At 33.4% G+C, this 66,817-nt stretch overlaps 3 protein-coding genes across 3 annotated transcripts in view; 1 reads left to right on the top strand and 2 right to left on the bottom strand.

The window, feature by feature from the left end:
- Positions 1–6,732: 6,732 nt before the first annotated feature.
- On the bottom strand, positions 6,733–21,485 carry LOC132727831 (uncharacterized). The gene is made up of 4 exons (XM_060713418.1): positions 21,270–21,485; positions 16,547–16,663; positions 12,614–12,739; positions 6,733–7,148 (listed from the first exon to the last, which is right to left on the bottom strand). The coding sequence occupies exons 1-4, from the start codon at positions 21,394–21,396 to the stop codon at positions 6,925–6,927; spliced, it is 594 nt and encodes a 197-aa protein (XP_060569401.1). The 5' UTR covers positions 21,397–21,485; the 3' UTR covers positions 6,733–6,924.
- Positions 21,486–26,403: 4,918 nt separating this feature from the next.
- Positions 26,404–41,688, bottom strand: LOC132727832 (deubiquitinase MYSM1-like). The gene is made up of 15 exons (XM_060713419.1): positions 41,613–41,688; positions 37,196–37,363; positions 36,634–36,772; positions 36,064–36,162; positions 34,839–35,820; positions 34,380–34,563; positions 33,874–34,004; positions 33,161–33,267; positions 31,804–31,881; positions 31,188–31,298; positions 29,933–30,119; positions 29,127–29,254; positions 27,770–27,902; positions 27,362–27,528; positions 26,404–26,749 (listed from the first exon to the last, which is right to left on the bottom strand). Exons 1-15 carry the CDS (start codon positions 41,663–41,665, stop codon positions 26,576–26,578), a joined length of 2,841 nt encoding a protein of 946 aa, XP_060569402.1. The 5' UTR covers positions 41,666–41,688; the 3' UTR covers positions 26,404–26,575.
- Positions 41,689–65,659: 23,971 nt separating this feature from the next.
- Positions 65,660–66,817, top strand: part of LOC132727834 (HEAT repeat-containing protein 1-like) — a gene marked incomplete at its 3' end in the record, with an annotated part of 19,298 nt that continues 18,140 nt past the window's right edge. Inside the window, exon 1 of the mRNA XM_060713420.1 lies at positions 65,660–65,737. The remainder of the gene's footprint in view (positions 65,738–66,817) is intronic.

Here is a 66,817-nt window from a genome sequence, read left to right as displayed (position 1 = left end):
TTTTACCTTTCAGTGATTTCAGTTCCGGTCCAATGGCTTTTTGAATAGGGTCCGGTAACAGGTGTGGTAAAAATGCTTTCCAACGATACCAAAACAAGAGTATATTCGGTCAAGAAATAACGGAAAAAATCGATTTTGAAATTTTCGTGACGTCACTTCCGGTGACTTTAAACTTCGAATTACTCGAAAACGGTAAAAGATAAACCCATAAAAACTATATATTTTCTTAAATTAGCGCGACGAGACGGATCGATTGATAAAAAGTTCTAACGTTTTTATTGACTTTCGCAATTTAGGGTTTTTTAAAAAATCGCTCTTGCGTCATAACTCAAAAACGGCCTGAAAATCGAATCGAGAACCCCCGGTTTTCAAAACGAAAAGCTTTTCGGTTCATTCTATCTTATTAACGACTTTATCTCGGAAAATTTTGAGCGTAAACGGTTGCCCAAACGATAAAAAACCGGTTTATAGCTTAAATGTATTATAAATTTTCATTTAAAATCAGTTTACAACTTTCTTATACATAAGTTATTCATTCAAAATCAGTTTACAACTTTCGTATACATAAGTGTATTCATTCAAAATCAATTTTCGTAAAAAAAAAAAACGGGAATTTGAAGTGTTCATAAAAATCACAAAATTTGACAAGTTGTTAAGGGCAACTATGTTTTAAAATATGCAATCAGTTGACCGTAGTATGCACTTGAAAGGAACCTAATTAAGGGGAGTACGATATTATTAAAGGCGTAAATTTGTGAATGCATGCGAAGAGAAAAGGTCCGTCAATTCTATTAATCTTTTGTGATTAATGAAAAGCTATATTTAGTAACGAAGGATAAAGGGTTTTTGTTCAACATAGTTCCGCTAGGTATTGTAAATCTAGACTAAGTGGCGACTGTACTTGACGGTCGCTGCGTTTGAAAGGATAATAGATTCTTTTGTGATTAATAAAAAGTTATATTTAGTAACGAAGGGATAAAGGGTTTTTGTTCAACATAGTGCCGCTAGGTATTGTGAATCTAGACTGAGCGGCGACTGTACTTAATGCCTTTTTCTTTCATTGACACCCGCGTGGGGCTGATGAAATAGCTCCTGGTGGTTGTGAAATACCCGCGACTAAAAATAGATCATGCGCAGTCTACAAGAACGTTACGCTATGACAGTCATTTCCTTACTAAATGTAGGTAAGTAAACGAGTTATATTTTGTATCAATATTATTTTGAACCTATCAAAAAACTATTTTTTATAAATTAAAATGTTAAGTTACGTATCTATTTTACAAACATTTCTTTTATCTGTTCATAATGGTAATTATCTCTCCGTCTAGGGCCGAGGACCTGACCCTCAATGTCCGCGATTCAAGCCCCAAATCGTGTATACGAGTCAGCTCCGTATACTTCCGCGGAGATTAAAAATAGATTTCTAAAAATAGACGGATGATCACATTCTCAAATAGAAACAATTGATGTCATTCTAAATAAAAAATCCAATATGGCCGCCGCGCATGCGCAGACGTGACGCTAAAGAGACCCCTATACTACTAATAATCATTAAATAAAGTAGTTTAAGGACATTTTCTAGAATTTATTAACATTGTAGACCTATCACAGCACTTTTCATATGATTATATTTACACAAACTAAGTTTAAAACATATCATAGTGTCATATAAGTCATATATAAATATTTGTTTATAAAGGGGAGAGCAGATAACTCCTGCTATTTAGTGATATTTTCATTTATTGGCTATAAAAGTTGTTTTTTTCCTATATTATCAAAGAATCTTATGTTGTAATTGGTTAGAATAACTCTTTTAAACTCTCAATAAGTTGTATTCAATTATATTGGATATATCTTGTGTGTATAGAACTACTTATTCAGTTAATTTAATTTGCATGCTGAAAAATCAGTGCGAGGTCCATCACAGTTCTCTCCCTTGGACTGTAAATGGCCATTATAATTGATTATGTCATAACTTATTTAGTTTCTGATGGAATTTGATGGGGTTTTCTTCTGCAAGTCAGTTAAATATTGTTGTTAATTTTGATTACAATATCTCATTCCTAACTCTAGTTATTGTCCAGAAACCATTTTTCTATTTGTAGTTACGGTGACTTAGACCCCAGAAGGTTCAAATGCAATACCAACCAAGGTCTCCATATAAGATTGATTTACACCATCTCATTTCTAACTCTAGTTATTGTCCGGAAACCATTTTTCTATTTTTAGTAACAGTGGCTCTGACCTCGAGGGGTCCAAATGCAATACCAACCGGGTCTTCATATGAACTTGCTATACATATAATTATTTCCGTTTCAATATCGCCTGCTTATGTTTTGCATATTCATATAGCGTATGAATATTGGCGGGAAAATGCTCGTTTTCTACAAAAGCACAACTCGGCGTGTTTAAGGCCATTCGAGGCTTTACATTTGGTAGCGAAACATATCTTTTTAGTATTTAAATTTTGTCTTAATTAGAACAGTTCATAACTGACAAGTTTTGTTAAATATAGATTGGATTTGTTAAAGTTTTAATAAGTTTTTCGTTTCAGGATGCTTTCCGAGAGATAGATATAGCTTTCATCATTTTTCTAGTTCTTCGATGTTCTTTATTTCTAGTGCATATAGAACTGATTTTACAATTCGACGAATGCTTTACTCCATGAAAGCGACGACGTATAACACACGTCAGGCGATATATTAGCTTTTGAAATGAATTGTCAATAACTGCTACCAATAATAAGCCATATTCCTACTTGTGTCTTGCTTTATATTAATTATATATTCAGTGTAAAGAATTTATTAGGTCTACTTTCTGATTTTTTAATATCTCGGATAATCACAGTTTGACGGCTTTGATGAGGAAATAATTGTTTTACTCGCGTTTTAAGGGAGTAAACCCAGTTTTATTACAATATCTCATTCCTACCGGAAACCATTTTCCTATTTTTAGTAACGGTGACCTTGACCTTAACCCCAGGAGTCCAATGCAATACCAACTGGGGTCTCCAAATAATCTTGATATACACCAAGCTTGATTACAATATTTCATTCCTAACTAGTTATTGTCTGGAACAAATTTTCTATTTTTAGTAATGGTGACCTTGACCCCAAGGGGTCCAAATGCAAAACCAACCGGGGTCTTGCTATACACCAAGTTTGATTCCTAACTCTAGTTATTGTCCGAAAATCGTTTTTCTATTGTAAGAAACGATGACCTTGACCCCAAGGGGTCCAAATGCAATACCAACCAGGGTTTCCACATAAGGTTGGTATATACCAAGTTTGATTACAATAGCTCATTCCAAACCTTAATTATTGTCCGGAAACCATGAAGTGAAAGAAAAAAAGAAACGTTTCATAGTAAGCGTGTAAATAATATTTAGGCAGGGCCAATTTTGACCCCAGGGCTTTTATTTGAACAAACTTGGTAGACACTCACTAAAAGATGTTTCATGCTTAATATCTAAGCTCTAGTTATTTGAGTTTTGTAAAAGAAGGTTTTTTTTAAGTTTTTAGTTTATACATATAACGTAAATCAATGACCCACTGGGGTGGGGCAAATTTTGACCCTAGGGGTTTTATTTGAAGAAACTTGGTAGACACTCCCTAGAAGATGTTTCATGCTAAATATCCAAGCTCTAGCTCTTTGCGTTTCTTAAGAGGAAATTTTAAGGTTTTTTTTTTTATTTCGGGTACCATGGCAACAAGAGTTTTGCATGGAATTAAATTCTTTGAACAATTTTTAAAGGTGACCACCAAAGGGACATTCCTGTGAAGTTTGGATGAAAGTGGCTTAGCTGTTAATGAGGAGATGTTGCTTAAAGACGGACAGCGTCAGATGAAAAGCGATAACAAAAGCTGACACTTTGTGACAGGTGAGCTAAAAAGTCATTGGGTGCTAAAGTAGTCTGTGGTTGCTATGGAAAGTCAATGGTTGCTATGTCAGCCACTGGTTGCTATGGAAAGTATATGGTTACTAAGGAAAGTCACTGGTTGCTATGAAAGTCAATGCTTGCTATGGAAAGTCAATGGCTGCTGTGTTAATTCACATGTTGCTATGGATGTCACTGATTTCCATGGCAAGTTTAGTGGTTGTTTTGGAAGTAAATGGTTGCTATGGATTGTCAATGGTTGCATTATTGATCAGTGGTTGTTATGTAGACGATTGCTGCCATGGAAAGGCACTGGTTACTATGGAAAGTCAGTGGTTGCTAAAGAGGTTTGTGGCTGCCATGTGAAGTCAGTGGTTGCTATGGAAAGTCAGTGGTTGCTATGGAAAGTCAGTGGTTGCTATGAAAAGTCAGTGGTTATGATGGAAGTCAATGGTTGCTATGCCCCTTTCCACTGTGTGCAGTTTAAACAAATTATGTCCAAGGGTTTTCAGCTTAATATGCTCTGGACAAGATTTTTCTAAAACTTAACAAGGGTGCCATAGTCACAAAATACGCCCGTTTACGAAAGCGTTAGTTGGAGATGGGGGCATTATGGATAAGTGTTATCTAGCAAGCAAGTTTTTATCCTTGGCACTGTGTTGTTAAATGAACCTTAAAACAAATCAGTAGGGAAGATATGCACAGGATGTGTGACCTTGACCTTGGTCGCAGGGACCTGAATTTTATGCACGGCACTCAGCCTCACAATGATGAACATCTGTGCCAAATTATATTGAAATCCCTCTATGCATGTAGAAGTTTTGCTCCAGACAAGCGTTTTTCAATGAGCTCTAAGTGTGACCTTGACCTTTGACCTGGAGACCTGGATCATGCATGGAGCAATACATATCATGGTGGTGAACATTTCCATAAAGTATTATAAAAATTCTTCCATACATGTAGGAGATATGCTCCAGACAAAATCTGGATATTTCACCATCTTTAGTGACCTTGACCTTGCATATATTGACCTAAAGTACATGCGTCACAGCCGTAGTCATGATAATGACCATTTGTGTTACAATCCCTCAATAAATGATGATTAAATCGTCCCTATACACATCTTCATATTCTTATCTAAACTTTGACCTCTATGTGTGACCTTGACCTTGGCCGCAAGGACCTGAATCTTAAGCGCGACTTTCCGCCTCACAATGGTGAACATTTGTGCCAAGTAATATTGAAATCCCTCTATACATGTGGAATTTTTCTCCGGACAAGCGTTTTTCAATGAGCTCCAAGTGTGACCTTGACCTTTGACCTAGAGACCTGGTTCATGTGCGCGACACTGCTCCTCATAGTGGTGAACATTTCTATGAAGTTTCATGAAAATCCCTCCATACATGTAGGAGAGCTGAACTGATATTTACTTGAAAATTAAAATATAATTAAATTTCTATGAGAAAGTATTTACATTTGATAAGGTAATTACTGTATGATCTTTATGAACAAATACCAAGTCTACAGAACACTATAGTTATCACAGTTAAGAATCTTGACCAATGAATGAAACATGTGTAAATAAATGTTACATTCTTTAGAACATACTCAAGTCCAAGAAAGAGGATTATTTTATGCCCTTTGATTAAATTCTATTTTTAGAATTGAAAGTGAAAGTAAATCAAGGGGAGTAATTGTGTAAGTCATTTATGAACAAAGTAATAACTTTGTTGTCGCCCTTTGATTAAATTCTATTTACAAAATCTGGATATTTCATCATCTTTAGTGACCTTGACCTTGTATATATTGACCTAAATTATATGTATCACAGCCATAGTCTTGATAATGACCATTTGTGTTACAATCCCTCAATAAATGATGACTAAATGGTCCATATACACATCTTCATATTTTTATCTGAACTTTGACCTCTATGTGTGACCTTGACCTTGGCCGCAAGGACCTGAATCTTGCACGCGACACTCCGCCTCACAATGGTGAACATTTGTGCCAAGTAATATTGAAATCCCTCTATACATGTGGAAGTTTTGCTCCGGACAAGCATTTTTCAATGAGCTCTAAGTGTGACCTTGACCTTTGACCTAGAGACCTGGTTCATGTGCGCGACACTGCTCCTCATAGTGGTGAACATTTCTATGAAGTTTCATTAAAATCCCTCCATAAATGTAGGAGATATGCTCCGGACAAAATTGGACGCCGCCCACACGCCCGACCGCCAGGGGCGTTCCCATAATACGTCCCGTTTTTCAAACGGGCGTATAAAAAGGGACAAAAATGGTACTCCACATCAATGCTCTATAACACTGTGTGCAGTTTAAACAAATTTTTCAAGTTATGATCACAAAACAGATGTACAGGCATACAAAAAGGCGACTATATGCTCTCTATTTGGGGAGCATAAAAATAAAGATCATTAAAGGGCTATAACTCTGAAAAAAAATCATTGAACCGCAAAATGCTGACAATTTGTACAACTAGACTTAGTAATGATCATTCCTGTAAGGTTTGGATGAAATTGCACAAGTAGTTGTTGAGGAGTAGTCTGTGATGAGCAGACAGACAGACTAAAGAATGGCGGAGAAGTGATCCCTATATGTCGCCACTAATTTGTGGAGCCAACACAAAAACCAATGAGCCCCTGGGGCAGGCCAATTTTGACCACAAGGCTTTTATTTGAACACACTTGGTGACACCCTCTAGAAGATGTTTTATGCTAAATATCTAAGCTCTAGCTCTTTGGCTAGAATTTTTTCCTTTACTTTTAAATAAGAACATGGCTTTTTGAGAAGAAGATTTTTGAATTTTTTCCTTTACTTTTAAATAAAAACAAACAATTTAAAACAAGCAAATCCTTTACTGAGAAAGTAAAACATTCATGTAGCAATCAGTTTTTGTTTTAGTATAAGACATACTTGTAACTAAGATACCAAAATGTCAACAGTACACCTCTGTGAAATCAATTTTTCTTCCAACTGTTCAAAACTTAATGTCTCTATCATATTAACAGTAAAATTTGGTTGAAGATTTTATGAAGTCTCGTTGAGCTCTTTAAGTCTTTGCTTAGCTTCATGTCGCTCCTTTCGCACATGATAAGCAACAAAAATTTCTGGATACCGTGTGTACTGGTCAACCTGCCTATCTGGATCCATATATGAATTTCTTGTATATTCCATCTGTGCAAAAGTTTTAGTCGACATTGCAATAATTCCAGCAAAAAATCCACCAAGCATGAAGAATGTCAAATTTCGTTCTACAATATAAAGATCTTTAGTTCAATGATGCTCCCTATGAGAATAGGAAGAATGTTAAGGGAAGGTAAAGAGAGAGAGTTGTTAAACGGCGTTAATATATCTTGACTAATACATTCAGAATTTATACTAAATAGAATCTTGTGTGTTCTTACAAACACTTAATTGGTTCAAAAAGTTTAAAAAGTAAAGAAAACAATACATAAGCATTTAAAGACATAACACATGCCGATATTTTTGAATTCAAAATATTTGACCACTTCATGCCAAGATGGCCCTAAATCGCTCACCTGACCCATCTAACGCATCCCAGCAATTACTTAGTCTTAGACAAGCATCTTGACAAAGTTTTATGACAATTGAGTCAAGAGCTGTCACAGGAGACAGCAAAGCTCGACTAATAAAATAATGGACGTAGTAAGGGAGACAAAACTATGAAAGAACAAGAGCACCGCTAGGAGGAGCATTATATGCCCGAAAGTGTTTTTTTTTTTTTTAGTAAGGTTAGGATGACGCATTTGTAAAACATGGGAATTAAATAAAGTGTTACCTCCTTCAAATAGCAATCTTCCTATGAAGTTTGAATATTGTGGGCCAAATGGAACTTAAGTTGTGCTCCCGAAACTGTTTTCAGTTTTAAGACAATAGTGACCATGACCTTTGACCAGAAATCTATAGGGGTGTTCAACCTTATATGGACAATCATCCTATGTAGTTTGAACACTGTGGGCCAAATGGAACTTAAGTTATGTTCTGGAAACTGTTTTCAGTTTTAAAGTAATAGTGACCTTGACCTTTGACCTTGCGACCCCAAAATCAATAGGGGTCTTCTACCCAATATGGACAATCATCCTATGAAGTTTGAACGTTGTTGGCCAAATGGAACTTAAGTTATGCTCCCGAAATTGTTTTCAGTTTTAAGGTAATAGTGACTTTGACCTTGTGACCCCAAAATCAATAGGGGTCTTCTAATCAATATGGACAATCATTCTTTGAAGTTTGAACACTGTGGGCCAAATGGAACTTAAGTTATGCTCCGGAAACTGTTTTCAGTTTTAAAGTAACAGTGACCTTGAGCTTTGACCTTGTGACCCTAAACTCAATAGGGGTCTTCTACCCAATATGGACAATCATCCTTTGAAGTTTGAACATTGTGGGCCAAATGGAACTTAAGTTATGCTGTGGAAACTGTTTTCAGTTTTAAGGTAATATTGACCTTTGACCTTGTGACCCCAAAATCAATAGGGGTCTTCTACCCAATATGGACAATCATCCTATGAAGTTTGAACACTGTGGGCCAAATGGAACTTAAGTTATGCTCTGCAAACTGTTTTTGAGTTTTAAGATAATAGTGACCTTGATCTTTGACCATGTGACCCCAAAATCAATAGGGGTCTTCTACCCAAAATGGACAATCATCCTATGAAGTTTGAATATTGTGGGCCAAATGGAACTTAAGTTATGCTCTGGAAACCAAATTGCTAACGGACAGACGGACGCCAGGGGATATAACATAATTTGCAGGAATTCTTTGGGGCATATAAAAATCAATTATGTTATAAATACATTTCTTTTTATGACAAGAAGTATAGTTGTTAACATAAATTCCAAGTTCAAAGGGGAATAATTCTAAAAATAGTCACACTAGAGTTATGGACCTTGTCACACAACATGTGTGTAATGATAAGAAATATATATTTGAAGTTTGAAGAAAATATCTTAAACAAGAGCACCGCTAGGCGGAGCATTATATGCCCGAAAGTATTTTTTTAGTAAGGATGACCTTAACCGTTGACCTTTTGACCCCAAAATCAATAGGGGTCTTCTACCCAATATGGACAATCATCCTATGAAGTTTGAACATTGTGGGCCAAATGGAACTTAACATATGCTCCAGCAACTGTTTTCAGTATCAAGGTAATAGTGACCTTCACCTTTGACCTTTTGACCCCAAAATCAACAGGGGTCTTCTACCCAATATGGACAATCATCCTATGAAGTTTGAACATTGTGGGTCAAATGGAACTTAAGTTATGCGTGGAAACATATTTTTCAGTATCAATGTGATAGTGACCTTCACCTTTGACCTTGTGACCCCAAAATCAATAGGGGTCTTATACCCAATATGGACAATCTTCCTATGAAGTTTGAACATTGTGGGTCGAATGGAACTTAAGTTATGCTCTGGAAACTGTTTTCAGTTATAAGGTAATAGTGACCTTGACCTTTGACCTTTTGACCCCAAAATCAATAGGGGTCTTCTACCTAATATGGACAATCATCCTATGTAGTTTGAACATTGTGGGCCAATTGGAACTTAAGTTATGCTCCGGAAATTGTTTTCAGTATCAAGGTCATAGTGACCTTGACCTTTGACCTTGTGACCCCAAAATCAATAGGGGTCTTCTTCCCAATATGGACAATCATCCTATGAAGTTTGAACATTGTGGGTCGAATGGAACTTAAGTTATGCTCTGGAAACTGTTTTCAGTTATAAGGTAATAGTGACCTTGACCTTTGACCTTTTGACCCCAAAATCAATAGGGGTCTTCTACCCAATATGGACAATCATCCTATGAAGTTTGAACATTGTGGGCCAATTGGAACTTAAGTTATGCTCCGGAAACTGTTTTCAGTATCAAGGTCATAGTGACCTTGACCTTTGACCTTGTGACCCCAAAATCAATAGGGGTCTTCTTCCCAATATGGACAATCATCCTATGAAGTTTGAACATTGTGGGTCGAATGGAACTTAAGTTATGCTCCGGAAACCGTTTTCAGTTTTAAGGTAATAGTGACCTTGACCTTTGACCTTTTGACCCCAAAATCAATAGGGGTCTTCTACCCAATATGGACAATCATCCTATGAAGTTTTAACATTGTGGGCCAAATGGAACTTAAGTTATGCTCCGGAAACCAAATTGCTAACGGACGGACGGACGTACGGACGGACGGACGTACGGACGGACGGACGGACGGACAGACAGACGGACGCCAGGGGGTATAACATAATATGCCCTTTCGGGCATATAAAAATAAAGAAGTTATATTTCTTACAAAAAAATTAAAGTTCAAAGGGAGATAAAAATACTGCTTCAAGAGTTATGAACCTTGTCACATAAGATCTGATTGATCATAAGGAATATGTATTTGAAGTTTGAGGTAGATACCTTTAAAACTAAAGAAGTTATAGTAAAAAATAACTTTTTTCAAGTAAAAAACATCTAAGTTAATGGGGATATAATTCTTGCAATATTGGTGCTAGAGTTATGAGCCTTGTCACATAAGATGTGGTTCATGATAAGGAACATATATTTGACGTATGAATTTGATCGCTTAAGAAATAAAGAAGAAACAGTAAAAAATAATAATTTTTAAGGACAATTCTAAGTTCAAGGGGAGATAAATCTGAAAATATTGGTGCTAGAGTTATGAGCCTTGTCGAATATGATGTGGTTGTTGTTAAAAAACATATATTTGAAGTCTGAAGTTAAATGAAAAAGTTATAGTAAAAAATTATATTTTTTAAGGAAATTTTTTAGTTCAAGGGGAAATAAATTTGAAAATATTGGTGTTAGAGTTATGAACTTTATCACATAAGATGTGACTGATGATAAGGAACATATATTTGAAGTTTAAAGTTGATACCTTAAGAAATGAAAAAGTTATAGTGAAAAATATTTTACTGCACCAAAACTTTAATCTGAAATCTGGACGAGGACACAGACGCCGGGGGGAGGAAGACAGCTCTCCATATACTTTGTATATTCGAGCTAAAAATGTGACCACTAGAGTGTTAACAAGGTTTTTCCATATTTAGGCAGTGTGACCTAGTTTTTGACCCCAGGTGACCCATAATCAAACTTGAGCTAGAAATCATCAAAACAAACTTTCAGACCAATTTCCAGGATATTTGGATCAAAACAGTAGCCAGTAGAGAGTAAAAAGATTTTCTATTTTTAGCTCTGTGACCTAGTTTTTCATCCGAATGACCCATGTTTAAACTTATCTAAGCAGTTAACTAGACAAGCATCCTGACTAAGTTTGATGACAATTAAACAAGAACTGTCGGAGGACAGTAACACTCGACTATTCGAAAAGTTGTCACAAGTGTGTTTCATTGAGTATAATAATGCTAACCTATATGAATACATAAAATTGTCCAGATGGTACAAAGGCTTGTTATTAAGATGTTTTATCGAGTTAATCACTGCTTTATTATTATTATTATAAAATGCATAAAATTGTTCCAAAAAAGGCATAAACCCTTTAGTAGTTATGGAGATATTTGCTTAACCAAGAATTTCTAAGTCGAAAAAGGGCCATAATTATGTAAAAAAGCACATCAGAGTTATGGGACTTGTGCCAATCATGTTAGATAATCACAGAGAACAAGTGTGTGAAGTTTCAATCCATTCCCTTCAGTAGTTATGGAGATACCAGTTTGCACGCAAAAACTTAACCACAGGGACGCCGATGCCAACAAATGGGTGACTGCATTAGCTCGATTATTCTGTGAATAGTCAAGCTAAAAATGTGACCACTAGAGTGTTAACAAGGTTTTTCAATATTTGGGCAGTGTGACCTAGTTTTTGACCCCAGGTGACCCATATTCGAACTTGAGTTAGAAATCATCACAACAAATTTTCAGACCAATTTCCAGGATATTTGTATCAAAACTGCAGCCACTAGAGTGTTAAGAAGATTTTACTATTTTTAGCTCCTGTGACCTAGTTTTTCATCCGAATGACCTATGTTTAAACTTATGTAAGCAATTTCATAGACAAGCATCCTGACAAAGTTTGATGATGATTAAGGCAAAAATGTGTCCACTAGAGTGTTAACAAACAAATGTGGACAGACGACCCTAAAACCTCAGCTAGCTCAGGTGAGCTAAAAATGTTAAAATCTGCTTCAATCTGTGCTAGGGGGCATGGACGATAGCTTGCACTTTTCAGTACAGTCCACGAAAAGGCTCAATCAAACAGAGCCAGAAACAATTACAAATTTTGTGGTTTGGATGTTCTTTACCAATTCTTTTCTATTTTGTGAATATGATTGAACATTAAGATGTTGCTTATAATTGAGCCGCGTCACAACAAAACCAACATAATGGGTTTGCGACCAGCATGGATCCAGACCAACCAGGATCCATGCTGTTTGCTTACCAACCCTTTTACAAGTTGAGAAACTGATAGCGAACAGCATGGATCCTGATCAGACTGCGCGGATGCGCAGGCTGGTCTGGATCCATGCTGGTCGCAAACCCATTATGTTGGTTTTGTCGTGACAAGGCTCATATGTAAAGCTCCAGAGCCTGAGGGCAATTAATGCTCTACTAGTACAGATCACTCACAGGAATGCAAGTGTCATAAATTTTCTAAACAAAGGTAGGTAAAGCATGATATTGAGATCTACTAGAAAATGCCACAAGCTAATAATCTAAACATATAATAACCATACTTACTATAAACTGCCGCATATGGTGCAACAACACCAAAACCACCAAGAAAATGATTTAACCCATCATCTTTGCCTCCTCGAAGTTCACTAAACTTTTTTACTGTCCACATATACAGAAATCCTGATAATCCTACAAGGAAGTAAACATATAATCAAGACATATTCGTGAAAAACATGTATGATCCCCTAATATTAACCAATTAGTTACATGTACATTATTTCATGCTTTGCAGTGGAAAGTGAAATTATATTTGATAATTTTCAAAGTGAAATTATATTTGATAATTTTCAAAGTGAAATTATATTTGATAATTTTCAAAGTGAAATTATATTTGATAATTATCAAAGTGAAATCATATTTGATAATTTTCACTGTAGCCAGACTATATTTGAATATGGATAAAAATAGTATGTCTCAGCTAAATGGAATCAATTCAACAGGAAATAATTCTGTTGTACGTAAATTTTGCTTCTTTAGGAGAAGCAAGTAAACAAGAGCTGTCAGAAGGACAGCGCGCTCGACTTTTTTAGTGCTTGCCTATAAAACAAAACTTTGACAGTTAAGGGCACACAAGACTTTAACTAGGAATTTCTAAGTACAAATCAAGAAACATTTTCACAGAGTTATCTTCTCTTGCTTACAGATAGGTCTCATGATGGCACATAAGAACTCCAACTTCCAAAGTAATATCTCAAATGGTTAGGTCAACAAGTGGACAAGAATGAAAATTTTAACTGAGTTTCTAAGTCAAAAAGGGCCATAATTCAAATAAAATCCTTAACAGAATTACCTTCTCCTGCCCATGTTTGGGACCATGATGGTAAACAAGTATTTCCAACTTTCAATTTAATATCTCAACCAGTTCAGTCAAAAAGTTGACTGGTACAAAAAACTTAACCAAGATTCTAAGTCGATAAAAGGCCTTAATTTTTAAAAACAAATCCCTGACAGAGTTACCTTCTCTTGCGTACAGATGGGGGTAATGATGTGAAATAGCATTAAAAGTTTCAAAGCAATATCTCAAAGGGTTAAGGCAATAAGTGGATTTTACCCATATTCAATGTATTTTCTAAGTCAAAAAGGGGCATAATTCTGTCAAAAAACCTTGACAGAGTTATGTCCTCTTGTCTGTTGATGAAGGTCGTGATGGTAAACAAGTATGGTCAGTTTCAAAGCAATACCTCCAATGGTTTTGAAATAAAGTGAGGTGGTACAAAAAACTTAACCAAGCTCAATACACTTTCTAAGTCAAAAAAGGGCCATAATTCTGTCAAAAACTTGACAGAGTTATGTACTCTTGTCTGTAGATGGAGGTTATGATGGTGAACAAGTATGGTAAGTTTCAAAGCCATACTTGTAATACTTCTGAAATAAAGTGGGGTGGTACGAAAAACTTAACCAAGGTGTGACGCCAACGCTAACGCCGACGCCGGGGCGAGTAGGATAGCTCCCCTTTTCATAGAAAAGTCGAGCTAATAACTGCATACATTGCGTTAAAAATGTAACAAAATTCCAGAAATTTTACAGAACTCAAATTGGTACTGTGATGTCATGATATGATGACACCATGTAGAAGAACTTGAGATATGTTATGCGGCAAAATCAGTAAAAATGACTTAAAATCACTAAACAAGAGGGCCATGATGGCCCTGAAATCGCTCACCTCTATAAAGGCCCCCGGGGCGGGGCCATTTTTAACCCAAAGACTTTTATTTGCACAAACTTGATAGACACCCATTAGAAGATGTTTCATGATAAATATCTAAGCTCTATCTCTTTGGGGGTTTTATAAGATTTTTTTTTAAGTTTTTACTATATACATGAGGGGAAAAACAATGACCCCCCTTCCTGGGGGGGGGGGGACCAATTTTGACGCCTGGGCTTTTATTTGAACAAACTTGGTAGACTTTCACTAGAAGATATTTCTTGCTTAGGATCTAAACTTTAGCTCTTTGGGTTTTTTAAAAGAAGATTTTTTAAGTTTTTAGTATAAACATTTAAGGAATATCAATGAATCCCGGGGCGGGGCCAATTTTAACCCAAGGGCCCTTATTTGAATAAACTTAGTAGACACCCATTAGAAGATGTTTCATGCTATATATCTTAGCTCTAGCTATTTGGATTTTTTAAGATTTTACTATATACAAATAAGGAAAGTCAATGACACCCTGGGGCGGGGCCAATTTTGACTCCTAGGGCATATATTTGAACAAACTTGGTAGACACTGACTAGACGATGTTTCATGTCAAATATTTAAGCTCTAGCTCTTTCGGTTTTCTATAAGAAGATTTATTAAGTATTTTTCTTTCAGTTGCCATGGCAACCAGAGTTCTGCATGGAATTAAATGCCTTGAACAATTTTAAAACTTTATTTCCAAAAGAACATTCCTGTGAAGTTTGGATGAAATTGGCTAAGCGGTATATGAGGAGATGTTGTTTAAAGTAAAAGTTTAAGGACGGACGCCAGACGAAAAGCAATCACAATAGCTCACCATGTAACTTTGTGTCAGGTGAGCTAAAAAGCTGGAAATAAATAGAAAATTTGTCTGTTTAGCATGTAAGATTGAAATATATTTCACTAGTGAACACCAGCTATTATATTTTCAAACATGGCTGTGCCAATTGTAAAAAATATTGTGTCCTGGGTGTTCACTCAGCGAAATATATTTCGATTTTACATGCAAGAAGAACAACAAATAACCTGTATAAAATTTTATGTGGTGACCTTATTTTCGACACAAATAATCCACTATCAACCCCATGTGTCAGAGACATTATCAAGATGAACATTCTGACAAAGTTTGTTGAAGATCAATTCAAAAACTGTGATCTCTACGGTGTTAACAAGGTTTTTTTTTAAAATAAAATCTGCTGACCTAGTCCTTAGCCCAATATGATCCATTTTCAAACTCATTCCAGAAACATGTACATCATAAGTATGAACATTCTAACAAAATCTGAGAAAGATCAAATACTAAATGTGACCTTTAGACTATTATGAACAAAGTTTTTCTTCATATCTATAAAATGTTAAGGTTTTTCTTTGATTTGATGTGGTGACCTAGTTTGTTCATCTAATATGACCCATCTTCAAACTCATTCTTATTATCACTGGGATAATTATTTTGACAAAGTTTGATGCTGATCAATCCAAATTGTGATTTCTTTGTTTTAATTTGGTGAGCAAATTTGTTTACCTTATTTTTTTTTAACCCAAGATGACCTAAATACTAACTCATCAGACAGTCACAAACCATTTACAAAGTTTGATCACAGTGTTTTTTTCTTTATATAACTACTACCCTAAAACGGTACTGTTCCCAATAGTAAATAGACATTAAAATTCCCAATTTCCAATGTTTAAATTCCCAAAATGGCTGTTAAAAATTTCCACAAGGCCAAGTGATTTCTCTGACATCATTTAAATCCAACATATTCATATAAATCATCACTCAATAGTTCTACCTGGACAGTGGCAGCTGTTACCTATCTTTATTCATGATGACTTATCTTATTTGTAGCTGAAAAAATGCATTTAAAAAAAAATCCAAATTTAAGTAAAAAAAAATAAGGCATTTTTCCCCAATCAGTATGGTACCGGCACCATTCCCAAAGAAGAGAGAAAAAAAACGCTGGATGAAAATAAACAAAATATGACCACTAGAGTCAACTTTTGACAGTGAGTGGACAACTGACACAGGAATCAACTGACCTATGCTAAAAGCTTACCTTAGCTAAAAAGCTAGATGGATAATTTATGAAACTCAGTGATCCTCATCTCCCTATTCATATAAACATTCTAAAAGAGTCTTGGAGATATTAAAAACATTAGATTAACCAAATTTAAGGCATAGACCTGAATGAATGAACAGACTGATGATCCGACATATCATTTCAATATATTGGTGGTGATTAATAAAATATGTTCAACTTACCTCCAATAGCATAGCCCTTTGCCATTTGTGTAACACCCCATATTTTTCTACTTGCAACCAATTGAGAAAATTTGATGTCTGGATGTAAAAGGACTGTAGCAAATGAAGCACAAGTTCCTGCAATTATATGAATAATATTTAATCCTTATTTACATCCAAATATTCCTAGCATATTGAAAGGCTTGTTCATTTAGAATTTCACTGAAATTAAAAGTATTTAATTTAATTTATTTGTTATTCATATTATTTACCAATTTAAACCACATTAAATCAACAAGCAAAATAAACAAGAGCACAGCATTTGATGTTAATGCTCGTCTGTTAAGGGCAATAACTATCAATAATCAATTTTCATAAATATTCTAAGTTAAACAGGGACATAACTCCTAAAAATATTGCTTTTGTTTTCAAAGTTTTCAAAGTTTCATGTTGATATCTTCCATACTTTTTTAAATCCTTCTACATGTACTTATACACAATTTTGACAAAAATTCTGTGTTAAAAAAAGGGTCATAATTCCAAAAATTTAGTCTTCAGAATAAGACCCTTTGTCTAACAACTGTGCTTTGTCACCATAAACAAATATTCGAAGTTTCATATTGATACCTTTGGAAGGCTTTCACTTAAAAATATCATTCTACAAAACAGGCAATTTCGACCAAAACAAAATCTAAGTTAAAATATGGAATAACTTCAAAACTATAGCTTTCAGAGTAATGCCACTTGCCTTACAAATGCCTCTTGTGATGATAAGCAATATATGCCACTTGTCTCACAAATGCCTCTTGTAATGAAAAGCAAGTACAAATGTATTTCAAGTTTCATATATACTGATATTTCAAAAAATGGTTTTAGTAATAGACTACATTAAAAATTTTGCATGACGACAACAACAATGCAGCAGCGATCCCAACAGCTTGTTCTTTTCTTCAAAACAGACAAGCTGAGTGAAGCTAATAATAATTGAAATATTTTTCTCTTTAAATTCATGTCTTATATTAAATAAACAACTTATATGTCTTAAAATTATGTATCTGAAAAGAAACAAGTTTGTCATATCCTTTTCAATTTTTCTGTCATTTTTAGAGACCACGACATCCGAGTGATGTATTAGAGTCTGACTGGATACTAAATGGGGGCCTTTCAATCTTTTATTAGAAATGTTTTAAATTACAGCACATATCAGAGCATGTGATTCAAGAAAGTTTAATTTTATTGGATTTGCAAGGAACACCATTTTATATGGACATAGCTAAGCCTGAAACGATTCACCAAATGTTTGATTTGATTCAATTTCAGGCACCCAGATTTGATAAATTTTGATGCGATTCATGTCTGGTAACTATTTTAATTTGATAATTCTGCTTATTTGCTCTAAAGATGAATGGCCCTCAACCAATTTTTTTGCATTTCTTCGGTTGTTTAACCATCATCTTCAATACAAGAGCTGTCCGTAAGACAGCGCGCTCGACTTTTTTATTGCTTGCCAATAAAAAAAGTTTTTGCAGTAAAAGGCAATACAAGAATCTCTGTATTTTTAAAGTGAACAATGGCCATGAGCATTAAGATATTTAGTGAAGAATTATTTTACTGAATTGTGTGATACCCTTGAACACTGCAGCAAAGTTTGAAATGTTTAAGTCAAAAGAGGGCTGGTAAGAAAGAAAAAAAAACTGAGTTGAGCCTTAAATAAATTTAATTCTAAGTCGATAAAAGGCCTTAATTTTTAAAACAAATCCTTGACAGAGTTACCTTCTCTTGCGTACAGATGGGGGTAATGATGTGAAATAGCATTAAAAGTTTCAAAGCAATATCTCAAAGGGTTAAGGCAATAAGTGGATTTTACCCATATTCAATGTATTTTCTAAGTCAAAAAGGGGCATAATTCTGTCAAAAACCTTGACAGAGTTATGTCCTCTTGTCTGTTGATGAAGGTCGTGATGGTAAACAAGTATGGTCAGTTTCAAAGCAATACCTCCAATGGTTTTGAAATAAAGTGAGGTGGTACAAAAAACTTAACCAAGCTCAATACACTTTCTAAGTCAAAAAAGGGCCATAATTCTGTCAAAAACCTTGACAGAGTTATGTACTCTTGTCTGTAGATGGAGGTTATGATGGTGAACAAGTATGGTAAGTTTCAAAGCCATATCTCAAAGGGTTAAGGCAATAAGTGGATTTTACCCATATTCAATGTATTTTCTAAGTCAAAAAGGGGCATAATTCTGTCAAAAACCTTGACAGAGTTATGTCCTCTTGTCTGTTGATGAAGGTCGTGATGGTAAACAAGTATGGTCAGTTTCAAAGCAATACCTCCAATGGTTTTGAAATAAAGTGAGGTGGTACAAAAAACTTAACCAAGCTCAATACACTTTCTAAGTCAAAAAAGGGCCATAATTCTGTCAAAAACCTTGACAGAGTTATGTACTCTTGTCTGTAGATGGAGGTTATGATGGTGAACAAGTATGGTAAGTTTCAAAGCCATACTTGTAATACTTCTGAAATAAAGTGGGGTGGTACGAAAAACTTAACCAAGGTGTGACGCCGACGCCGACGCCGGGGCGAGTAGGATAGCTCCCCTTTTCATAGAAAAGTCGAGCTAATAAAGTATATAGGTGCAGGGTATTACTGGTAAACTGGCTACCATGGTAAAAATTCCCAATGCGGTATAATCATGGTATACCAGTATTTTGTCAGAATAATCTTTTTTGTTTTCATATTATATTTCACGTGACTTTCAGCGACATCAAAGCATTTTTGAGTCCAAAAATAAACAGTTCTCCTTGATTTTGCTTTTGATATTTAGCCAAGTTAACAGTCAGCTCTAGTCTGTACCATCTTAACCACACACTTCTCTACTAGCATCTTACTTTAAACTTACGAGGAAAATGGATAATAATTTAAAATATTATAAGGTCAACAAAAAGATGATCTCAATTCATAACACTTGTCTGACATATTTCGTAAATCTATTTTGTTGCCATAATTTGCATTATCATGTATGCAACATATAATTTAATTATCCAAATATATGCAAACCAATTTACCAAATATGATTTAAATAATAGCTCTATGCAAATTGTCAAAGTCACTAGAAATTAATCCCAATTGTCTTGGTGATGTCTTTATTACTCATATGGAGCCACCTAATATGGGCTAGCCACTGCCTTAAATGATACAATACATACAAGTGATACTACTACAAGGTGAAGGACGACAATAATTGAATAGGCAGTGGCTAGCCATACGGGCATGTATTGCTGGCTAAAAGTTCTAGCTGTATGTGAGTAACATAAGACTAGCCAATAGGCACTGTTGAGGCTAGTCGTACAGTATTTTTAAGATAAATACATGTAACCTAAAACAATAATGAATATGCAAACTTGTGTTTCTAAAAATAGATTTAATTGAATATCATGAAAACTTTATCAATTACAGTAGGTAAATTAATTTCTAGCATTTGATGATTGGAAGTTTAGTTCTTCTGGAAATCGAGGACTTTAAAATTAATAATTAAAGTCTGTGTGAAAATACGAAGACAAATAAACTGAAACATTATTAAATCATTTCAATGGACAATATAGATGTAATAGTAATACATTTGTAATAGTAATAAAAATATCTCGAACATTTTTTAGCAGGCATTGAAAATTTCAAGCTGATTGTTTACTAACCATTAAAAGATGCAACGTTTTTGTTTTTCATGATTGAATTAGAGCGCTACATTAATGTCTGTAGGTCAATTTTGATTATGACAAAGTATTTTTACATAATAATAATAACTTGTAAATAACGCATAATTTCCATTGTCTCAAAAAAACTCTTTTAAATAAAGATGAATTTATTTCTGAAAGATATCTGAAATCCTGTCATAAAATCAGGATATATATAGCCAAACATCATCCTTAAAATTATCTAGAAGAAATATATGTTCATTCTTTGTGAAAATGTAACAAGATGTGCAAGATACTGACTTCATCATTGCTTTAATTTATTATTGATAAAATGCTGTACGGCTATAGCCTCAACAGTGCGTATAGGCTAGCTGTACGTGACTCACATACAGCTAGAACTTTTGGCTATCAGTACGGGCCCGTACAGCTAGAGCCACTTCCAAGTGAATAATCCCAACAGCTTAAGTGGTCAAGGTAAAATTCAAGACAGTTAGGGCTGTCATTGATGGAAAATTTTGAATCGATATATCGAGATGATACATTGATATATCAACTTTGACAGTAGAAACAATGAATAACATTTATATATGTGTTATAAATTGGGATCATGGTGGTATGCATGCTTGTATTACACATTACAAATACTAAAACTAATAGAAAGTTTGTTTTTTCTGTTATTCTTGTCACTGACATTTGAAAACGGAGTTTAAAGTTCAAGTTAGACAAGAAAACTAGAAAAAAGTGACTTCTCCTATAAGCCAAAATAGAGAGTTATAATAACTAACAGAAATAAAAGAAATTTCAGCTTGTATCGATATGTGGAAGTGTGTATTGATATTGTATCGGATGATGGACATGATGAATATCGATGATATATCGATATCGCGATATTCAATGACAGCCCTAAAGACAGTTCTGAAAAGCTTCACTGTTTGACTTAATAAAGACAAATGTATCCAACAAAATGCAACATATATATATATATTATAGTAAGTTACTAAGTAGCAAGGGCCACTTTGTGCTAAAGTTATTTGCCAGTGACCTTCACTCACCAATTTGGGCACCAGTAAAGGTGGCCAACGCAATTCTGTCAGAGGCGTCATCTGTATCCTTTGTTGCAAATAATAAATCAAACACGCTTCGTGATTTCTCACGTTCCTTGGGTGCGTCAGATGACATTTTGTCCAGTTAAAATCAACTTCTTCTGTAAAGGACGGGCATACGATAATTCCCGGGTAAATTCCCGTCGAAAGCCGGATTTCACGGAGAAACTAAAGTCTGTGCTCGATACCGGGAAACCATTTTAGGTTGAATACCACTAAATACTTTTCACTTCAGTTATTAGATTATCAGATAATTTACAGATACATTAATTTAAGAAAGGTTATATTCTCTACCATAGCATAAAACAATCAAAAGAAATTCATCAGAAACCTTATTATAGTCGATCTCCATATATTCTCAAATCAATCATGTGGGACATGAATTTTAGGGGAGTGCTATAAGTACTGTCAGCATTGAATATTACAGGGCCAAAATGAGGAACTATGGCCTTGACTTGCACAAGTTATGGTTACTATAAAAAAGTTTTTCAATATTCATCCTTCTAAATAATAAAAAATATCTGTGAATGAATGACAAAAATATGATTATATTAAGACAAAGGTGCTATAGTCGCATTGATTTGACTTAAAATATGTTTAATCTTGTTATTCATGTCATATAATACCAAAATATTGAAGAAACAATTTTTTTTAGATTTTTGTTATATTGTTATAGACTGTAACAATATAACAAAAAATAATATTTTAATTTCTTTTTAATATATTGACATTATAAGAAATGAATAACAAGATTAAACATATTTTAGGTCAAATAAATGCAACTAGAACCTTTGTAATAAGACACAACAGTAGTATTTTGACATTGTATAACCATCATGTTTTAAATTTTCAACCTGTCCTTTGAAACAGTAACAAGTTTTCATAATGACTGTCACAGAAGATAATGCTTAGGTATTTCAAAATATAACCATTTATGTACTTTTATGGAACTATAAAGCTTAAAAGTCCTAGTATGACCTTGATCTTTTAGCTACTGACTCGTCACAAATTGTTTAAAGAACAATATCTTTAAACCAACTTAATACAAAATCTGTCACTTTTAACTATAATTATCAGACAAAAAGACATAGACTTGACATGACTACCAATTCACTGTCATATCATGACTTCTGGCATTCAAATATGAACTTAACTTTTGGGCTGCTGAGCTAATAGATCTGCTCATTTCAAATCATCTTAATAAGCAGCATATAAAAGCAGCATATAATTTATTCATAATTATTTCAAAGTCCATCTATGAATGACAATTCTAGCTATGCGCAAAAGAAGACAATCTAATCACAATCCTCAAGTTTGACACACAAGTGTAACCTTGAACTTTATACTTGACCCATGTTTATGACACATCATCATTATGTCTTGCACATTAATGCCAAATACATTTAAAATCCATCCAGAAAATGCAGAATTGTTGACCAGACACAAGCATCAATGCACTTTAATGAAAAAATTCATATCATGACTTAGGAATACAAGTGTGACCTTGACCTTTGATGTAGAGACCAGATTCTTGCGCTCTGCACGTTGCCAATTTGTTTAACTTATTTACACATAATAATTTTTAAATCTATGCATCAATGACAGAATTGTTGATGAGACACAAACATCAGTGTAATTTTATAAAAATTCATATCATGACTTGATCTACAAGTGTGACTTTGACATTTGAGGTAGGGAGCCAATTTCTATGCTCTGCATTTTGTCATTATGTCCAACAAATTCATGTATGATTATTCTTAAATCCATCCCTCAATGGCATTATTGTTGATCAGACACAAACATCTGTGTACTTTTAAAAAAATTCATATCATGACTTTTGATCTACAAGCGTGACCTTGACATTTGAGGTAGGGAGCCAATTTTTATGTTCTGCATGTTGTCATTTTGTCCAACATATTTATGCATAACAATTCTTGAATTCATCCATCAAATTGACAGACTTGTTGATCGGACACTAACATAATTCATTTTTATTTAAAATTTCCTTTGGAGTCATAGTATGACCTTGACCTTTGAGCTTCATAAAAAGGAAATATCAAAATAATGAATCAGTTTTTATCCCATTACTGTCCTTAAAAATACTAGCCACTAAATATTCACAATGAAACATGCCAAACAAGAGCAGTGTCAGAGGACAAAGCAAGCTAAATGACTTATTTAACACAGGACACAATTAAGAATCGAAAAGTAACAAGAGGGCCATGATTTATAATAAACCTAAGATACGCTATCATGAGATATGTTGAAATGGGCACAATCCTTCAACACAGAGGTAATTAAAATCACACTGGGTGTCATTTTTGTTCGTAACTGCATGATGTATATATATATATAAATGGCACTGATATCAAGATCATTTTAAGATATTTAAAATCTCATAAACAGACTCAGTCAATCCTACTGTCAATAATTATAATGTAATATTGTTGTTTATTCACTGCTTCCGAGGTATCAACCATTTTCAAGATTTTTATGAGTATATGTCACTACAGCACTGGTGTTAAGTGCTGTGTGGCACATGTAAAAAGATGCCCCCTACACCTACTTCACACTCCAGTGTTGTTATATTATTCATGGTCCTTTGTGATCACTCATTCCAGCATGCCTGTGTTGAAGATTATACAAAACAGTTGGTCAGTAAAATTGCTTCTAATAGCAGATAATGAGGTATGAAAATACAGGTACTCCTTTTTTCCAAGATTTAGCTATAACTCTCTAAAATAGGATGTTGTGATACTACTCATCGATGATCTAGGAATACTGATATACATCTTGCCAGCTAACACGTATACCCATATACTCGTATATAGTGTAGCTAACGCAAATGTTATTCCTTAATATATCAGTACAGGACTGTCAAATTGCATTAGTAATGAAAAGTATGGGGTTTTGTACACTATAAAATGTTTAGGTGTGGGGTTTTGGCTGTCTTCTAAATTACATAGATGCTTAAGATGTTTTCACTGCAAATACTTTTTTCTGCCATTCATGTTGGCATGTTATTTTTAAAATTTTCCTTTGACAAAATTAAAATTTTGTTCACAATATTTTGCATATATACAATTATATATAATTCTAAATTTTGCATGGTATTCATTTCTATGAGGTCATTGTACGAAAGCATCTTTACAACACTCTCCAAATTAACCCTTTTATCGGATTCTTGTCAAACAAGTAATATTATAAGTAGAAGCAGAATTATGTTTACCTTTATATTTATTCAGCACTGATTCCATTTGAAATGAATACAATTCAATTCAAACCTTTAGTAATAATAGGAATAGAAATGATTTAGTACCCATGTTTTCCACGGATAGCAAAAACACTAACCGTATACAGATACAAAGTTAAAGGAAAATCCAAAAAGCACAATATCCATTCTGGCTTATCTTTTATTCATATAAAGTAGTTCTAATATAAGTAACAACATAACAAGCAGATCTTAATTGAACAACCAAAGCAAATTTAATAACAAGAGGGCCATGATGGCCCTGAGGTCGCTCACCTGTATATAGGCCCCCCCAACCCCCACCCCCAACGTTGCAGGGCCAATTTAACCCAAGGGCTTTTATTTGCACAAACTTGGTAGACACCCATAAGAAGATGTTTCATGCTAAACATCTAAGCTCTAGCTCATTGGGCTTTTTAAAAGAAGATTTTTTTTAAGTTTTCACTATACACATATAGTTAAAAACAATGACACCCCTGGGGCCGGGCCAGTTTTGACCCCAGGGCTTTTATTTGAACAAACTTTGTAGACACGTACTAGAAGATGTTTCATGCTTAATATCTAAACTCTAGCTATTTGGGTTTTTTCAAAGAAGATTTTAAGTTTTTGCTATACACATATAAAGAAAATCAATGACCCCGGGGCGGGGCCAATTTTGACCCCAGGTCTTTTATTTGAACAAACTTTGTAGACACTCACTAAATGATGTTTCATGCTTAATATCTTAACTCTAGCTATTTGGGTTTTTTCAAAGAAGATTTTTAAGTTTTTGCTATACACATATAAGGAAAATCAATGACCCCCCGGGGCGGTGCCAATTTTGACCCCAGGGCTTTTATTTGAACAAACTTGGTAGACACCTATTAGAACATGTTTGATGCTAAATATCTTAGCCATAGCTCTTTGATTCTTTAAAAGAAGATTTTTTAAGTTTTTACTATATGCATATAGGGAAAATCAATGACCCCCCGGGGCGGGGCCAATTTTGACCCAAGGGCTTTTATTTGAACAAACTTGGTAGACACTGATTAGAACATGTTTCATGCTAAATATCTTAGCTCTAACTCTTTTGGTTCTTTAAAAGAAGATTTTTTAAGTTTTTACTATATGCATATAGGGAAAATCAATGACCCCCTGGGGCGGGCCAATTTTGACCCCAGGGCTTTTATTTGAACAAACTTGGTAGACACCTATTAGAACATGTTTGATGCTCAATATCTTAGCCATAGCTCTTTGAGTTCTTTAAAAGAAGATTTTTTAAGTTTTTACTATATGCATATAGGGAAAATCAATGACCCCCCCGGGGCGGGGCCAATTTTGACCCAAGGGCTTTTATTTGAACAAACTAGGTAGACAACCATTAGAACATGTTTAATGCTAAATATCTTAGCTCTAGCTCTTTGGGTTCTTTAAAAGAAGATTTTTTAAGTTTTTACTATATGCATATAGGGAAAATCAATGACCCTTGGGGCGGGGCCAATTTTGACCCCAGGGCTTTTATTTGAACAAACTTGGTAGACACTCACTAGAAGATGTTTCATGCCAAATATCTAAGCTCTAGCTCTTATGGTTTTTTAAAAGAAGATATTTAAAGTTTTTTCTTTCGGTTGCCATGGCAACCAGAGTTCTGCATGGAATTAAATTCTTTGAACAATTTTTAAAGGTGACCACCAAAGGAACATTCCTGTGAAGTTTGGATGAAATTGGCTTAGTGGTTTATGAGGAGATGTTATTTAAAGTAAAAGTTTACGGACGGACGATGGACGGACGGACGCCGGACGAAAAGCGATCACAAAAGCTCACCCTGTCACTTTGTGACAGGTGAGCTAAAAATGTTTTTAAAACATCATTTTTCTCATTAATTTTTTCATTAAAACTTCAAACTTTGACATTAAAATGCATGAAGTACTTGTAACATTTAAATGTATCAAGCACATGTAACATTAAAATGCATATAGTACATGCATCTATAAACAATTTGTGACAAATTCTTATCAATCATGTATCAAGAAATATTTGAGGAACTATCTGGATTTTCAGATTGAGAGAAAGAATTGCATGTATCATCTTGATGTATGTTATGATGAGCAGGAACGACCGGGGTAAAAGCTTTTCTAACACTCTCTATAAGCTGACATGTCTCTGGCTCTATACAATACGACTTCAATGATTCAATCATCTGAAAAACAAAAACAGCACAAAATGTTATTATGTAATTGCAAGAAAACACGTTTTTGCATACACTCAAACTACCTTCTTTAAATTTTGTGGGTCTTCTCAGGTGCTGGTTGAAAACTCAAATAATGCACAGCAGGGCATACAAGGTCTTTTGCCAGTAAAGATGGAACTTTGCTCTATGACTTAAAAAATGTTGGCATGACCCTTAATCCCAACCAATGATTAAACCATTCTGTTTAGCTTTGTTGGAGATTGTTTTTCACAAAGCAAGTATTTAGGCTATAATTTTAAATGTAAGATCTGAGGTTATACACTTAATGGCTTATTCATGGTTTAAGTGTCCAGCAAAGGAAGGTATAAAGTGCCCTGTATTTTCATATGGTCTCTCAAAACAATTGCACTGAAGTCATTAAAGATTTAAGTGGAAAAAATAATTTCACAAGCTTTGTTTACATCTCTCGCCATTACTACATTAATGTATTCTATAGCTCCATTGAAAAGGTTACCTCTTTTACACTACCCTTTTCAAGGTAATATTTAATTGTTTTTTTTTGTTTGTTTGGTTTTTTTATACTACCATAATGTAAAAAGTACCACATGTATAATAATTTACCTTTTCTAAACAACTTACTCCCCTTGATGAGTTGTATATTGAAGTAAGATCAACCTTGTTTTGGTAGTTACTGTAGCTAGTGGCCAGATCCTGGGCTGTCAACACAATATGGTTTACTTCTGACATATTGCACAACTTTGTTGTATAACTGAATTTATATGGTATATCTGCAAATAACAACAAAAATAGTCACTAAAATCAAAACATTGTCATAAATGATGCTTATTGATAAAACTTCACGATAATTATTTTTTCATGATTTTATCTTGATATTTTAATGTTCTTTATTGCTATGCCTTTATTATTTATCTTATTAAGCTTTAAAAAATGACGAGTGTGATATGACTTATATCTCACTGGTATATAAATGAAATATCTCATTGTAAAGTGTAAGATAAATGTTCATACTGCACTGTAGTTGTGGCTGTATCTCATTACTAATGGTAAGGCAGTTAACTTCTGAACACATTCCAGTCTTCCTCATGTTGTATGGACTCACTATCACACCCACAAAATTACAACCTCCCTTTGAGAACCAATTCTGTAAATAAACATAACATTTCCAAATCATATACCAGTATATCTGCCTTTGATAATGATATATATCTTCATAGATGCAGTTTTAAATTTAAGTTTAATTCGTAAAAAGAGATTACAATAATGTCATTTGATTTTGTACATCTAAATTTTAGTATATGGGAGAAATTTTGCTAAAAATAAGAGAAATACAATGTAAAAGAGTTTTTGATTTAAACTGACTTGGCTTGCTATGCACATGTAGATTTAAATGCATTACAAGACTTGGCTTCATTTCATTCATTTATTTATTTATTTTTATATGTAGTTAACATTACAAATAAAGATATCTTGAGAATTTTACGGTTTTATAAGCAAAGTCCTAAATTTTATCTGTTTGTTTTCCTGGTTTTTATGCTGATTTTAACATGTTTTTTGGTCATATCTTGGTAGTCCAACAACCTAACCAGCTTTCCTGGATAAACTAACCATTAATTACAAATTTCTCCATAAGTGACCAACAACTTATCACTGATAATTTCTAAATCAGCAGTGAAAGACAATTGACAATTACACTCAATATTTGATTTCAATAGTCACGACAACTGGATAAATATTCTGATGCTCTCCATGTTCAGCTACGCAGGATTGACTAACAATACACAAAAAAGAACCAATTGAACCGGGTGATGCTCCCCGAATAGGTTTTGAACACAGAAAAGTATACCTCTTGTAGTTTCAGAGTTATGTCCCGAACAAAGTCCGAAGTGCAATTAATCCAAACTTAGGCAAGACAGAGTTACTGTTCTTTGCACTGCTTATCTACCCATTGAGATATATATACCAGAATACCTACAAAGTTTCTTTTTCATATCGTTTATAGTGTGAGAGTTATGCAAAATGTAAATATAAACAAAGGCAACAACTCCAAAATTTGGCAATGCAGAGTTACTGTTCCTGTGCACTGCATATCTACCCAATGAGATCTATCTAGCTACAAAGTTTCCTGTTTATATCTCTTGTTGTTTCAGAGTTATGTCCTAAACAAGAAAAGCGGACAGACGGACAAAGCGGCAACTATATGCTCACCCTTCGGGGAGCATAAAAATCAAAGTCAGTTCAAATAAACACGTTTCATTCATTCATTCATTGGGCAATTCTTCTTCCAAACATTTTGCGGACAGGAAGATTTACCAAGTTATAAGACACTCAAGGATTGTGTTGATGATATTTCTGCATCAGAATATACCTGAAATTTTAGCTGTGTTTCAATATCTCTGACTGACGGGTTTGGGGCAAAGGTTGGATGAGAATGGTACCAGCCCACTACTTCCATACCTGACCCTCGGATCTCCTCACTTGCCTGGTTTTGAGAAACTGAAATAATTACAACAATACAATTAGATTATGCATAATTATCTTTTTACATAAAAACAGTTTATTGCATGGGTGCAAGTTGAAAATGTCAGAGGACCTGACAATCCTGAATTTAGCATTATTTTAATTTGTTTTATAAAGAAAGTGCTTTTAGGAGTATGAAAAACCTGAACTTTAAGTAAATGCCTAAAAACCTGTTTATTGTACACCATACCATTGTTAGTTTAATGGATTTCAAAATTAAAAAACTAAAATTATGCAGCCAATTATATAAAATCTGGATGTAACCACTGGAAACACCACTGGAAATAAAGAATTTTACCTATTACATTGTAATGAATGTTTTTTTTTTTTTTTGTATGGTTTTATGTCACACTGACACTTAAGTTTATATTGCACCTTTTGAGCTTAAGAGGTGGAGAACCAACCTCCTGTAATTTAACTTAAAAGCTTCTTTACATGAAAAAATCCTTGGTGGAAAATGAATCCACAGCAGTAAGGGGAAGAGATCAAAGCCGGCATGCTTAACCACTCAGCCAATAAAGCCCCATGACAATAAATAATAAATTGAATGGTTAACCTATTCGGACAAAAGTTCCACCATAAAAAGATTTGTATATACATGTTCAAGTAAGTCTAAAGTAAAACTATAATTTATGATTCTCACAATATAATTACCTGGATCCATTTCACACTGCATGCCCGTACTAATGCTGTTACATGGTGTTGCCATGGTAATGATAAGTTTACCTTGCTCTGCACAAAATTTACCACCCAGCATGCCAATTACCTCTGTCTTGGATATATGACTGTGTATATCCATGACAATAAGTGCTGAGCAATGAATCTCTACAAGGAAAGGTGCCTGAAATAAATATAACTACAAATGTATCAAACATTCTGTTGTCATGGCATATATTAGACATAGGATGCCGCAACAACATGGGCTCTAAGATTGGCAATAATCTGCATTACTGTAAGAAAGTATACTAAAGTGTCTGCTACAAAGTTTTGGACAAGCATATTTCTAAAATACCTATATGGAAGAAATATGTTTGTATAATTCTTTTTGAGCAAATGTCACATGTACAAAATCATCGCTATAAGTTTAGTTTAAACATTATTTTATTTCTATTTTTACAACATAAATATAATTATACAGTAAGCATATACAATCACACTGACATATTTTTTGGATTGGAAAACAAGTCAAATGTGACTTATGTAAATTCCTTTCCACAATAAGTTTTAACCCTACTAACAGAGCAGCGTAATATTTTGTTCTTGAACATTTTATTTTGTTTATGTACAATATCAATGAGTGTAACACATCAAAGTGCTGCAAGTACATAGACCTTGAATGTAAGTACATAGGTCTTTAATAAGGCAAAATGTACAAAAGGAATTGACTGATATTTAGTATTTTAGTTTTGCATGGTGTTTCAATCCTATACTTGTGTAGATTACATGCTCTTATCCGATTGTCTAGTAATCATCTAATGGTATCATTTTATTTTGTAAAAACATCATACAAACAAGTTATGGACAAGTAAATAACTGCAACTGCATGTAAGACTATTTAACAAATACAGCAAGTGTTATCCCCCGCAGTGACTTTGACCTTTAAGCTAGGGACTTGGGTTTTGCATGTGACACATCGTCTACTTATGGTGGTGATTGTATTAATTTATTTCGAAATCCCATCATGAATGCAGAAATTATGGACTAGACATGAAGTATATACTTTTTTTACAAACACACTCATGAACACACATTAGCAATACAAACAAATGACACATGATTTTCATGACAATGAAACTTAAAAAAAATATGAAGAGAGAAATCATATCAGTGTACAAATGTATAAACATTGCAACACTTAATTATCTCATTTAATGAGATGAAATTTACAACTTGTAAATTTTAAACTTACAGGATTTTCATCATCAAATGAAAGACATGGTATCAGCTTGAACGGATCATATGCTGTTTTTATTTGTTTTGGCTTTGTCTCTTTTGGCTGACTTTCAATCAAAATTCCATGCTGAAAAAAGTATGATAGGTATTTACATGTAAATGATCAAAAAAGTTATGTTCAATAAAATTGTTTAAAACTTATAATGTGTTCAAAGGACACTTATGCCCCCACGTTTGTCAGTGGCGTATTTACATACTTAGGCATATCTTATAAAAGTCAGGCATTCTTAAGTTGGAAAATATTTAATCATCAAGGCCACAATGACTTTGACCTCAAGATCAATTGCAATCATCTACTAGACATGGCCAACCTTCTCACCAAATCTTAGGACATTAGATGGAAGCATTCCCCAGTTAATGCTTAGACAAGCTTTAAGTGATCAAGGCCATGGTGACCTTGATCTAAAACTGATAAGTGTCATCTACTTGTGATGGTCAGTGTCCCTACAAAGTTACATGGACCGAAACTTATTCCTTCTTTAGTTATTGATCCAACAAGGCAAAGGTAAAGTATGTACATAAGGACAAACTAATGTTCTACAGAAATGTAAAATGTTGGATAATCAAGATACCTCAAAAGTTGTTCCCTCAAGGTCTTTTTCATCAATCCAAAATCCAAAAGCATCTTTTACTTTTCTTTTTCTTGGTCTCTGTAATAAAAATAAACATTTTAACAGGTTTTATCATTTGTTTTCCCAAATGGTATATCCAGCTGGCTATATGTAAACAAGTATTAAGTGCAATAAATAATAAAATTCTACCTGTCCACAATCTGCTCTCGAGATGAGCATTATATAATTATCATAACCCCATGGATGTTGCAGGTTTAGACCTTGTACCCACACATATACATATTAACAGAGCAACAGTGTACAAATAAATACCTAGGTAAAACAACTCATATCAATGTACATTAATAACAAAGTGTCCATATTATTAATGCAAGCTGGCAAGATTATACCAGTGATATTTGCAAGTCATGATCATAATGTGCACCCAAAGTTATGTTTATTTAGGAATTAGATATAAAAATCTGGAAACAAATTGATCCCTCGGAAGCATTAATCACAACAAAATTACATGAAAATTGCAGACTCGGTTTGATTGAGTCTATACATGAGGGATAATGAATAAGTGCAACATCCCTCACGCCCCCTAGCACCTGTTTGAGCAGTACACAATTCTCAACACTTAATAGTGCTGGCATCAATGATCAATTACAAACATCTGAACGAAAAACTGTGCATTATTATACTATAATGCACAAAGAATTAATATCTATTTACATTCTAATACATTAAGAAAAGAAAATATAGTTGGACTATATGTTTGGTGCTTAAATTTGTTTTCGTCTCAGAGTTTCCAATAGAAACGGTCTTTAATGGCTGTTCCAGTCGGTTGAAGAGAAACTGTTGTTAAGTTTACCGTTTGCAGAAACATTTTGAGAATAGTGAATTTTGAAAACGTTGATCAAATTTTTGTGTTTTATTTTATTTCACTTTATATTTTTCAAGTGATAAGTGAAATAAATGTGAAATTTAACTGGTTTTGCGACATTGAAATAGCGTTTTTGTTTAGACTGATTTTGCATGCTCTGTTTGGCGCTACATTGTAATGTCACGTGAACGACACTTTAAACGTCTCTACAGCGTTTATGACTGAATAAAAGATATTGGTGTCCGGATATATTTTCATAGTTGGACAAATTTTTATCATTCTAGATAGTTTTCAGAACAAAATTCAACAAAAAGTTGTTTTTTATTTATCAGATTTTTCAAATAAAATGGCGCTGTCAATGTGTCAGTTTGAAAATACAGAGGGAGGAAATAAGAATGGCTAATGCATTGTTGTGAAATAAATCACGCTTAAAACCTTCTTTGTCTATATAAGAGAAATCTACAAAAGTGTTAGAGTATGTTTTATACTTACCATAGCTTCTAACTTTGCAGAATTTACTTCAAATGTAGAATCTTTGGACAGTTTTTCTCGACCAACTAGGGAAAATATTGACCTTGGATGTTTGTAAGCTGCTTGCTCTGAAATAAACATAGTAAATGTATTAACCCATAACCTGCTGAATTTCTTCAATGGACTTCAGGAGGAAAATTTCAATTTTTCAAATACAAGTATGGAGCAAGGCTGGACTACACAGATGTGTCTATACATGTACTGATTACTATAGTGTCATCATTTAAAGTTCTAATAAGGTAAGGGTAAATAAAAAGCAATGACAATTTTAGTTCCTTTTTTAAGTTAAAAAGACAAGAGTCTTTTCAGATAATGAATATTGGAAGTATACAAAGCTCATAGTGAATACCTTTGATAGTTTCTGAGAAAATAGACCTTAACTAAAATGTAAAATAACACAGACACCAAATCCAATGACGCAGAGAGGGTCATGACAAAAAAGATATGTTTATCAATTTTACAAATGTTAATAGCTTATAAATAGAATTTGTCAGAAGTAAGCAAACAAGAATGCTTATTAGCAATTTACTTCAGCTGTACTGTTTTTACCTTAAATTGTCCAGGTTAACCAATGCCAAAAGACAGGATCATAACAATCACTCCCACTTAGTTATCTATGAAAAGTGAAAATTAAATTAGTTTAAAGAAATTTATTTAAACACAGTATAACCTACCACATCCAAAATTAATGGCTCCTATACATTCAAGATAAGCATGTACTCTGCCTATACTGTTTACATCTCCACAATTCTTTAATCCCGGTCTCACTGATGTTTTGTTTAAATAGCTAGGCTGACATTTTTTCCTGAAAACAATACAAGAAGATTTTAACAGTTTCAGTTTACTTTTAGGCCATAATCTGATCATTTGTCAACATCAAAAATAATTTTTTTTATTGCAGTATAAATTAATACTTCCACCACTAAATTTAGGTATAGGCTAGCTTTTCTGGTTGTGGAAGACCTCAGGTATCCTTGCAAGCATTATTTCAGGCACCCAAGTAGAACCGTAGTCTTCCATAAGTTAGCTGGATAGTATCACATGAAAGATGGGAATTAAAACATTTAGCAATGAGGGGCATGTGACCTAAAGGCCATCATCATCCTGCCAAAAGGACCACTTTCTATCTTAAAGATATTTCTCAGATATTAAAAACATAATTTAAGACAAAATAACATACCAAGATTCAATGATGTAATTTCTTATTTTCAGGTATCTTTCAGGAGTTTTTGATGGTCTGTTATCAAAAAATTCCTTGAGGACACTCTTCTCTTGTTCTGTTATCATCTTTGGTTGTAAACTTATTTCTGTAACTGGTACAGGAAAATGGACAACTTCACCGTCATCTCTCACTAAAGCATTCACTATAAACACAAAATTAAATCATATCACTTAAATTCAGAGAAAAACAATTTTTTTTTTGTGTCTACATTAGTATCTAAAACAAAAACATTTCAATAAATGTATGTTTCAATGAATAAAAATGTTGAAGTTCAGGCTTAAATTTAGTGACAGAATTTAGGGCAAGAAAACCACAAGCCATCTGAAAATGTATAACAAGATTGTTTTTATTAAAAGGTATAACAGATCAAAAATACTGAAAAGAAAAAAATCCTAATTAAAGACATCAATCACTCACCAAGAACTTTTTGAGTGTCTATTTGTTTCACTGTATCTTCCTTCTTTAAGAAACTTCTATCCTCCAATGTTACAGAACTGCTTTCATTCTCATTTACTACAATGTCATTTTTTACTGGAATCAGTTCTTCATTCTGTTCAGTATTATTTCCTATGGTTTCCGTCACTTTGGCTTGTACATCAATATCTGGTATATCTTCTCCACTTATTTTTGCTTGAGATTCACATGTTTTCCATTCTAAAAATGTTTCTTTATCAATTTTCTTCCCTTCTGTTTTAGTCATAATCTGACCACTTTGTGTATAAATATTGTCAGTGTTTTCGTTAACTTGATTACTATCATTAAAATTTGCTTCGTTCAGTAACTTTTCATACACAGAGTTTGGTGAAGTGGACCTACCAATCAAAAGAGGGTTTACATCTGTATCATCATTTTCAATATCAATATGAATGTCATCATCACTCTCATTGGCCACATTCTTTTCCTCATCATTTTCTCCGCCAATAATATCAGCAACAGCACAAAATCCATCTAGATTTTCTATCAAACTTGGAGTTATTGTCAATTTCTTGTCCAGCACAATATCTGATGTCAGCTGACCAGTACTATGACTTGTAACATGCTCTGTATGCTTATTCAAACCATTTTTCTTATCACATGATTTTCTTTTGCATTTTAATTGGTTGATTCGTGCAACTTTCTTAGCATTCTGGGAAAAAGTTAACTTGTTACTGGAGCTTTTTGATACAAGGTTTTTTTGTTTGGCTGATTTACCTTTCATTACACGTTTTTCTTTTGATGGTATCCGCCCACGTCTGGGTAGAATACATTTTTCTAGATTTGGAACTGTTGGCATTGCCGTAGTTACTGTTTCTATAGTTAGAGTGAGTGGATCCTGGCTACAAGTCACTGGAGAGCTACTGGTTGAAGTTGATGAAGTTGATGCTTCAGATTTAGGTGGCGAAACTTCCTTGTCTTTACTCTGAAATAGTTCAAAGACACGAATGAATATGGTTATAGAAAAAAAAGAACAAGCAATTATATGTAAAATATGTACTGTACATACAAAATTGTGTACACGGAAAAATAACACAATGAACAATATAACGGGACAAATCCAAACAAATAGTTTGTTAAACTAAACATATTTAAACTTTTAGTCAAAGGGAGATAACATTCATAATTTTTCATTACTATATTTTGATAAGATTTTTCCCATACTTACTAATGTTCTGAACAACTGATGAGCAAAGTTTTTAATCTGAGTGCTTGTCCGTGTTGGTATAAGCTCTGCTATCTTTGTCCAGCTTCTACCATATATTTCCTGCAAGGATGATATTAAAATTTACCAAATTATATTTGTTGTCACCACAGCACATGACTCCATTCAAAGCCTGTACTTATTTCTAGTTTCTTAACTGGTAACACATGACTTACTTTGTAACTGATATATATAACTTTTACAGATCTTGAGAAATGCATGATTGATTTAAAAATCAAAGACATTGTCATAAAATTAAGTAAATTAAAGCCTTTACTAATGGAAATACATCACAAAGTGTAATATACACACATCACTATCCAAAAATATATAAAAGAAAAATAGTTTTATTTATTTTGTCATTTATTTATTTCCATACCATTCCTCTTTTGCACATCATAAAAATCAATCTTTTTCCTGATACAATTAAATACTTACATACTTCTTACATCATTTTGTCTAGTAATGCACAATGAAAGTAATCAAACTGACAGTAAATATTTAAGGGCAGTGGTCAACTTCATTAGAACTCACCATTCCTTTATGGAACATGTCTTTTTCCTCCTTTGTCCAGACAATCTTTTTCTGTTCTCCTTTCTTCTTTCCCAGTCCAACACCAACAGACATAGCCAACTGTTGTTTACCTCTCCCCGTCTTACCACTTATATAATATCTTTACTTTAGTAAAGGCATAATTATAATATACCAGGAATTTTGGCAAATACAGGACATTCAGTATTCTTTGAAAACAAAACATTTCTACCAGAAAAGATTTACAATTCATACAATAACAGATTTCACTTGCCTAAATAATTTTTTTTTAATAATTAAAAGAAAACTGAAATGTTCTTTTTAAATAATCAAATGGCGTCAAAATTAAATGCTCAGCTGCAATCAGTAATTCTGTTGTCTTATATTCACATAGTTGGAACTGCTTCAGTTTTAAATAGAAACACTTTACAAATGTTACACTTGAAGAATAATGAAACTAAAATCTAACAAACTTTGACACAATGTATCATAAAATCAAGAAACAGGGTAAAGACTTCATTTAACTGACGACATGCAGAAACTTAATTTATCTATACAAGGATACTGTTCTTCAAGCAGCATTTTTTCAATGGTAGCTTTTGATTTTTCATCCATACAACTATTGTCTAAAGTCCAGCCTTGTTCCAGCATCCAAGGTGGGTCTGTGTATTCCGGTAGTAAGTTAGCACTCTTTGATGGTAGTTCATTACTGTCATACATGTTACTGTCTACCCTTAAATGAAAAAAACCCAGAACTGTTTGTAAGTCTGTGATAGATATAAACAACCAAAGCTCAGCAGTGGTGGGGTAATTATTCATATATGCCCAATGTTCCTATTTAAGTTAAATAGCAAATTAAATGTTGTAAATTTATGGCACAAATGATTTTTTTTTTTGTATAATGTAAAAGAAAAAAATAATATACAGATTAGCAATAGAAAATAATTGACCTTTCTTGATTTCATTTTGACTTAAAACTATTGTTCAAAAATCAATAAGCCCCACCATTTTACCTTAACACACTGCAGCTGGTATTGTATTATGACATGCAAACTTGGAGTTATAAATGATCATTAATGACGTGAAACACAAAATTTTTCTTGCATTTTACCAATTTCAATAAAATTTAATTCAAGAAATCACCCTGGTCCCATAAAAATGATTTGTAAATTATACATGATTGAGTTTCTGATTCTTCTGTGCATACGGTACCTTTACTTTTTTTAACCTTAATTTTTGTATGTGAATGTTAGAATCTTTATGCATAAACTACAAACATTTTTTTTTTTTGCTTAAGTTACCAAGAGTTTATGAGGGTTGTGCAAGGAGGGCAGGGTGCATACATCACATGCCATAATGTCCAAGATGTCTGGGACTGTCCCGGAAATAAGGTATCTGTCATAAAGATGATTTATGTCCCGGTAAAATTAAACTTAAAAATAATCTACTTTGTAGCCAGAAATTTTACATTTTATATAATCTCAATAATTGTCAAGTTTTTATTAACTTTTCTAGAATGCTATTAAATAATGGAATGATTATCCCCAGTAAAATTAAATGGTGCCACTAATCCTTTTATTGGTAAATCTATGTGCCCTTTCCAACTAACATTTATCGGCAATAATTTAGAACAATAAAAAGATGAATTGTTTACCCCCTGTGACTTCCTGAGCTAAGGTGTCATAAACTGTAATTAACAATTGGCCAGCATAAAATTAATCTGCCTGTAGGCAATTATTAACTCAACTAAGTGCTCAAACACTGTGAAAATTACCACTACATATGAGGTGATTAAAGTCTACAGGATTCGGCAAATGTTTCAGCTTTTTTCCCCCCAAACAACATGGCTAATTGTCCTCGCTTGACATAGCTTTATTATATTCTGTGACTGATTGAATTTACTAAGCTTTAATACTTAAAATAAAGGTATAAAAACAGTTAATGATTATTGCAAGTTGTAAATAATGGCAATATAGGTTTATGCCACTACATAAATTTTAGAAACAATTTGGTTGCTGATCAATGAAGTGTCTCGGAAAAAAGCCACAAAATTATGGCATGTATGGCAGGGTGTCTGACCAAAAAGACTGTGATGAAGATGTTTTGATAGCACAATACTAAACTTCTTTGATATGGTGATTATCCTGGATGTAAATGACAGGTTGTTTTTAAAATGCATTTTCTGCATCAAGTATGTTTTGTGACTTCAAATATGATCTCTTCTTCTTCCAGTACTGTACATAACCCGCTCTGGGGCATTAACATACAGAGTGTATGTACAGTGTTGTGTGGCCAACAAGCGCAAGTTTAAAAGAAGAACAGGGTAAAAATAAAATTAACTCTTGTATATCAGGGCCCCATGACTAGTCCTCCCTTGAAGGGCTCAAGGCTGACTGCTGTGGCTAGGTGCTCTGGAAGCTGGTTCCACAGGTGGATGACCCAGGATACAAAGGAGATTTTCATGGTGTTGGTTCTGCAGAATGAGACATGGAATCTGTGTAGCCGTCCGGTTAGCTCAATAGGTAGAGTGTTGGACTGTGAATCGGGCAACCCGGGTATGATTCCCGGACGGCGCGGGTCACTTTCGTTGAGATTGATTATGAAATCCTTTCTATGGTCATTTGCACTGTACCTCTGCTCTGGCATGTACATGATTTCAGTTCCTTGCGCAAGTGACGGCAACTAGTACAGGTAAACTGCTGTCCAGTCTGCCCAGGAACGATGCGGTGGTTGAACTGTGCTCTGTTAAATTCAATGTGGCTTACTATTGTGATCCGGAGTGAAAACAACCAACACCACCACCATGAAATCTGTGTCCGTAGTCATGGCCACCAAGTGTCAGGGGGTGGAAGTACTGTGCAGTTGAGATTGCTATGAAGTTGTTCCTGATCCTGTAGATCATCACTAACTTATCATCGGAGCAGCGATGCTGTAGTTTTGGCCAGCCTAGGTCTGCCATCATTGCAGTGGTGCTGCTGGTAGTCTTGTAGTCACCTTTCACAAATCAGGCAGCTTGCCTTGGCACAGCTTCCAGCTCAAAGCTTGTTGATGATGGTGGCTGTGTGTGGGACCCAGACTCTGCCTGTGTACTCTGGCAAATAAGAAACTATGGAAATGTCAAGGACGCCAGTTTTTTGTAAACAATGCGTTTGGTCTGCTAACTAAAATCAGGGCTCATCCTGGGTGGAAATTTTAGGGAGAAGTGACTTCTTCGCAAAAAATAGGGAGAAGGGAAACAACCCAATGTGTATGCATTAACATGCATGGCTATACATCCGTTAACTATAATATAAATCAGCTATTTATAAGCTTTCTCTAAATATTTGTTTATGTATTTTCATGTAGATTTATTGATAATGAAGTGTAAGAAAAAATATGATGAATAAACTAATTTTATATAACTACTTTCCTCACTTTTAATAGAATATAAAGTTACATTTGATATTGTTTCACAGTATCTGTCTATTCTGTTCTGATTACAGAAATTCTTTTATGACCTATTATGTTGTAATGCCATATTTATGTGCATATAATTATGCTTATAAAACAATTTTCAAACATCGAAGAATATGTAAAATATGTACTGCAAACATTTGTGCACATTATATTTGATCACTAAAATTATATACATTCATTTCTTATTGAAAAATTTGACTGAGAAATTATAGAAAATAAATTTCTAATTACCTCCCTTTATTTTCCTGAAATGTTAAACTCGTAATATCTTTATAAATAATGCTTTTTGATATTTACAATATTGATAAATCTTAATCTGAGCGTCATATTTATGACATTAAAACACATATCTATTTTGAAACAATAAGAACACTTCTTTCCTGACAAATTTTGTTGTTATATACATGTACATGATATACGACCGATATGTAGCATGCCGATCATGATTCGTAGTTTTTCCTGGATGTCGTGCCCACGTGCGTAAGCTGTGTCAAATTTGGCATTTCTACAAAGATAACAATGCCAAACACTCTCATTGTCTACAATATACCAATCGTAAGATTTTTGCGAATTGGCTTTCTAAATTTTCGCGTAGATGTATCAGAATCAGTAACTTTCTTTTACTGCTAGTTTTGGGTATTTCGTAGCCATGACGTGGGCGACATAACAATTTTTAATTGATGTTAACGGACTGAAATCATTCAGAATATGATTAAGTTTTAAATCCAGTCGCTGATCAGTAATGAAATTGATTATTTTAAATTGACTAACAGTTTTGTGATAGCCGTGAAAAACCCATTGCACATCACCGTTACTCGGGTTAAACACCGCGTGTATATCAATTAGGGAAGATTTGCATGTGTTTAGATGTTCGGGAAAAAACAATCTATAATTATCGCCTAATCCCGTATTAAACTCGCAAAACTGTCACACAATTAAACCCGTTTCGGGCCGATGCTCTCATTATTTACTGATTAGAGTAGGCGGTCTATCGCTTTGCATACAGGTAGACGGGTAGTATAAAGCGACGCTCTGATTGGATAATGATAATTAGCAGTCGTCATATAGGCGGATACAATCTCTGCTCTTTACATCGCCAAGTAATTACTCTTTGGGAATTAAGATTTTATCGGCGATGTTGACTTCTCTTTGATCAATTGGGAGAGCGAAATGGAAATATACACGGCGAAGTTTTCGCCTGAATCGCCCTTCCGGATGAGCCCTGTAAAATTAAATCGTCATTTTGGAAAGGCGTGGGGGGGGTACAAACTGTGTTGTTTCAGATCTCAGACCACAGGCACAGTAGATTTTGAGATCCTGCAGAATCATGAATAAAGCGTCCGTTTAAGGGCAAGGATATTCAGACCACAGGCACAGTAGATTTTGAGATCTTGCAGAAGCTTGAACAAAGCGTCCGTTTAAGGGCAAGGATATTGACAGATTTAATTCTTTTGTATCTATAGAAAAGAGCATCGTCTATTTCTAACTATTTTCTTTGCATAAGTAACCAAAAACCTATTGCTTACTCAAGTTTTAAATCAAAATCTCCAAGAACATCAATTTCGCCTTCTTCCGCCATTTTGAATTGACTTTCAGAATGTACATGCGAATTTGATTTAAGTTACTGATAGATTGCACGTATTCTATAATATTTACACAGATAAGTAAACATTTTCAATGAATTATAAAGTGCATAATATTTAGCATTCATTATATTTTATATATTATGCTTTTAGGTTTTTCGAAAATGCGGCTATGGTAAAATGTTATAAATTCGTACAAAGAATATTCGACCCAGAATATGCGAACATAAAAAATATAGGTTTAATACCACTAATTGATACACTGACATTTTATTTGAATAACAAGAGATTAAACCAAAAAATGTGGTGAAATTCTTACTGTAATCCATCTTTCTGATTAATAGAATTACACAGGTTAGGGATTTAAAAGTCACCAAATCAGTTGTTGTATAAACTTCAAATGAATGCCATAACTGTTGAAAAACCAACTTCATTCAAATGGGAACGCATTTTGATGACAATGAAATAGATTGGAAACCAATATTTAATATACATTTGAAGTCTACAATCGACACCAATCTTCGTAGTTTTCAATAAAAAAATTAATGCGTTAAGTCTCAAAAAATATATATCTTTTCAAATGCAAATTATCATCTAGTAATTTATGTGATTTTGTTCTATGGAGATAGAATTTATTGAACAATTAATATGGTCAATTAACACAACACAAATCCAAACATTTTTATTCTCCAAAGGTTATTAAATATCTCGTACTAAACTTAAAAAGTTGCAGGTTTGATTGTGCCGAAGAATATTTAAATTGAAATATCATTATGTAAGTACAAATAAGAGTAGTGTTACCTACCAAGGATGACTTACGTGGACAGTAGTTTTCACTTTCCATAACTATCCATGCACAAGCGCAATCAAGCCGGACCTGCAACAATAATTTTCAATTTTGTCCTTTTGGACTTTGTTAATGGATTTTATTTTTCTCTATTTCATAAAATTTGTCATCATCATTGCACCCGAAATGTATTGCGACTGGTATGGTGTTTCCTTCTTTGATTGATTTATGTTAAACAAGTGTCTTGTGTTCTATGTTTATAGATTCAGTCCTATTTTTTCAGCGTTTATTTAACCATCAGACGCCCGCAAAACATCTGATAATCTAGCTTATTTAGGTTTAAATCTAACTTTGTTAGTTTTTTCCTCATTGATTTCTTTATCTTATGAGAGGGAAAAATAGTCTTATAGTTCTTCTCATTATATTCATAACTTCATGCAGAATATAAGAGAGAAAAAACAACAAACAAAGGGAAACAAGATCTTGTCACAGATAATTCAGCTGTCTAATACCGTTATAATGGTGTTTGATTTAATGCCTCAAGCCATATAAATGTCTCAGATTTTTTATAGTATTTTTTGTAAAAAATATCAATTTCTTTAAAACACACGAATTCTTTATATAAGAAATTGATATTTTTTACAAAAAAGAGGAAAATTTAATTATTTGCGTAATTTTAAATTTGCTCATATGTGGATTCGATTTTATTATATTACGATGTTCGTAACCATAGCAACCTCAATTAATCTTCGATGAAAAAATCTGAAATGACGTTTCCATCGACATTCCAAATATTATCAATGTAGCTGATCTACTTTTTGACTTAAAAAATCTAGATTCGTTCAATTTTTTTCTTCACAATTTCCGTAACCATTCTTAATACGGTTCTATAACCACATAACAAGTATCAACAAATTAGCTACTTTCTTTTTAGTTTTAGCAGGATTAAGTTTATTAGGTGCAGAATGAAAGATGTATGTATCGAAAAATAATAAAAAAAATTGACATGCTTAATCTCCATATGGTGCTTTATCCAGAATCCAGATACATCACCAACCTAGCCTTTGTACTTTCTGAGTTACTGAAATATCCAGATTTTTTTTGGGAATGACAGAATGACCTGTAGACCAATGAAAAATTAAAATGACATGCATAATTTCCATAAAGTCCCTCGGCGGAAAAATAAAATGGCGTAAATAACATCCATACGGCTCTTTATGCACGTACAACGTCTAGCATTTATTCAGTTTATTTATTGGTTATCATCTTTTCTGCACTTATATATTCTGGTTTTCAATTCATGTATAGATATATGACATCTGAACTCTCAGATTAACTCCACCTACTCTCATGTCGTACACGCCTGGCGAAGATGAAATGTAGTAAATTAAGACGTTCAGTCTTGTGTTCTGCATTACTCTCATTATACATTAGTATTATATATCTAATGCATTCAATACATAATATATATAATTAAACAAGAGCAAAACATGAAAAATTATTTAACTCCGGTCTTATTTCTAACCAGTTGGCCTTCTTATGGCAGGGTAATTTTTCTTACGGGTATAATTTGGGGATTTTTATTTACATATTTTATTCACTGGGTCAAGGTAAACTTAATTTGGTCTAACAGATGTTACAATCAGTTTTGAGATCATGTGATTCTTTTCTCAACAAGGACCGTGTCACTGCTATAATTAAGTTACAATAATTTATCAAACTGAAATCCGTTTTTATTTGTTTGGGTCGTCAGACCAAACAAATAATGGTAGCGAAATTTCAGAGCCTAATGCTGTTAATTGCAAATGCCTAAAGTAGTCCACTTTTTTGAAGCGGTTACTTCCCTTTATATGTACACTAACGCCGAAAAATTCAGGGTAGATCAATGCGTAAAGATTGTCAAATGACAGGAGCATTAATTTTCAAGCAAAGTAGTTCCCGAATGGTCGAAGATTTCTAATATTGTTTCATTCTTTATAGATATACATGCTTACAGCAAGCTCCATGATTATTTACATCTGTGTTTAGCGTCGAAATAATAAGAGTTACAAACCCTAATTTAGAATAATATGGTTTTCTTCAGGTCGTTAACTTATAATTTTACCGTGGCCGGGGGGTTTGCACGCTCGCTTATGAATCGAGAGGTCTCGAGTTCAAATCCCCGTTGAGGCAACTCATTTTTTTTTAAATTAAGTCAAATAAACATTGAATTGACTATCAGTGTTGCAATTAGTCTTATAGCCAATTATCTACAGTTAAAACACTGGAAAGCATTGGTGGCACTATACAAAAACAAATTGGTTTATAATCTCACAACCTTCACCTTTCTGACATTCTGAGACCCAAACAAATTCAGCGCCTTCTGTGCTTTGATTTTGTTTGTTGGTTTGTTTGTTTGTTGCTTTTTTTTAGTTTAAAATTTACCGAACACGCGAGATTTGTTGCTATATCATCGGTTTGAAAGTCGCAAAATAACAAATTTGTGCTGCCAAAAAAAATCAATTATAAATATCAGAAAAGTTTTATGGTACATATAATGTACTTGTTCATTTTACATATTTTAAATTTAATAAAAAGAGTTTTAAATCATCACCAATATGTTGTCATCAAGCCTCTAGATAGTCACGAAATACCAGGATATCACTTCCTCTTCCAAAATTTTCTCGGGTAGCATGCCCTCGAACCCCCCTATTTAAGGAGTACATATCAAAATAGCTCAGTTACGCCCCTGCTAAGTGAACGATTTTTATTGTTTTCGGCAGTGAATTTGGAAAAAAGTTACCAGCTTAAATGCATGTCCCTCATATATTGAACAGATACGTTACCACACTTAAGGTAAACCTGAGTAAGAGTAATATGAACTTGTAACATATTAATAGTTTGCTATTGAACTCAAGTTTTATCATATTTCATAATTCAAAAATAATTTTGACTACAATATACATGCTAGAACCACAATGACTTTGCAATGATGAGGCAATTTGGATTATACTTTAAAGTGAAACAGATACGTTACCATGATATCCCACTGAGAAACATTTACTATTACCAGCACTTAAAAGTAGGATCGCATTTATGCATTATTCAAATATATGCTTTATAAAACTTAATATTTGATCTATTTGGAAAACATATATGTATTATATCTAATATATTTTAGATTTTTGAACAACAGATACGTTACCAATATTTATGGTTTGAATCTTAATTGGCGATTTTGCTCAGTTTTGAAATGGTTTCATGTTAAAAATTACAGCATAACGTACGTGTAGCCGATAAATGATGCATTGATCTCGATTTTATTGGAAAACTGAAAATGTGAATCAGGAATTTGAAATTCAAGGATTAGTTGAGTTTTCTAGAAAATAAAATGTTGAAAAACAGGAAAGAAACATATAAAGATTTACTGTTTTATTTCCTGGAATAAATATATGTTGATATCTTTTTGGTTTGCAAAATTTGTATTAAAAATAAAATGTAGAGGACTGTATAACTTCTGGTAACGTATCTGTTTATCATTGTAACGTATCTGTTTAGAAAGAGATTTGAGTACTGTTTAATATATATAACTAAATCTTCAACAAAACTTTGGTTTAAATTAGTAATATATGGTTAGGCAATATATAACAGCACTGTAATGTAATGAAAAAAAAAACAACATAATTATTAAAGTATTTTTAAATGAATGCCCGTTAGTTTTCAAATTTTAGTCAGCGTCGTATCAAGATAGTCTGTCTATGGTAGGAATGGACTAATTTGGATATAGATCAAAATCTTGGAGGTGCACATATATATGGATTGATTATAATACTAGGTTGGTTTTCTTTAAGCAGTACCATTGTTTCTGATATAATTTTGTTAAATGTAGATAAGCATATACATGTAGGCTTACTCATATCACCAAGTATGACACAATCAAGGATCGAGATTGTACCAGTATATAAAGACAATTGAAAAGCAGATGAACCAAAAAGACAAACGAAATACAGAATGTCAATTCACACTATGAAACACTCACATTAATCTAGCTGTTACATATTCTAATAGATGGGTGTCTTTATTTAAATGTTCTTGTTAAAGTCACAATGTTATTTGACTATTTGAAGCTACAGTCAGAAAACAATAAAACCTAAAAAAAACTGGAAAAGATTTTGTGTGTTCTATTTAATATTAAAAGTACTGGTTCAGACATATTATTTATTGGTCAGTTGTTTAAAAAACTTTATGAATATCTATCTACGTGTTCAGGGTTTTTCATAATTTTGTTCATAGTAGAACGGTGAAACAGATACGTTACTATGATTTAATATTCGTTTCCACTTAGCGGAATAAATTTATACTGTTAAGTAAATCCGAGCAACATTGTGTCAATAGATAAGTATGGAACATCAGTATTTTTATTGACCTAAAACGCTTTTAAACAAGTCTGATTAATAAGTTACATTTTCATCAGCTTCAGTTCGACGTGGATTGTTTTTAAAAATGCATATTGATGCATAATATTTTGTTATTTATACTGGTGAAGAATGATAATAAATTTCTAAATTGTGTATATTCATGCTAAGTATTTTTATCTAGTCTCTGAAAGCAATTGGAAAAATGGTAACGTATCTGTTTTTTGCACAAATCTCGAATTCTTGGTGTCTATCTCCTATTAACTAATATTAATTAACAATGTATATTTAGCATTAGATTGCCATACACATACATATATTTGTACAACTACATAAAGTACAACATGTTATTTATATCTTAATATGTCTTTAATACGACTCGTATATCAAAAGAAGGTAGATTTAAGCTTAAATAAACAATTTCTAATAAAGTTTTTTTTAAAGTAAAAGAAGATTAAACATACTAAATTTATTATTTTTCATGGAGGAGGCGCGTACTGTAGGGAGTAAAACGACTATAAATTACCTAGTTTATTGAGATATATAGAAAACAAGAATGTCGAACGACACATATACCCCCCTTTCTTGCCCTTGACTCACATAATTGGTAATTTTGTTACAGAAACTTGCCAAAAATGGGTACATGGAAGTGTTCAATTATGGAAAAAAGAAAAATAATGAAGACTTTGTGATGAATAGTTTTTCAAGATAATGAGATATTTAAGGCCCCTGTGAACTAGAACTTTGAACTAGTGACCCAAAATCAAAAGGGGTCATCTAATAGGTATTACCAATTAATACTACAAATATGAAGACTTTGTGATAAATAGTTTTCAAGATAATAAGCAGAAACCAAACTGACATTCAAGAACCCTGTGAACTTTACCTTTGACTTACTCACCCCAAAATCAATAGGTTCACTTACTTGTGATAAAAAATCTTCAAGATAATATGCGGAAACCATTCTGACACTAAAGGCCCCTGTGACCTTGACCTTTGATCTAGTGACCCCAAAAGCAATACGGATCATCTGTTTGTTATGACCAATCACTTTGTGAAATATGAAGACTTTATGATTATTATCTTTCAAGATAATGAGCTGAAACCATTCTACCATTTAAAGACCCTGTGACCTTGACCTTTGACCTAGTGACCCAAAAATCAATAGGGGTCATCTATTAGTTATGACCAATCAATATGTAAAATATGTAGACTTTGTGATAAATAGTAACCAAGATAATAAGCGGAAATCATATTACCATTTAAATTCTGTGACCTTGACGTTTAACCTAATGACCCCAATACCAATAGGGGTCATCTACCACTTGCGATCAATCAATATGTGAAATATGAAGACTTTGTGATGAATACTTTTCAATATAATCAGCGGAAACCATTCTGACATTTGAGGCCCGTGTGACCTTGATCTTTGACCTAGTGACCCAAAATCAATAGGGCTTATTTACTAGTAATGACAAATAACTATGTGAAATATGAAGACTTTGTGATAAATAGTAACCAAGATAATAAGCGGAAATCATATAACCATTCAAGGATTCTGTGACCTTGACGTTTGACCCAATGACCCCAATATCAATAGGGGTCATCTACCACTTGCGATCAATCAATATGTGAAATATGAAGACTTTGTGATGAATACTTTTCAATATAATCAGCTGAAACCATTTTGACATTTAAAGCCCCTGTGACCTTGTGCTTTGACATAGTGACCCCAAAATCAATACGGGTCATCTACTAGTTATGATTAATCAATATGTGAAATATGACAACTTTGTGATGTGTACTTTTCAAGATAATCAGGGGAAACCGTTCTGACATTTAAGACCCCTGTGACCTTGACCTTTGACTTAGTGACCCAAAAATCAATAGGGGTCAGATATTAGTTATGGCCAATAACTATGTGAAATATAAAGACTTTGTAATTAGTACTCTTCAAGATAATCAGCGGAAACCATTCTGACATTTAAGGCCCCTGTGACCTTGACCTTTGACCTATTGAACCCAAAAGCAATAGGGGTCATCTACTAGTTATGACCAATCACTATGTGAAATATGAATACTTTGTAATGAATACTTTTCAAGATAATCAGCGGAAACCATTTTCACATTTAAGGCCCCTGTGACCTTTACCTTTGACCCCAAAATCAAACTGGGTTACCTACTAATTATGACCAATCACTATGTGAAATATGAAGACTTTGTGATGAATACTTTTCAAGATAATCAGCGGAAACCATTTTGACATTTAAAGCCCCTGTGACCTTGACCTTTGACCTAGTGGCCCCAAAGTCAATTTGGGTCATCTATTAGTTATGGCCAATCACTATGTGAAATATGAAGACTTTGTGATGAATATTTATCAAGATAATCACCGGAAACCATTTTGACATTTAAGGCCCCTGTGACCTTGACCTTTGATCTAGTGGCCCCAAAATCAATAGGGGTCATCTAGTAGTTATGAAAAATCACTATGTGAAATATTAAGACTTTGTGATGAATACCTTTAAAGATAATCAGCGGAAACAATTTTGACATTTAAGGCCCATGTGACCTTGACCTTTGACCTAATGACCCCTTAATCAATAGGGGTCATCTATTAGTTATGACAAATAACTATGTGAAATATGAAGACTTTGTGATGAATACTTTTCAAGATAATCAGCTGAAACCCTTTGGACATTTAAGGCCCCTGTAACCTTGACCTTTGACCTACTGACCCCAAAATCAATAGGGGTATTTTACTAGTTATGACCAATCAATATGTGAAATATGAAGACTTGGTGATGAATACTTTTCAAAAGAATCAGCAGAAACCATTATGAGATTTTAAGGCCCCTGTGACCTTAACCTTTGACCTAGTGACCCAAAAATCATAAGGGGTCATCTACTAGTAATGACCAATCACTATATGAAATATGAAGACTTTGTGATGAATACTTTTCAAGATAATCAGCTGAAACCATTTTCACATTTAAGGCCCCTGTGACCTTGACCTTTGACCTATTGAACCCAAAAGCAATAGGGGTCATCTTCTAGTTATGACCAATCACTATGTGAAATATGAAGACTTTGTGATGAATACTTTTCAAGATAATCAGCGGAAACCATTCTGTCATATAAGGCCTCTGTGAACTTGACCTTTGACCTAGTGACCCTAAAATCAATAGGGGTCCTCTTCTAGTTATGACCAATCACTATGTGAAATATGAAGACTTTGTGATGAATACTTTTCAAGATAATCAGCAGAAACCATTTTGACATTAAAGGCCCCTGTGACCTTTGACCTAGTGACCCCAAAATCAATAGGGGTCATCTACTAGTTATGACCAATCACTATGTGAAATATGAAGACTTTGTGATGAATACTTTTCAAGATAATCAGCTGAAACCATTTTCACATTTAAGGCCCCTGTGACCTTGACCTTTGACCTATTGAACCCAAAAGCAATAGGGGTCATCTACTAGTTATGACCAATCACTATGTGAAATATGAAGACTTTGTGATGAATACTTTTCAAGATAATCAGCGGAAACCATTTTGTCATATAAGGCCTCTGTGAACTTGACCTTTGACCTAGTGACCCTAAAATCAATAGGGGTCCTCTTCTAGTTATGACCAATCACTATGTGAAATATGAAGACTTTGTGATGAATACTTTTCAAGATAATCAGCGGAAACCATGTGGTCTACCGACGGACAGACAGACAGACAGACCGACATTAGCAAAACAATATACCTCCTTTTCTTCGAAGGGGGGCATAATAATAAGATTATTAACATATGAGCCGCGTCATGACAAAACCTTGCGACCAGAATGGATCCAGACAAGCCTGCACATCTGTTCAGTCTGATCAGGATCCATGCTGGTCGCTTACAAACCCTATAACAAGTAGAGATACTGATAGCGAACAGCATGGATCCTGATCGTGCTGCGCAGATGCGCAGGCTTGTCTGGATCCATGCTGGTCGCAAACACTCTATGTTGGTTTTGTCATGACGCGGCTCAAATATTTAAGGTTTAAAGTATGGTCTGGCACCCAGGTAAACAAATAATTTATATCAGGGTTCAACATTTATCATATTATGTTTAATTTCTCTTCTGACATGTTATAAGTGTTATTTAAGGAGTGAATAATCATTAAATAAAGTAGTTTAAGGACATTTTCTAGAATTTATTAACATTGTAGACCTATCACAGCACTTTTCATATGATCATATTTACACAAACTAAGTTTAAAACATATCATAGTGTCATATATATGTATTCGTTATAAAGGGGAGAGCAGATAACTCCAGCTATTTAGTGGTATTTTCATTTATTGGCTATAAAAGTTTCTTTTTTTCCTATATTATTAAAGAATCTTATGTTGTAATTGGTTAGATTAACTCTTTTAAACTCTCAATAAGTTGTATTCAATTATATTGGATATATCTTGTGTGTATAGAACTACTTATTCAGTTAATTTAATTTGCATGCTGAAAAATCAGTGCGAGGTCCATTTTTCACAGTTCTCTCCCTTGGACTGTAAATGGCCATTATAATTGATTATGTCATAACTTATTTAGTTTCCGATGGAATTTGATGGGGTTTTCTTCTCCAAGTCAGTTAAATATTGTTGTTAATAGATATTATTATATCAAATTAATAAACTATAAACCTTTTCTTGTAGGAGAAGTTAAATTAGGGTAAAATTACCTATTGACTTCTTATCTTGAAATTGTTAGGCTATATAGGATAATCATTGTAACTTTTATACAAGTTCATAGAATTTCATAGGGATTTTTTGGTTTGGACACTTAAAGATGTTTGTAAATAATTATCATACAATTGCATGGATTTTTGTAACTGTTTTGGTTATTTTTGGGATTTATTAAGCCTAAATCTTATTAAATTAGGGTTATTTCACTAAATATTTTCTATTTTTAGGAGAATCCTAATGAATTTGGTTATTTAAGTAAAAACATGATCCTTATTGATTTAATTTATAGGGAATATCTATAAATTAATTTGGCTCTTCTATAGTTTAAGTTATTAGGTGATATTTAATGCAAAAAAACTTATCTGGTATGGACTTTACTAGAGATACAACTTACAAATTATATGAAATAAACAGGTGTCAAAAAGTAAAAAAAGGACTAAAGTAAACAAACTGGGTCCCCATAAACACCTGTTTTAAGTGATAGATAGATATATGATGGTGAAACATTGCAATAAATATAGTTTGATGATATCTTCAGTTTAATGTCAGAAGGGAATAGGAAATGCATGTTACTTTAAAGAGTCCTGTCATGACTTTTAATACTATAGGTACTACTGGGATCTTTACCAAAATTATATCTAAATAAACAATTTAAGAGCTTAAATGGCACTACTATTGCAAATGAAATTAAAGGTTATAAAATGTAAAACAATGTTGTATTTTCCCTTGTATTCCCGAACATCAGGTTAATATTGTCTGCACTTAAGGCTCGAAGCCTGGTTTAATAATAAGAGTTTGTGACTGTCTCCCTAATTGATAGGGGTAAAATACTGGCCTCCTTTCGAAGAACAGTGTTCCAAGGGTTAGCTAGGTGTTTCAGCCCCTGTCAGGCTGTGACATATCAATATCAATCGGTTAATAAGAATAAAATTGGAAGTGATGGGCAGCATATATGCAGACTATAATTATTCTCTCATAATATCAGTATTTCTTAATTGATACATTTACATGTATAATGAGAAATATTACAACACTATTCAGAATTTGAGGGCAAAATCAGGAAAATGTTCACCATGTTTGTATTTTTCTGGGTTTTTTTTGTGAAAATAAATTAATGTATTTATTTCTTAACACTTTATGTTCACTGATTTACATCAGTTTAAAGAAAGTTTCAAAGGTTTATCGATATTGTTGACTCAGGTTCATAAATCTAAGGCATTCAAAATTGACAGGAAAATTCATGTGTATACATGTATATTATATACACCTGGAAATAAGTTATAATAAATAAGCACTACACGGAAATTTTAAATGTGATTGAAAGCACTGTCATGAGATGATGACTTGATTGAGCTAGGAAACAGTAATTTGATAACTAGTGATACCAATTTAGTAATCATAAACCAGTAAATCTATGAGTTATAGTAATCATAAACCAGTAAGTTTATGAGTTTAGTTTATTCTTAACCAAATTATTGAAGCATAAGCAAATGTGTTGGATCTTTTTACCAAAAATGTAAGTGTTTATGAGCATGATGCTAGAGCGTTAAAGTTACATTAAATGAATATGTAAAAATATTTTGCCGTCGGCCTAAAAATCAAACATTCTACAGTTTCATTAACCTGTTTAATAGTTTTGTTGTAAATCTCATCAAATATTGTTCATAAATTATGATTTTAAACGGCAAACCCCACGGTAACACTAAGGTTCGTATACGAATTTTAACATGCAAATGAAGTCTATAATGAGCTCGTGTATGCGCTACGTCACAGTTTTATAGTTGCTATCCGGAACACAGCAAATGTGATATTTTCTTGTGCAAACACACTTTAACCGTTTAAGCTTCATGGTGCACTAAACCTGGGGTTCAGTAAAAGTAATCATCTCGTAAAAAGATTAATTTTGTATGAAAACATCCGTTACAATGCGGAAATATACCGTTAAATTAGGACTGCCACTTATAGTCATGTTTGTTGATTTAATACTGATGTAAGGATGATCCAAAGGCGGAGTTTCTCATGCAAACAGAAATTGTACTTCCCATTTTGCCACAATGAGGTTACATATTTTTATGCTAATAAAACTCATTTTGGTTGTTTGAACACTAAAATAAGACTTGGAGTCGATATAAAACCCAATTTATTAATGAAATGTCGCTATTTAGTTTTTTATGAAATTTATTAAATGTAACTTTAACAAGTATTTACTGGTGGATATTTTTGGTAAATTTTGTTGATTATATAACTTAAAATGACAATATGTAGCCAAATTTTTAATAACGTGTGTAACCGCCATGTTCCCGGATGATAGCCTCAGTCCTTCTACTCATACTACCAGAAAGGCGTCTAATGCGATATTGAGGTAGTTTTTGCCATTCTTGGTGCAGAGCTTGTTCTAGATGGTGCAGGTTGAATACAGGCGGTTTGTACCATAGCCCAAATAAAATTTAAAATTTCAATTGTCATCTTCTCCAAATTGAGGCAAAATGCCGGGTGTGCTTAACTTATTTCCAGTTGTATTTATAGTAAATGAATGCTGGAAAGTAATTTTGTTCTTGTTGATCAAAGGGAGATTATTTTATGATAATTTGACCTTTATTCACAAGACTAACCTGTGGTATGCACAGCTAAATTTTTGTTACAGAACTCCATGGTCATTTTTAAAAATATTTTGAAAATAGGAAAATTTATTGCCCAATTGTAAATCAGGTTAACTAATTGTATTTGGATGTTTGGACATATTTTTATACAGTTTTACAACTTTCTATCAATTTTATTACATTTTTTTTCAGGAGGTGGGTGATGTTCCGGAAGTGATGTTCCTATAATAGCAAATGTCAACAAGAGCGATCAGTGATCACATGTGTCGCCTCATGATGGCCAATTTCATGTTGGGACAAGTTTTGTGACAGACGGACAGTGCACAACTAGACTTGGTACTGATCATTCCTGTAAAATTTGGATAAAATTGCACCAGTAGTTTATGAGGAGTAGTCCGGACAAGCTTTTGTGTATCTGGCAACACACAGTAAAAAAACACCTTTTTATCAAAGGACCATAACTCGGCCAAAAATCATTCAACCGGAAAACCCGTGCAATATGCGCAAGGACTTGAAACTCCTTTAAAGTTTCATTGAAATTACATTAGTGGTATAAGAGAAGTAGTCCGGACAAACTTTAAAAATAAAAATTATTAAAGGGCCATTCAACCGGAAAACCCGTGCAATATGCGCAAGGACTTGAAACTCCTTTAAAGTTTCATTGAAATTACATTAGTGGTATAAGAGAAGTAGTCCGGACAAACTTTAAAAATAAAAATTATTAAAGGGCCATAACTCGGCCAAAAATCATTGAACCGGAAAATGCTGACAATATGCACAACTAGACTTGGTACTGATCATTCCTGTAAAGTTTGGATGAAATTGCACCAGTAGTTTATGAGGAGTAGTCCGGACAAGTTTTGTGACGGACGAACGGACAGACAGACGGACAGACAGACGACGGAGAAGTGATCCCTATATGTCGCCACTACTCCGTAGAGGCGACACAAAAATGTAGCTAAAACTCTGTATACAAAATGCAAGCAATGTATACGAAATGCAAGCAATGTATACAAAATGCAAGAAATTTATACAAAATGCAAGCAATGTATACAAAAATGATTTGAGACACACTAGAAAATGTAGTTTCACTATTTTAAGGTGATACAGTTTTTAAAAATCATACTGTCAAATATCTTATTAAATTTACAAAACCTTGATTTTAATAAATGTCAAATAAACAATGACTTTGATATAGACATAACATTCACAGCCCTGTTTTAATTTTACAAACCATGAATTAGCATATTAATATAAGTGCTCCCGCTGAGATTTGAACTCAGAACTCCTCTGTGATACACTAAAAGAGGCATTTTGACAATTAAACTACAAGAGCTTAAAACATACTAGCCATGGCTTGTAATACATTTAAAAGATTAACATTCTTCCTACTTTTTTTGCATCCATAGTTTTTAAGCAGCCAAATATAGGTAAGTGCCAAATATTCTAAATAAAAAACTATTTTATCCTGAAAATTCTTATTTTATTTGTAAAAAGAATTTCTCAGAATCATTTCAACTACAAGAATCATTTCAACTGCATGTTTAAGAATTGTTTTTAAAACAATAGCTGTCGGTAGGACAGCAACGCTCGGAGCCTTGATAATGTAAAATTTTATTTAATATTATAGTTAATAACAAAAGAACAAAATTTTTCTTGAAATCCATGTTACAGTTATAGGCCTTGAAGAGAGTTCTTTTATGCTCTCGAAGAAGAGTATAAAATTTCAACTTGTTTCAATAGAATATGAAAATATCTGTGGTGTTATGCAAATCTAAATGTAAATTCTAAGTTGAAAAAGGGGCATAATTCTGTCAAAATGCTTGATACAGTTATCTCCTCCTGTCTACAGGTTGGGGTTATAATGGTGAACAGGTGTGCAAAGTTTCAAAGCCATAATTATGTCAATGGACTTTGAAAATATTTGAGGTATAACAAAAACTTCAATGTAAATTTAAGTCAAAAAAGGGGCATAATTCTGTAAAAATGCTTGATACAGTTACCTCCTCCTGTCTACAGGTTGAGGTCATGATGGTGAACAAGTGTGCAAAGTTTCAAAGCCATATGTCAATGGACTTTGAAAATATTTGAGGTATTACAAAAACTTTAACATAAGTTGTTACGCCGATGCTCGAGTGACTACAATAGCTCTACTTACTCTTATCTAATAGTCGAGCTAAAGAGCACATTTAAAGTGATGTTTCATCATTTTCCTTCCACAAAGCATTACGAGTTGTGTATCATGTAAGCATTACAAGTTTTGAAATTGTGAAATAAAATTGATATTTAACTGTTTTGCAACATTGAAATACATATATGAAAATTTACAAAGGGCAATATGTCAACAAATAAGAAGTGCAAGGAATAGCAATTCTTGTGCTCATTGAATGAAGCATGCACACCAAGTTTGGTGTCAATCTGACCGATAGTCAGAGTTATGCTCCAGACAAGCCTAAGGGGACGCCAAAATTAACAAAGGGCAACAACTCTAAAATCATTAAGTGCAGCATACAAGTTCTTGTGCACTGCACTTCTCAATGAGATACATCATCCTATGAAGTTTCAAGTCAATAGCTTTTAAAGAGTAGGAGAATTGGCCCGGACATTTTAATTATGAAAATTTACACGAGGCAATAACTCAAAAATATATCATAAAATACAAATTACCAGTTTAAGTGTGCTGCACTTTTTCTTGAGATCTATCATCCAACGAAGTCCATAGCTTTCATATTTAGGAGAAATGGCCTGGACAAAGGGCAATAACTCTAAAAATAGGAAGTGCAGAGTAATGATTCTTGTGCACTGCACTTTGAGTCATTGAAAGAAGCATGCATACCAAGTTTGGGGTCAATCCAACATATAATGAGTAAGATATGCTTACCAGACAAGCCTATCGGGATTCCGCCAACAAAAGTAACCCCTATATGTCCAATTTTTCAAGGCGACAGAAAAACCAGTTATTTGACCTGTTACTTATAAATATATTTATGTAAATTATAGAAATTTTCTCACTTGTTCATGTGACATCAACACACACTGCAACATTTTCCATTGAACCATCCCATCTCCTATAAGTATATATAGAATAATTGGTAAACATATGTTAGATACAAAAAATGTAAATTCACCAATTGGAGAATAAAAAGAATACAAATGGCATAAATTAGACAAATTATCAAAATTACAAGATCTGTCAATGAACAGCACACTCTTATTTTACTCAGTGCTGAGTATTATTATAAATGCAAAGTAAAAAGGAGGCATAATTCTGCAAGTGCTTGGCAGAATTACATGCCCTTGATTGTGTTTGTTTTTTACTAGTTTTAAGTCACACCGACACAGTTTAGGTCATATGGACTTTCCAGCTTTACTGGTGGATACCTGACATGAAAAGATTCAGATTTCCTGCCAGGATTCGAACCTACAGTGTTGAGAGACAAGTGGTTTAAAGTCAACAACCTCAACCACTCAGCCACGGACACACCTACATGCCCTTAATGGTAAACAAGTTCTTCAAGTTTGTAGTGAATATGTATGATGCTTTTTTATGAAAATAAGGAAAATGTCTTAAACTAAAAGGGAGATAATTAAGAACTAGAAATGTGTCCATAGGACATGGATGCCCCCACATGCCACTGTTCTGTCAATCTTATGACTCTAAGTCAAATATTTTTTGGACTACATGTGCCACAAGTTGAAAACTAAAAATCAACAAAGGGCCATAATTCTGTTAAATTTGGTCGCAGCAAAAATTACTCCCTTTACTACCATCTACACATTAAGGTTGTTCATCCCTGGAAGTTTAAGCAAAATCTGCCATCCGGTTTCAGAGGAGTTGCGTTCACAAAATTTCTACATAGTATATAGTGAAAAAATCAACAAAGAGCCATAATTCTGTTAAATTTGGTCGCAGCAAAATATCCTTCCTTTACTACCATCTACACATTAAGGTTGTTCATCCCTGGAAGTTTAAGCAAAATCTGCCTTCCGGTTTAAGAGAAGTTGAGTTCACAAGATTTCAGGACGGACGGACAGACGGACGGACAGACGTACAGACACTCGGACGGACAAGTGCAACGCTATATGCTCCCACTTTGTGGGAGCATAAAAATTCTGTCAAGGTTATTTTCCCATTAGAAATGTATGCCAATTGGATGCGTAAGGTTAAAGTGAATATTTATACGGTAATAGCTTCTGTGGAAAAAAGGGGCATAACTGAGCAAAAAATGAAAAACAGGTTAATGAAAGAACTAATGAAATCGAGCTGTATATTAAATGGACTTGCCTATCTTTCAATCTTATTTTAGGGAAAATTTCAAAATAATTATACTGACTGAATTGTGAACATTGATAAGACAATTTTTGCTGATATCACTATAAAATCTATTAACTTCATTTCTTCCCCTCTGCTTTTATCATGGCTTGGGACATGCTAGTTATTAAAACTAGGCAGCATTGGAAGAAGTGTAGTCATAGTATACGTCGAACCGTTATAAACGCACGACTGAATGGACGTTTGATTATTATTTTTGTATTATTATTTTTAAAGCGCGCTACACTTCTCCCACCATTCAGTTAACGAATCTTGTGATGTGGTTGGTATGTGATTTATTATTATTATTATTATTATTATTTTTATTATTATTACTTTTATAAAAAAAAATCATTATTACTTTTATAATTTAATTTTTTTATTATTACTTTTATGTTATTATTATTATTAATATAATAATTTGTTTATTATTATAATTATTATTACTTTTAGGTAATTATTATTTTTATAATAATATAGCTTTTATGTTTTTGATATGTTTTCTTTTTATTGTTTCTTTTATTACATATAGCATCTATTATTATTTTTCATGAACACAACAACATGACAATTTATACCATTTTTTAATTTATACCATTTTTTATAACTGTCACATTGATTGAAATTAAAGTTAAAAAAAAAATAATTTTACATTCCATACCTAGAACATACTTTAACACAACGTACATATAGCTCTTTAAGAGCTGACCAGAAACATTTTTAAAAAAATACCCTTTTTTGATACACATTTTTCAAGCACACTTTTGTAACACATTCTTTTTACATACCGGTTTATTCATAAAATTCTTTATACCATTTTTTATTACTGCCACATACCGGGTAATTTGCACTATATAAAGACCATTCATAGCATATCATACCAATGTTAACATATATGTTAAACCTTTGAACATCTTTGTGTTTCAAATTTCTAACTATAAAGAAGAAATCGCATAAAGTTGCACGATGAGCTCAGAACCCAAAATTAGTAGGTGTTATACCAACATCAAAGATGCATACTTTTAAACTAATACCCTTTTTTAAATTATAACTTTTCGATATTTTTTTACCACACAATTCATATCATCTTTTGATTTCATGGGGAATATTATGGAGCATACTCCATACAGCCGACCAGAAACAACTTTTATACATATTCTTTATTCACACAAGGACTTTCATACAAATTTTTTTATACAGTTTTCTGTAAACTGATTTTATTTTACTATTTATAAAAAAAACCTTTGACATGTTTAACAGGATTTTTCCTGTTTACCCTTTTTGAAGCAGCCAACCAGAAACCAGATACATATACTCTTTATATGAAACCCTTTTCATATAAATTATTATTACAATTATTTTAATACAATTTTTTTACAAATCTATAAAAACACATTTGACAAGTTTAGCTGAAATTCTCCTGTTTGAGAAACAGCCAACCAGAAACCAGATACAATTTAATACCTTTTTATAATACCCTTTTCATACAAATTATTCATACAAATTATTTTGATACACAAGTTTTTTTTTTACAAATCCATAAAGAAACGAAAAATCCTCGAAAATTCCGCATTGCCTAGTCAGGCACGAAACGAAAATATTTGTGCCGGGTGGGAACAAAACGAAAATATTTGTATCGGAGTGAGAAAATAAATACAATTTATAAGTAAATGACAAAACAATTTATGATGTAAAGTAACGATATGAAGGCAAAAATCTAGGGAATTCCGCATCGCCACTTCAGACACAAAATGAAAATATTTGTGTCTGTTTGCTTACCAAAAGATATTTACCAATTACAGTCATGATCCAGGCCACTTCCATACTATGAAACTCCATATCCCTCCGCACTGAAAAAAAAACAAAACAGAAATAATTTTTATACACATTTTTTATACACATTACAATACTCATTTTTTTGAAACACATGTGGCTAAGAGACCAGATCTTTATACCTTTTTATGATACCCATCGTTGAGAGTACATACCCCCAGCCAATTATACTGTGGCTGAGAGACCAGATTTGTTTATACCTTTTTATGATACCCATTTTTTATACATGTACATGTTTTTACGTTCAGAGTACGGACCCCAGCCAATTATACTGTGGCTGAGAGACCAGATTTTTTTATACCTTTTTATGATACCCATTTTTTATACATGTACATGTTTTTACGTTCAGAGTACGGACCCCCAGCCAATTATGCTGTGGCTGAGAGACCAGATTTGTTTAAACCTTTTTATGATACCCATTTTTTATACATGTACATGTTTTTACGTTCAGAGTACGGACCCCCAGCCAATTATGCTGTGGCTGAGAGACCAGATTTGTTTATACCTTTTTATGATACCCATTTTTTTATACATGTACATGTTTTTACGTTCAGAGTACGGACCCCCAGCCAATTATGCTGTGGCTGAGAGACCAGATTTTTATACCTTTTAATGATACCCGTTTTTTATACATGTTTTTACTATGAGAGTACGGACCCCAGCCATCATGTGGCTGAGAGACCAGATTTTTTTATACCTTTTCATGATACCGATCCTTAAGAGTACAGACCCCCAGCCAATTATACTGTGGCTGAGAGACCAGATTTTTTTTATACCTTTTTATGATACCCATTTTTTTTATACATGTTTCTACGTTGAGAGTAGTGGACCCCCAGCCAATTATACTGTGGCTGAGAGACCAGATTTTTTTTTTACTTTTTATGATACCCATTTTTATACCCATTTTTTTTTTGACACTAGCTATTTTAAATATTTAAAAAACATTCTTTGACATATTTAACAGGATTTTCCCTGCTTTTTGAAGCCGTCAACCTGAGGCTGAGAGACCAGATACATTTTAATACCCTTTTATGATTGGCCATTTCATACACATTTTTAAAAAAAAAATTTTTGCATATCTATAAAAACCTTTGACAATTGTTCAATAGGATTTCTCCGATAGAATTACCATTTTTTCCACTCGTACTAGAAACTGTCGACTAGAAACAATTTTTATACCCATCTTTTATACTCATTTTTATACATAATTTTTATACCCATTTTTATACACCCATTCTTTATACCATTTTTGATACACATTTCATACACAGTCTTATACAAATTTTTTGAAACTCATTATTTTACATATTTAAAAAACCTTCTTTGACATGTTTACAGTTTAACTATTGTTTGCGATTTTTTCCACTCCTTTTTTTGCATTTAATACCGATTATGCATTTAATACCCATTATGCATTTAACATATATCACCGAGCGACCAAAATCATTTTTATATCCAATTTTTTACCAATTTTCATACAAATTTTGTATACACATTTTTTTTAAACATACACCCTTTTATATATTTATAAATAAACCTGTTTGACATGCACAAAATACATGTATTAATAATCAGAACGCGGCGGGAGAGTTTGTCAATAAACAATAAAAAAAAAATTAAACAAAAAACGCCAAAGTATGTTATGTCGCGCAAAGTATGTTATGTCACGCGGCTGGTCAGACTGGCCAATCGAGATCGTCAAATTAAACATCAACCATATTTCATCAACACGATAACTAGCAAGTCATGTGGGGCGGGGTAATAAAACGGCCAGGTGTCTCAATTATCAGGAGCAATTATGTATACAAATCATCAAAATAAAAATAAACAGTCATATAACAAAGGCATTCAATACGATAGGCTAATGAAAAAATCAAATGACACAATAAAGTACAATAAAAATATCAACACACCTGCACGCCATTTCTTCAATCTTCGCCGTGCAACTCTCCCTCTTAAACAGGCTTCTTCTTCTACTTCTTCTTCCAGTTCTGTACATACCTGAAAAAATCAAATGACGCAATATTAACACACCTGCAAAATTAATTTTCCATCTTCGCCGTGCGACGTTCCCTCCTAAACTGATCTTTTCTGTGCTCAATTGAACACGTGACCTATAATGTGTGAAGCGGGAAAAATGTTCGGGGGTTTTCGCCGTACTTCGGTCAACTCTGACCTTTTCATTTAAAATAAATATGGCGGGGTAAAATTCCAATCGCAACTTTTCGGCCCTTTCCGTCTGTTTTCGGATAAGGACCTCGGACACGTATGAATACATAGGACGGCTACGGCATTTCGGTCTAACCTACGCTAAGAAACTAAACATGTAAACAAATAGTAATATACATTCATTAAGTTCTTTTACTTTCTAGTTAAATTTCAGATACTTAAGTTCTGTTTAACCGTGCCTTCTCCTACACAAATTATTTTATGCTGCATTAATGAGTTAAACTTTTTGTATGTCTCGATACTCATGCGCAACACACAAGAAACATTTACAAAATTGTCGCCCTTGCACATATTGAGAATAGCGTCTAGTTAGCGAAAAAAAGACGTTAGCTCTGTGGTTTTCAATACGCTATACATTACCTACAAAGACAGCTGCTTTTTAACAGCAGAATATTAAAAAATATTTGATTCAGATTTCAGCTATTTAAAAACGAAGACGGAAATGTTGTCTTTAAATTGTAGAAAAGGTATATACGAAATATTTGTTTAAAAAAAAAAGAAACAAAGATGTTTGAGAGTATTATAGTGGACATGTAGCTCTATTTAATGCAACAGGCTTACCGAAATCGATTTTCAAATTAATGTTTTACTCCGTTTATGTATCTTAATTAATTTCAACGAATCAAGTAATATCTTTCTGCAAAGTAATTTTCTAAAAATGAAAATCAATTTTCTTCTAATCTCAGAATTGTTATACCAGTCAGAGATTGTCAGGACAACAGTGAAATCTTTTGTCATTTCAACACAGTGATGGCGTTGGAGACGGTCATGACAAAGATGTTAATAAATCAGATGTTGATGCTGATCAAGGAACGGAAGTTGATGCTTCGTATCACGGCATTGTAACCTACTAGTATGTCAGCTTTCTAGAAAAACAGAAAGCTGGAGCGTCGGGCCGAAGAGGAAAGGGAAATTAATTGTAAAGAAATCCGTAATCTTGAGTCGATGAAGGAAACATGGCACGTAAGGTAGATAACTTGTTAAGTTAATTAAAAAGCTAGAAAGCATGTGGTGAAACGAACCCATTCATATTACGAGTTTTGCAACAGTGTAGACGCTTTCCTTAGACATGTAGAAAACCCGAAAGTTTACATCAAATATTCCGAAAGGGGAGATGGTGTGCAACGCGAGGTGTTTTACAGTTTTGGTGTAAGACCAGCAAATATTAAATGTAAAAGCCGGAAACATGCCATTATTGGATATGGCTTACATGTTTCCAGCAGAAGTCACCTGCAAGAATATATTCAAACAATATCTTTAGCACATGATGATATGCTACGCCAAAAAAGCAAACGACAATTTTCGCCCTATTTCAACTGCTAGCAATGCATTGACATGTCCAGATCCGAAACCATTTGAATGTGTTAAATTTAAGCCGGAGTTGTGATATATAGTTTCAAAAGACATGTCAATGATCATAAAAGAGAGACATCTGCATGTAAGATATTCAAGAGCCACTATGCACGTGCATTCACGAACGCTAACATTGTCTCTGACATTTAAAGGAATACACCCTTTCATGCACTGGATAGACTTAATCTATAAATTTTATATTTGCGTGCCTGTCAAATGTTCAAACAATAATGTTAACTTACCTGCAGAAAAGTTTTCAAACTGCACAAATCCATCATGGAGAAATACAAAAAAAACAATTGTTATGGATACCGTTTACTTCCGGTATACTGTCTGTTGACATTGAAAGATTCATTTGGCATTATTCCACATTAAACCTTTGTATAACAAGTACGCGATTAAGTTTTTGCTTTCAGCATAGACAGAAGACGTATCTCTTTTGGATACTTAAAACCCAAGCAAAAACATTTGCTCACTACAAACGAGAAACCATCAAGCAGATCGCCTTATCCAGTTGGTGAATTTTCACGGTTCTCAAAACCAAGCCTTGAAGACGAGCACGCGACAACCTATATGCCAGCAGTAGCAGACGATCAAAATAATTGCAGACGACAGGCAAACAACGGGATATGAAAGAATCATTGACGGATCCTTTTGGAATGATGTCTGCTTACTGTAACAGCGAGATTCATTCTAGTTTTTTTTTAAATTTCTAAAATATAATTCATTCACGGAGCTAGACTATTTTTAAATACAGCTAATTTTAATATGTTGTATACAGTCAATAAAAGTATTACATAACTCATTTTAGATACAATTTATGTGTTTTTTATTACGTACGGCGACATTGTATTTTCCCTCCGACATGTACATGTACTATTCCATTTTTTACAGGTATGACATCTCTCTAGCAGACGACACGTAAAATTGGAAACAATATGGCATTTTTTCATAGCTTATTGTAATAGTTTTTATTTGTTTGGGTCGTCAGACCAAACAAATAATGGTAGCGAAATTTCAGAGTCTGATGCAGTTAATTGCAAATGCCGAAAGAAGGCCGCTTTTTTGAAACGGTTACTTCCCTTTATATGTACAGGGGAGATCACTGCGTAAAGATGGTCAAATGACAGTCGCATTAATTTTCAAGCAAAATAATTCCCGAATGGTCGAAAATTTCTAATATTGTTTTATCCTTTATAGATATACATGCTTATAATAAGCTGCATGATTATTAACATCTGTGTTAAACAACAGTTAGCGTCGAAATAATAAGGGTTACAACCCCTAATTTAGAATAATATGGTTTTCTTCAGGCCTTTTACATATAACTTCACCGTGGCCGAGGGGTCTGGAGTTCAAATCCAGGAAGGCAACTCTTTTTTTTTTAAATTGTTTAAGTCAAATAAACATTGAATTGAATATCAGTGTTGCAATTAGTCTTAAAGCCAATTAACTACAATTAAAACGCTGGGAAGCACTGGTGGCACTATACAAAAACAAATTGGTTTATAATCTCACAGCCTTCACCTTTCTGACATTCTGAGACCCAAACAAATTCAGCGCCTTCTGTGCTTTGATTTTTATTTTCTTTGAAGTTGTATTATCTGTCTATGTTTAACAAAACAAAAAAATTGATTTTGTTTGTTATAATTAAGTGTTAAGTTGTCGGTGTTAATATTTACAAACATCATTTATAAGCTGCATTGTGTCTGACGATATTTGAGAGACCGGTGTGTATACAATGTTATAAGCTGCTCTAACTGTTTTAGCGGTGTTCAGCCTCAATTCGTTCGAATTGATTTTAGTACGAATAGCCTTGTAAACAAAACTGACAACACGTGTGTAATATTTTAACATTTAACATTTTTTGTGGAACATGTCTTTGTAAAGTAAAACGCAATTTAAAGGCATGGTATTAAACGTTTGTAATATAAAACTCCTCTCATTACATAAAAGTTTGAAGCTTTAAAACAGCAAATGTCAATTTATCAGTTGTTTATTCATTTACTGTGGTATGTTTCGGATAAGAAATATTTTTTGGATATAACCATCAAATTCCTTGTCGGACGCGTGAATGACATGGGATACGGGAATATCGGATTATAATTAAATGCATTTTATGTCTGAGCATGTAAATGAAGCTAATACCGCTGTGTCAGTTTTGCTTTATGGTTGATAATTCGCCATACAGACGATTCGCCCCATAACAATTCGCCCATTTTTCTTGTGTTTAATCGATTGTTTCCGCATTATGTAAATGCATTATTCAACAAGTTCTGTAACAGTTGTAAACTGGATAAAATAAAATTTACCAAAAAGCTGTAAATGAGAATTTTCACTGAAATTTGAAAATTTGATTGAAAGGATGGCTTTGTGAAATGTCATTTAATTGTTTTTGATGTCAGCTCTTTCCATTTTGTGTCGCCTCTACAGAGTATTGGCGACATATAGGGATCACTTCTCTGTCGTATTCTGTCTGTACAAACAAACATATAGATACTTAGGGGGTTATGGGAGAATTAGGTAATTAATTCATTAAGCTCTGATGTGGCTACTTTTTTGTTTACCTGGCTTAAAGAATAAAAGGGAGAACAAAAGAGTAATCACATTAATACGAAACTTTGAGCTCATCCCCCCGTCTGTTCGTAACACCTTTGTGTCCGCTCCATAACTTCTAAACTGCTGAAAAATTTTTGAAATAACTTGGCACAAGTGATAGCTTTATGAGAAGATGTGCAGAGCGAATAATTGGATTGCTATCCCCAAGGTCAAGGTCACAATTAAAGGTCAAGTGTTAAAAAGTGTACATTTAATGTCTATTCCATAACTTTAAACCACTAAATAACTTGGCACAAGTGATCACCATTATATGATGATGTGAAGATCGAGGGCAATGATTGGGTTGCTACCCCCAAGGT

This window comes from Ruditapes philippinarum, unplaced genomic scaffold, assembly GCF_026571515.1.
Source record: "Ruditapes philippinarum isolate M1 unplaced genomic scaffold, ASM2657151v2 ctg9797_1_1_1_1, whole genome shotgun sequence".
NCBI lineage: Eukaryota > Metazoa > Mollusca > Bivalvia > Venerida > Veneridae > Ruditapes > Ruditapes philippinarum.
Note: the sequence above shows the minus strand (reverse complement) of the source record. Positions and strands in the feature narration are given on the sequence as shown.

Bases quoted from the DNA above. Each gene is read 5' to 3' on its own strand.
- LOC132727832 (XM_060713419.1), bottom strand. From the start codon at position 41,665: ATGGCGGAAGAAGGCGAAATTGATGTTCTTGGAGATTTTGATTTAAAA. The intron at 36,773-37,195 runs GTATCCTTGTAT...ACTAAAGTAAAG, and splicing joins AAAATGCTGCTTGAAGAACA to ATATTATATAAGTGGTAAGA. The intron at 34,005-34,379 runs GTATGTTATTTT...TATTGTTTTCAG, and splicing joins AATTACATCATTGAATCTTG to GAAAAAATGTCAGCCTAGCT.
- LOC132727831 (XM_060713418.1), bottom strand. From the start codon at position 21,396: ATGTCATCTGACGCACCCAAGGAACGTGAGAAATCACGAAGCGTGTTT. The intron at 16,664-21,269 runs GTGAGTGAAGGT...ATATAATTGCAG, and splicing joins CTTTACTGGTGCCCAAATTG to GAACTTGTGCTTCATTTGCT. The intron at 7,149-12,613 runs GTAAGTATGGTT...TTTATATTGTAG, and splicing joins ACCATATGCGGCAGTTTATA to AACGAAATTTGACATTCTTC.